General features: G+C 37.8%; 3 protein-coding genes across 4 annotated transcripts; 1 reads left to right on the forward strand and 2 right to left on the reverse strand.

Annotated features, from left to right (window-relative positions):
- Positions 1-27,021: 27,021 nt before the first annotated feature.
- On the forward strand, positions 27,022-28,944 carry LOC111905434 (berberine bridge enzyme-like 15). The gene has a single exon (XM_023901132.3). The coding sequence runs from the start codon at positions 27,215-27,217 to the stop codon at positions 28,811-28,813; it is 1,599 nt and encodes a 532-aa protein (XP_023756900.1). The 5' UTR covers positions 27,022-27,214; the 3' UTR covers positions 28,814-28,944.
- Positions 28,945-30,970: 2,026 nt separating this feature from the next.
- Positions 30,971-36,703, reverse strand: LOC111905444 (uncharacterized). Of its 2 annotated transcripts, none has more exons than XM_023901145.3 (13): positions 36,450-36,703; positions 35,183-35,717; positions 34,869-35,079; positions 34,490-34,785; positions 33,685-34,326; positions 33,491-33,585; positions 33,343-33,399; positions 33,150-33,238; positions 32,624-33,055; positions 32,473-32,547; positions 32,296-32,366; positions 32,148-32,205; positions 30,971-32,071 (listed from the first exon to the last, which is right to left on the reverse strand). In XM_023901145.3, the coding sequence occupies exons 2-13, from the start codon at positions 35,593-35,595 to the stop codon at positions 31,313-31,315; spliced, it is 3,198 nt and encodes a 1,065-aa protein (XP_023756913.1). In that variant the 5' UTR covers positions 35,596-35,717; positions 36,450-36,703; the 3' UTR covers positions 30,971-31,312. The 2 variants fall into 2 exon arrangements, with proteins under 2 accessions (XP_023756913.1, XP_023756909.1); XM_023901141.3 differs by having other exon boundaries at positions 33,343-33,408.
- A 30,184-nt stretch (positions 36,704-66,887) lies between these two features.
- LOC111905463 (protein ANTAGONIST OF LIKE HETEROCHROMATIN PROTEIN 1) lies at positions 66,888-68,614 on the reverse strand. The gene has a single exon (XM_023901156.3). It carries the CDS (start codon positions 68,435-68,437, stop codon positions 67,037-67,039), a length of 1,401 nt encoding a protein of 466 aa, XP_023756924.1. The 5' UTR covers positions 68,438-68,614; the 3' UTR covers positions 66,888-67,036.
- Between the last annotated feature and the right edge of the window lie 3,475 nt (positions 68,615-72,089).

Consider the following 72,089-nt stretch of genomic DNA (forward strand, 5'->3'; position numbering starts at 1 on the left):
ATAAAACATTACTTTAACCAAAGACATCATTCTAAAACATAATCTGAGTATAGGTTTTCAAAACACATGTTTATTATCAGAGTAAACATTCCCAGGTTGACTAATCTATGGTGTGTGCCATGCGATCACCCCGAGCTCCTCCCTCCGCTCCCGGAAGTACCTGAAAACAAAACTGAAAACCGTAAGCACGAAGCTTAGTGAGTTCCCCACCTTACCGCATACCATGCAAAACCACATACTGCACATACTGGGCCACGCCCGCTATCCGGGGCCTCGCCCCCCCTACTTCGGGCCTCGCCCGCTACAACGGTCTCGCCGCTCCAGGCCCCGCCTGGCTTCGAGCCTCGCTCGGATACAGATCTGTTTCACTTAGGCCTCGCCTGTCACAGGGCCTCGCCCTCTAACATATAATAGCACATAAACATATCACATAACATTACATAAACTAAACATATACTAACAACTCTTGCTCTAAGGCCTCGCCTATCTCTGGGCCCCGCCCGAGTTCTGCTACTGATGAGTCATGGAACCTCGTCCATACTCCTGCTGATAGTGAGGTTCGGGCCCAGCCCACCTTCACTCCTTTCCTAACTTGGGCCTCGCCCCTGCTCTGCTGCTACTGAGATGTGGAACACCATCCACACTCTGCTATTGGTGAGATACGGGACCTCGCCCTCTCTCACCTCCCTACCAGGCACATACAAGTATCACACAGACAACAAGTATAGATTATCACATAAACCGCTCCTTGGGCACCCGCCCTCTGTCATTGGACCTCGTCCAAAAATCATACTAGCATACTGTGCCTAGGGCTAACCCCCGGGTCTTCTACTCATAACTACATGGGCCGACATTGTGGCCGTAGACCCATTCATACAAGGGAAAACTCACCTGATATTGCTGAACTGCTGCTGTTAACCCCTTTGACCGCTACCTGATCACTGACTCCGAACTGCTGCTCCGCTAGCTCCTCGAGCTACCAATATCAACATAACACTTAGTCTAACTGACCTCCAAAGGTTAACCGAGTCAACTCTGGTCAAAGTCGATGTCCCGGTCAAAGTCAACCTTCCAGGTCAACCCTACTCGCCGAGTCACCCCACTGACTCGCCGAGTTCATAAATCCAGAGTCCTTCCACTCGCGACTCTACTCGCCGAGTCAGCCCCTGACTCGCCGAGTTTACTGATTCCCGATTCCTGTCCTGACCAACTCACTGAGTCCTGGCTCGACTCGCTGACTCGAGTCTTAACTCGAAGGGTTTGGGACCACTCGACCTGACTCGCCGAGTCTAAGAACAGACTCGCCGAGCACACGACAAACTTCATCCAACTCGACGAGTTGTTCATCCAACTCGCCGAGTTCATGCCCATCTTCATCCGACTCGACGAGCTGTTCATCCCACTCGTCGAGTTCCTCCTCATCTTCAAGCTACTCGCCGAGTCCACTCGAAGGACTCGTCGAGTCCACTTAGATCCACTTACATGCAGAGGACTTCCGAGTCATGCATGAGCTCCAAACTATAGATCTACCCTCCCCAAGCCTATTTCCCACGTAAAGTTGCAAACTTTACGTGTAGAGAGTGAGATCTAGGCAAAATACACCCATAGCTAGGGTTTAGGACCAAGAGACTCCAATTTCCACCCAATGGCTGATACTTTCTGGGATTACAAACCAAAATAAACATGGATCTGAGGTAGCAACCTCAGATCTGGACCTCAAGCTCAAGATTGGTCTTAAACATGGCTTAAAAGCCCCAAAACTCATAACCAAGGGAAAATCTGGAGGAGATAAACGAATTGATACCTTCTAATGCTCTGAAATGCTTCCCAAACTTCAGATCCAAAGCCACTCCCTGATGCTTCAAGGATTCCTACTCCTTCTTCTTCCTTAAACCCACTCAAAAATGGCTAAAAGCTTGAATGAACACAATGGGGGCTTAAGGTGCGGCGTTCTGGGTGCAAGAGGCTGTAAAGGAGCCCTAGGAAGAAGATTGAGATGCTTAAATAGGCTCCAAGCCCCGGATTTAGGGTTTTCCTCGCACAGACCAGACTCGCCGAGTCCACTTGGCCGACTCGTCGAGTTGGTCACTTTCTTATCGACCCGGATCCCGCTCCGACTCGCCGAGTCCTTCCTTTGACTCGTCGAGTCCCTCTTAAATATAGGGTTTCCTTTACTTTCTTGGCTTTCAAAATCCTGGGTGTTACAACTCTCCCCCACTTAAACTGAACTTCGTCCTCGAAGTTTACCATGGCCCACCGCCAACGGTCTGCCTCCAATACCCAACACCGGCCGCCTACCTGCGCTGGTCTTCCACCGAATACTGCACTGAACCCACAGGGGTTCTCCACTTCTTTCCTTGCGCAAATCCCTTGCCTTCCCAAGGCAAAGTCTCATTACCGACTTTTCCTTTGACACTGTGAAGGTCCTATCCTTCACTAACTCCATCATCTCCCTGCTATTTCCAGGACGGGTCACCACCGTCAGCACTCACTGACACTCCTTCCTGCCAACATTTGGTGTCGAGCACCCCTCGACTCAACTAACTGAAGTCCACCATACGCTGCATACTCACACTGCCACCGACTGGCAATTCCCCGACTGACTTCCTGATAAACCGGGACCGCCCTGGTCCCTACCAACCTATCAATGACTGGATTACCGGCCCCCACCGGTAGCTAAACCCAACACCATCCCTGGTCGTTCTCAGCGACTACCGAGGAAACCTCGACCATCTATAACTGCTCAATCAATCCTGCCATCCAGGCACTACAAACTTGGGATCCCCGATCCCCTAACTTGACACTAAGGTCCCAACCAGGTCCCACCTGCGCTGCTAAACTCACAGGCCTCGCCCTCGGGTCTCACCCAACCATACTACTGAGCAACCCTGCTCCCAGGTCTCACCTGCACCGCTAATCTCATACGGGCCTCGCCCACGGGTCTCACCCAACTATATCCTGGAGCGGCCTCTCCCAAGGTCTCACCTCACTAGAGCTATACAGGCAACTCCCTACTACTCTCGTCCACTACCCATTCCTGATCCCTACCTGATCACTAGGAGATAAGGGCCTCGCCCCGACTCCTGCTAACGAAACTACTAAGGAATGCTACGGCTTACCCGTAGTCTTACATCCCTACCACTGACTGCTAATACGAAGGCACCCACGTGCCATCGACTTCTCAAGATCCTTATTCCGACTCCCGCGAGTCCTTCAGGCGATCCACAATCTGAATTCTCAATCATAACCAACCATACCATCCCACGCGCTAGCTGATATGGAGTTTCTCAAACTCCCAACCCTGGAATCCTCAATCCATCAAACGTTGAACTACTTCTCTTCCCTCTCGGAGGTCACGTACTCGCTCTGGGTCTGCGTGCTCTCCTCCGGGCACACCCGGAGGATTCTCCCCCACTTCGATCCTGCTTATCCCTTGCTGCTCATCACTCAAAGAAATCCCGATCCTTACTACCATTCCATAGCCCGACTACTGAGGAATCCAAGCCTGCCATAGCTAGGGCTTTAGCCAATCCATCACAATCACTGCACCACTCCGAACTAACGAAACGAACCAAATCCCTCCCAAGCATGCTACAGTTACTGCATCCTTCGAAACCTTCTTCAATGGAGCACATTCCCCCCTAACTCCCATACAAATATCCAAGGTATGCAAATGGCATATAACTCGATCACAATCAACCAATCAAAATAAAACACTCATACCGATAATGATGCAGAACCATAACAATGAAATCATGCACAAAATAAGAGAACTGAGAATGGAAATTGCATACCTGCAACGTCCGGCGATGCTCGCGCCTCCAAGGTCGTCATCTGAAAAGCCCTGCTCCCTGCTGCAGGTGCCTCTACCCGGCCCTGACGGCCATCTGCGATCCTCAAGGTTGCAGGGGCAGGTGCCATCACCCGTCCTGCTGAAGACAAACTGGGGCACTGGGCCTTCTTGTGGCCCCGCTGGTTGCAATGAAAACATATCACGTCTGATCCCTGCGCGGCGGTAACAGTACAATCCCTGCTAAAATGACCAGTCCGACCGCACTTGAAGCAGCCAGAATCACCACCGCTACCACTCCTGCACACGCCCCCGTGCACCCTGCCACACTTTCCGCACCGACTGCGGTCCTGATGATCCCTCGATCTCGAATCCGATCCCTTGGGCCTTTTGCCCGAACCCGTTGATACTTGAACCTCATCCGGCTTCCTCTTCCGGATCTGCTCCAAATCAATTTCCCTTTCCCTAGCCCGAGAAATCATATCTTCCAGCGTCTTACAGCTGGACCTACTCACGAACTCCCTGATGTCGTCCCTCAACATCTCATGGTACCGAGCCTTCTTCATCTCCTCATCCGCTACATACTGCGGTACAAGAAGAGCCCTCTCCCTGAACTTGGCGGTGATCTCCGCCACAGTTTCAGTAGTCTGCGTCAAATCCTGAAACTCTCGTGCCAGCTGCTGCACCTCAATAATCGGCGAAAACTCCGCCCTGAACCTGGCCGAGAAATCGCTCCAAGTCATCGCGTCCAACGCGGCATCATCCCCCAATGCATGACCAATCTCCTCCCACCAATCCCTCGCTCTGTCCTTCAGAAGACAGGAGGCGAGTCTAACCTTGTCCCCCTCGGGACACTTGCTTGTACGAAAAGCGTTGGCAACATCAGCCAACCATCTGCTGCTAGCAATGGGGTCCCTAGCCCCATGATAATCTGGTGCCCCGCAAGCTCTGAACTCTCGAAATGTCAAGGTACGCGCTCCCATCAATGCCATCATCTCAGTACGGAAGGCTCCCAGCCTCTCCTCCAAGATCTCAAGTATGCCCTCCTTAACCGTGCCAAAGATCACAGGAGTCTGAGCTAGAATACTGCGCGTAACCTCAGCTGATATCAACTCCCTCATCCGCTCCTCGAGCTGCTCGGTCCCTGAACCCGAGGCTGATCCCTCTCCGGCGCCTGATCCGCCCGCTGGTCTCTCTCGCAATGTCACCATGCTGAAAATATACCACAACCACAATCAGAATACCCATCATTGATACCAGATCAAACATGCCCTACCAGGTTCCCGGTCTTGCCTCTGCCCTTCCTGAATCGAGTACGGATCCTCTGCTTTCAGTAGTACGGGCCCATACTACCTTCCACATATATCCGTACTTTCCTCAGGAATTGCTTTGACTCCACCAGGTCCCTTAACCACTCATACTGCTCCCAACTCTATCTCATCCTAGGCTTACCCTAGGGGAAACCTTTGACTCAACTCAAACCAGTCCTCAGCTGCTGAAGGTCTCCTCGTGATGCCAATCAGCCATCACCTGGATACCATCACATGCGACGAGGCTCAGATAATCCTTCAAGTAAAAGACTCGCCCCTACAACGGTTGGACTCAAACGAGAGCTGCGCAATAGGGCCAAATCCAGCACTCTGAGATTATTCAACCCTGATCACATGTGACGTGACGTATCCACCTAATGGCTAACTCCCATCACTCAAAATCCCATAATGCACAAAGCAAGCAGCATTCGGACAAGGGGAAAACCTAACCACAACATACTCAAACAATCATATCCACATAGCAAGAATCTGAACTAGCATGCAACACAAACTCATAAACTCAGGCATAACCTAAACAGGCTATCCTACTACTGTCTAATCAGCACTATCATGCAGCTCAAAAGCACAAATAACAGGCACATAAGGCATCATCCCTCGATCCTTAGTCCTATTCTAGCATGCTGTTCCATCAACTGATGATCATAACATAAACTTGTATGGGTATTTTGGGGTACTTACTTGAGCTCGGTTGATTGCATGCACCACACCTCTTTTCTCTTTTCAAAGTTCTTTTCTTTCTAAATTCTTTTTGCTTTTCTAAAACTGTTTTTCGTTCTCAAAATTCTTTTTACAAAACGGCCTTTTCACTTTTAAAAACTTTTTATCCGACCCCTCAGTTTGAGTTCAGGCACACCCGAGAGTATGCCCGAATCCCTCAAACCAAGGCTCTGATACCAACTTGTAACATCCCAAAATTTAAGACCAAAAATTTCTTTTTAATAAAACATTACTTTAACCAAAGACATCATTCTAAAACATAATCTGAGTATAGGTTTTCAAAACACATGTTTATTATCAGAGTAAACATTCCCAGGTTGACTAATCTATGGTGTGTGCCATGCGATCACCCCGAGCTCCTCCCTCCGCTCCCGGAAGTACCTGAAAACAAAACTGAAAACCGTAAGCACGAAGCTTAGTGAGTTCCCCACCTTACCGCATACCATGCAAAACCACATACTGCACATACTGGGCCACGCCCGCTATCCGGGGCCTCGCCCCCCTACTTCGGGCCTCGCCCGCTACAACGGTCCCGCCGCTCCAGGCCCCGCCTGGCTTCGAGCCTCGCTCGGATACAGATCTGTTTCACTTAGGCCTCGCCTGTCACAGGGCCTCGCCCTCTAACATATAATAGCACATAAACATATCACATAACATTACATAAACTAAACATATACTAACAACTCTTGCTCTAAGGCCTCGCCTATCTCTGGGCCCCGCCCGAGTTCTGCTACTGATGAGTCATGGAACCTCGTCCATACTCCTGCTGATAGTGAGGTTCGGGCCTAGCCCACCTTCACTCCTTTCCTAACTTGGGCCTCGCCCCTGCTCTGCTGCTACTGAGATGTGGAACACCATCCACACTCTGCTATTGGTGAGATACGGGACCTCGCCCTCTCTCACCTCCCTACCAGGCACATACAAGTATCACACAGACAACAAGTATAGATTATCACATAAACCGCTCCTTGGGCACCCGCCCTCTGTCATTGGACCTCGTCCAAAAATCATACTAGCATACTGTGCCTAGGGCTAACCCCCGGGTCTTCTACTCATAACTACATGGGCCGGCATTGTGGCCGTAGACCCATTCATACAAGGGAAAACTCACCTGATATTGCTGAACTGCTGCTGTTAACCCCTTTGACCGCTACCTGATCACTGACTCCGAACTGCTGCTCCGCTAGCTCCCCGAGCTACCAATATCAACATAACACTTAGTCTAACTGACCTCCAAAGGTTAACCGAGTCAACTCTGGTCAAAGTCGATGTCCCGGTCAAAGTCAACCTTCCAGGTCAACCCTACTCGCCGAGTCACCCCACTGACTCGCCGAGTTCATAAATCCAGAGTCCTTCCACTCGCGACTCTACTCGCCGAGTCAGCCCCTGACTCGCCGAGTTTACTGATTCCCGATTCCTGTCCTGACCAACTCACTGAGTCCTGGCTCGACTCGCTGACTCGAGTCTTAACTCGAAGGGTTTGGGACCACTCGACCTGACTCGCCGAGTCTAAGAACAGACTCGCCGAGCACACGACAAACTTCATCCAACTCGACGAGTTGTTCATCCAACTCGCCGAGTTCATGCCCATCTTCATCCGACTCGACGAGCTGTTCATCCCACTCGTCGAGTTCCTCCTCATCTTCAAGCTACTCGCCGAGTCCACTCGAAGGACTCGTCGAGTCCACTTAGATCCACTTACATGCAGAGGACTTCCGAGTCATGCATGAGCTCCAAACTATAGATCTACCCTCCCCAAGCCTATTTCCCACGTAAAGTTGCAAACTTTACGTGTAGAGAGTGAGATCTAGGCAAAATACACCCATAGCTAGGGTTTAGGACCAAGAGACTCCAATTTCCACCCAATGGCTGATACTTTCTGGGATTACAAACCAAAATAAACATGGATCTGAGGTAGCAACCTCAGATCTGGACCTCAAGCTCAAGATTGGTCTTAAACATGGCTTAAAAGCCCCAAAACTCATAACCAAGGGAAAATCTGGAGGAGATAAACGAATTGATACCTTCTAATGCTCTGAAATGCTTCCCAAACTTCAGATCCAAAGCCACTCCCTGATGCTTCAAGGATTCCTACTCCTTCTTCTTCCTTAAACCCACTCAAAAATGGCTAAAAGCTTGAATGAACACAATGGGGGCTTAAGGTGCGGCGTTCTGGGTGCAAGAGGCTGTAAAGGAGCCCTAGGAAGAAGATTGAGATGCTTAAATAGGCTCCAAGCCCCGGATTTAGGGTTTTCCTCGCACAGACCAGACTCGCCGAGTCCACTTGGCCGACTCGTCGAGTTGGTCACTTTCTTATCGACCCGGATCCCGCTCCGACTCGCCGAGTCCTTCCTTTGACTCGTCGAGTCCCTCTTAAATATAGGGTTTCCTTTACTTTCTTGGCTTTCAAAATCCTGGGTGTTACAGGGCCTTTCTTGTACTGCAGTATGTCGCGGATGAGGAGATGAAGAAGGCTCGATACCATGAGATGTTGAGGGATGACATCAGGGAGTTCGTGAGTAGATCCAACTGTAAGACGCTGGAAGATATGATTTCTCGGGCTAGGGAGAGGGAAATTGATTTGGAGCAGATCCGGAAGAGGAAGCCAGATGAGTTTCAGGTAGCCGCGAGTTCGGTCAAAAGGCCTAAGGGATTGGATTCGAGATCGAGGGATTATCAGGACCGCAGCCGATGCGGGAAGTGTGGCAGGACGCACGGGGGTGCATGCAGGAGTGGTAGCGGTGGTGAGTCTGGCTGCTTCAAGTGCGGTCGGACTGGTCATTTTAGCAAGGATTTTACTGTTACCACCACTCAGGGATCCGACTTGATATGTTTTCACTGCAATCAGTGGGGCCACAAGAAGGCCCAGTGCCCCAGTTTGTTTTCAGCAGGACAGGTGATGGCACCTACCCCTGCAACTCTGAGGATCACAGACGGCCGTCCGGGCCGTGCAGAGGCGCCTGCGGTAGGAGGCAGAGCTCTTCAGATGACTACCTTAGAGGCACGATCAGCACCGGATGTTGCAGGTATGCGCTTTCTGTTTCAGTTCTTTATTTGTGCATGATTATATTGTTATGGTTTTGCATCATTCGATATGAGTATTTTATTTTGAACGGTTGCTTGTGATTATGTTATATCCCATCTGCATACCTTGGATATTCGAATGGTAGTGAGGGGATGTGCCCTATGGGAGAAGGTTACATAGGATGCAGTAACTGTAGCATGCTTGGGAGGTACTTGGTATGTCTCGCTAGATCGTAATTGTATAGTGTTAGAAATGGACTGGTTAGATCCCTAGCTATGGTAAGCTTGGGTTCCTCAGCAGATTGATTATGGAATGGTAGCAAGGATTTCTTTGGGAGTATTGAGCAACAAGGGGTAAACAGGATCGAAGTGGGGGAGAATCCCCCGAGTGTGCAAAGGTAGGAGTACGCAGACCCAGAATGAGTGTTCGACCTCCGAGAAGGAAAAGAAGTAGTTCATCATTTGATGGATTGAGGATTTCAGGGTTGGGAGTTTGAGAAAGCTCCCCATCAGCTAGTGCATGTGATGGTAATGGTTAGTGTGTGGTTGGGAATTTAGGTTGTGGATTGCCCGTAAGACTCGAGGGAGTCGGAATGAGGATCTTGAGAGCTAAGGGCACATGGGTGCCTTAGTGCTAGCAGTCAGTGATGGAAGTGACGTAAGACTACGGGGCAGCCGTAGGATTCACAAGCAGTCAGCAATGGATGGTGATATAAGACTACAGGTAAGCCGTAGCATTCCTTAGTAGCTTCGTTAGCGGAGTTGGGGCAAGACCCTTATCTCCTAGTGATCAAATAGAGATCAGGAATGGGTAGTGAATGAGGATGATAGGGAGTCTGCCTGTATAGCCCTAGAGAGGTGAGACCTTGGGAGAGGCCGCTCCAGGATATAGTTGGGTGAGACCCGTGGGCGAGGCCCGTATGAGATTAGCAGTGTAGATGAGACCTGAGAGCAGGGTTGCTCAGTAGTATGGTTGGGTGAGACCCGTGGGCGAGGCCTGAGCGAGAGTGATTAGACTAGTGGCACTAGAAGGATAAAGGCGGGTGGGACCCGTGGGCGAGGCCCGTGAGTTTTAGCAGCGCAGGTGGGACCTGGTAGGGACCTTAGTGTCAAGTTAGGGGATCGGGGATCCCAGGTTTGTAGTGCCTGAATGGCAGAATAGGTTGAGCAGTTATAGGTGGTCGAAGTTTCTTTGGGAGTCGCTGGGAGCGACTAGTGGTGGTGTTGGGGCTAGCTACCGGTGGGAGCCGGTAATCCAGACATTGATAGGTTGGTAGGGACCAAGGTGGTCTTAGTTCATCCAGAAGGCAGACAAGGAATAGCAGAATTTTTTTTTTCCAGTCAGTAGTACTGCGGGTAAGCAGCGTATGGTGGAATTCAGTTAGTTGAATCGAGGGGTTCTCGGCACCAAGTTTTGGCAGAAAGGAGTGTCAGTAGTTACTGACAGTGATGACCCGTATAGGATAGCGGGGATGATGGAGTTGGTGAAGGATAGGACCTTGATAGTGACAGAGGAAATAGTTGGTTATGGAACTTTGCCTTGGGAAGGCAAGGAATTTGCCCAAGGAAAGAAGGGGTGAACCCCTCTAGGTTCAGTGCAGTACCCGTTGAGTACCAGAAGGTTTGTCGGTGAGTAAGTTGTGTTTCCAGGATGTTCAGGGTCAGGTTTGACCCGAGGATTTTATCCGCGAGGAATATGTTAGTCAGAATGACCGGGTGGAAGACCAGCGAAGGTAGGCAGCTGGTGTTGGGATAATTGGTGGGTTATGAAAGCAGATCGCAGGCGGTGAGCCATAGCAAACTTTGAGGACGAAGTTTAGTTTAAGTGGGGGAGAGTTGTAACACCCAAAGTTTTGAAGGCCAAGAAAGGAAAGAAAACCCTAATTTTAAGGGGCGACTCGGCGAGTCCAAGGAGGAACTCGGCGAGTCCGAGCGGGATCCGGGTCGAGGAGTAAGTGACCGACTCGGCGAGTCGGCCAAGGAGACTCGGCGAGTCAGGTCTGTTCGAGGAAAACCCTAAAATCGGGACTTGGAGCCTATTTAAACGCCTCATTCTCTCCCCTAAGGTTCCTTTACTGCCTCTTTCACCCAGAACATCAAACCCTAGCCGCCATATCCATTGATTGAGCCATTTGTTGCCTTGGAAGGAGCATTAAAGCTTGGAGAAGGAAGAAGGAACTTGGAGGAGCAAGAAAGGACTATAGATCTGGGATTGTGAGTTCATTCTGAGCATTTGGAGGTAATAAACTAGTTCCTGGACCCTTTTTGCACCTAGATCTATGTGTGGCTGTTGGGGTTTTTAGCCATAATGTTATTATTTTTGAGTTAGAAGCCAGATCTGAAGTTGCTACTTCAGATCTAAGCATATTATGGTCTTGAGAAGCATAAAGTAGCAGCCCTTGAGTTGATTATGGAGCTTCATTGCCTTAAACCCTAGTTTATGGTGTATTTTGCCTATAACTCCTTCTCTATACGTAAAGTTTGCAACTTTACGTGAGGAATAGGCTTGGGAAGGGTAGATCTACAGTTTGGAGTCCATGCATGATTCAAAAGTCCTCTGCATGTATGGAGATCTGAATGGACTCGGCGAGTCCTTTGAGTGGACTCGGCGAGTAGCATGAAGATTTGGAGGAACTCGACGAGTGGGATGAATAGCTCGTCGAGTCAGATGAAGTTGGGTAGGAACTCGGCGAGTTTGTTGAAGGTTGTCTTGGACTCGGCGAGTCAGGTCGTGAAACCCCAAACCCTTCGAGTTGAGAATCGAATCAGTGAGTCGAATGGAGACTCGGTGAGTTGGACAGGTCAGGACTCAGAAATCGGTAGACTTGGCGAGTCATGGACTGACTCGGCGAGTCGCGATCAGAAGGACTCTTAACATATGAACTCGGCGAGTCAATAGGGTGACTCGGCGAGTAGGGTTGACCTGGAAGGTTGACTTTGACCAGGACTTTGACCTTGACCAGAGTTGAATTGGTTGTCTTTCGGGGGTCAGTTAGACTCAGTGTTGCATTGATTTTGGTAGCTCGGGGAGCGAGTGGACCAGGAGTTCAGAGAGTTGTCGGGCAGCAGCTAGTGAGATCATCAGCAAGTTCAGCCAGTGCAGGTGAGTTTCCCTTTTGTGTGAATGGGTCTAAGGCCAGAATGTCGGCCCATGTAGCTGTGAGTAGAAGACCCGGGGGTTAGCCCTAGGCACAGTATGCTAGTATGATATTCAAGACAAGGTCCAATGATGGCTGGCGGGTGCCCAAGGATTGGTTTATATGATAGTTTATACCTGTTGTCTGTGTGATGCATGTATGTGCTTGGTAGGGAGGTGAGTGTGGGCGAGGTCCCGTTTCTCATCAATAGCAGAGTGTGGATGGTGTTCCACATATTTTTTAGTAGCAGAGCAGGGGCGAGGCCCAAGTTAGGGAAGGAGTGAGTGTGGGTTGGGCCCGTATCTCACTATCAGTAGGAGCATAGACGGGGTTCCATGTCTCATCAGTAGCAGGACTAGGGCGAGGCCCAGGATAGGCGAGGCCTTAGGACATGATCCATTGTATATGTTTAGCGTATGTTTTGCAGTATGATTATGTGCTATTTTATGTTAGCGGGCGAGGCCCTGTGACAGGCGAGGCCTAAGTGAAACAGATCTGTATCCGAGCGGGGCTCGAAGCCAGGCGGGGCTTGGAGCGACGGGGTTGTTGTATCTGGCGAGGCCCGAGGTAGCAGGCGAGGCCCGAGGTAGGGGCGAGGCCCAAGATAGCAGGTGTGGCCCAGTATGTGCAGTATGTGTTATGCATGGTATGTGGTAGGTTGGGGAACTCACTAAGCTTCGTGCTTACGGTTTTCATTTTTCGTTTCAGGTACTTCCGGTAACGGAGGGAAGAGCTCGGGATGATCGCATGACACATATCATAGATTAGACAGCCTGGGAATGTTTACTCTGATAACGAACATGTATTTTGGAAACTAATACTCTGTTTATGTTTTGAAATGATGAATTTGCTTAAAGTAATGTTTTATTAAAAGAAATTTTTAGTCTTAAATTTTGGGACGTTACAAACATATTTGCTTTCCATAAGGAAAATTTTTTGAGACTTTTCTACAATTGGCCTCAACCCTTTAACTATCGTCATACTAACCCCCACCGGCAAACCCAAATAGGAAAAAAGAAGTTTAGTCGGTCTACATCCCGTCAAATTAGCAAAGGGAGGTAACCACCTAAAAATCGACCCTAATGCTAAAAACTTTAGACTTATGTATATTTATTCTAAGACTAGAAGCACAATAAAAATAATCTAACATCCAAACTAAACATCAATATTTTATGTAGATCAGTCACCCATGAATAACACATCATCCGCATAAAAATGAAAAATATTCAAATTACCAATCTTAATACATCAGAATAAATCTGCCTCCATAACATCAGTAACCAAAACATGAAGTCCATCCATAATCAAAATGAAAAGAAAAAGAGATAAGGTGTAACACCCCAAAAACCCAAGATAAAAATTTCATTTTTATTTTAATTAAAACAAAGATGTAACTTGATCCAAACTTTTAAAATCATTTCTAAATAAAACAATTATCAGAGTTAATTCCCAAAATCACATATTACGGAAAACACGGGTGTATGCATTGCGATCAAGTCGGGCCCTTCCCTTATGTCCCGAAAGTACCCGAAACCATAAACCACAAACTGTAAGCACAAAGCTTAGTTAGTTCCCCAAATACCACATACCAATCGATCCATAAATAACATTCATATCATTGAGCCATACTTATCATACATATATCACAATCAATAAAAGTGCTATGTGCCATCTAGAGGTTTGTCATTATGCCACAAGCCACCTCGTGGTCTTCCTTGTCAGGCCGAGGGCCAAAACCTAGGGTCTTACAGACGAATTCCAGGAGCCGCCTTGTGGTCTTCCATGCAAGCATCACAGAGAAAACTAGCATACAATCTACAACTACTTAACTAATAATTGTCAGAACTTAGACTCTGGTCTTGCAGATAGAATCCCAGGATCCGCCCCCTGGTCTTTCATATAAAATGCCAAGGGTTACCCCTGGGTCTTCCTAAAAAACATAACCAAATAGGCCGGCATTGATGCCTTCGACCCATAGAACAGTGTGGAGATTCACCTCGAATGCTGAAGCTCACTGCAAGAAATCCCTAGTTGTCGCCCTGATGATCTCCCGAGCTATCCATACCAAAATAACACCCAATTAGCAATTGGGTTCTAAACGATAATCCATAATCCATACTTGGGGTAAAATAACCATTTTACCCCTGCCCCAACTAGACTCACAACAAATGCCCAAGCCCAAAACTAGAAGATCTATAAAAGCCCACTAATGGATAAAATTTCCAATTAGGCCCAACCCCTATATGGGCTTTATCCTAAAGCCCAATAATTCCTTCTACAAAATAATTCTCAGATGGCCCAAAGGCCTAAGCCCATTGGACCCACTAAAGCCTAAAACCATTGGGCCCACAAAGGCCCAATACAAAACCTAGCCCCAACTAGACATGCCCAAACATGAGTCCAAGGCTCTAAGATTCCTTTGACCAATAAGCCCAACACACAAAACTCAAACCCAAGTCCGAAGCCCAAACGAAAACAAACCCAAAAATCCACAGTTGAACATACGCGGGGCGTACCCCATAGGTACGCTCAACGTACTCAAAGATACAGATCGGGGCCTCAAGTCAGTACGCGGGGGGTAATTATCTTTACGCGAGGCGTACAAGGGCTACCAAAACTCGCTTTATGACTTAATCCCTTAAGTCCTTAGCACCCAAACCTCATAAAACCTTGAAATGAAGCTCTTAATGCATAAAGTCGACACCTTTATGCATTTGCATGACTCAATGGGACCCAACAACCAACTTAATCCATTAAGACCTATTCTAATCCAACTAGAACATGCATGGAAGATTTTTAACCTTAAAGGTGGCAACTTTATGAACTTATAACCTCATAAATGCTAAGAGTAGCAACTCAAAGCTCCTGAAGTATTGTCCAACCACTAGATATCACCCTATAAGGTCAAAATGGGACCAAAACCCACATAAATCTTAGATCTCAACTTTTAATGTGCAAGGTTAGAACTTTTTACCTTTTATGAGCTGGAAATGGAGCAAAGAGTCAAGATCCACAAGCCTTCCCCTTGATTCACCACCTTGCACAAAGCTTCCACTATTGAATATACACTAAAACCCACCAAAGATGCACATAAAAATCTCATAACACTCTTGGATGAGGCTACAGCTCGAGATTAGGGTTTATAACAATGGAGGATGAAAGAGAGGCTAACACCTGGGACTTAAGGTGTTTAAATAGTGAGCTAACCCCAAAATTTGGGGTTTTGGGATCCTGCACACTACTTTGGGCGTACATCTCAAACACCCGCGTCTACTTTCCAATCTTACGTTGGGCGTACCCTAGATTCCGTTGGGCGTACTCAGCCGAACACGTGCATACCCTCCTTGCATGCATGGGACCGATTTGCCAACTATTTCCATTAGGGGCCAATTCTGCCAATATCTTCAAAATGTCATAACTTCCTCATCCTATATCTGTTTCCAACGAACCTTATATCCACAGAAAGGTGGCGAGAAGCCATACGCTTCTAACAACGTACCCAAGCCTTAAAACTTCCTGAATAACAAAACCCAAAATCAATAAAAGACCGAGTTATCAAATAACAAGCATACATTTGACCTCCGAAGGCACCATCAGACACTTGGATCATGTAAACCATAATACTCACACCCGAAAAGGGTCAAATTCTTTCGTTTACAAGGCCCTAAGCCTCATGACCTCTGAAGATTGGGCCATATCCCCGAATAAAGAAGCAAATCCGAAACCGAGTGTTACATAAGGGGTCCCCTTGCCGAAGACCTCTATGCAATAGGAACTTAGAAGACAGACTCACATTAATAAGACTCAAGGCCTTGGCTGAAAAAAAGACAGCCACACATCCAAGAAATCCATTTTGACCCAAACCCCAAGAAAGACATACCCGAAACAAATACTCCCAATTCACCAAGTCGTAAGCCTTCTCAAAGTCAATTTTAAAAAGAGTAAGTTATACAAATGATCCCTATGGTTTGGGGTAATTTTCATGTTTGTTCCCTAACTTATTTTTTTAACTCTGAAGGCCCCTATAGTTTGGTTTTATTGTGCACTTGGTCCCTGTCTTGCCTAAAAAGACTATTTTGCCCTTGATTTTTTAATTTATTTACATAAGGTGAGATAGATAAGGTGAGGTGGAAGTAGGGTTGGGTGTGTTTATTTAAATAAATTAAAAAATCAAGGGCAAAATAGTTTTTTTAGGTAAGACAAAGACCAAGTGCGCAATAAAAACAAACAGTAAAGACCTTCCAAGTTTAAAAAAAAATAAGTTAAGGACCAAAAATACAAATTACCGCAAACCATAGAAACCATTCGTGTGATTTACTCTTTTAAAAACCATAAGTTTCTTCTTCAATTTCTTGCCCCAATCTATAATCTCATTGACCATGAGAGGCCCATCTATCATCTGACGCCCTTTGACAAAAGCAAATTGTTAACAACTAATAGTCGTGTCCATAACCGAAGCGATGCAAAGTGCCAAAACTTTTGCAATAATTTTATATCGAGCACCGATAAGACAAATGAGACTAAAATCGGACACCGCCAACGGGCTAGATACCTTTGGTATTAACATAATAAATGAAGAATTACATCTAGAAGGAATCCTACCCGTAAAAAAAAAAAAAAAAAAAACATCATCACCTCATCCTTGATCAACTCCCAGTACCATTTAAAGAACGCAAAAGTAAAACCGTCTAGTCCCGGAGATTTATCGGAACCGCAAGCCCATATTGCATTCTTAACTTCACTTTCTGCCACCGATGCCTCCAATCTCGAAGCTTGATCCCCTTATAAGGATTTGAAGCTCCTACTAGGATATTGTACAACAGAATACTTTAATCCATAGACATAGGAAATTAAACAAATACTTGGTATGTGAATTGTTCATAATCTTTGAACAGAGGCGACTCAACCATTTAGGGGCTCTAAAAAAACAAAAAAATTGAGGCCCTTTAGGTAAGCAAATATATTTTAACCTAAGACCCTTGGTTTGCTAAACCACCGCCTTTACCACCAGGCCATGCTCCAACTTTTCTTATAACCCAAGCAATACGTATATATACAAATATAATTAAGAGAATAAGTTTTAAAATTGAAGACGCTTTAGAATTGGGGGCCCTAAGCTCTTACTTAGTTTTGCAAAACTTCAGTCGCTTTGTCTTTGAAATGTTAAAATATGAAGTATTATGCGTATTGATTACAATGCAATAGTTTCTACTTTCAAGATTTGTTTAATAATAAGTTTTTGTAAGGAACAAGACTTTTTTTTTAATTTATTATTATTATTATTATTATTATTATTAATATTATTTGTAAAAGAACCATAAACTTCCGTATGTAACCATAAATTTTTGTAGCCCGTAATATCTATAGATTAGACATTATTGTAACAAAAATAAGATAAGTCTAAAAAGACTTTGAGATGCCTAAAAGTTGTAAGTTTATGAAATATTAAGACTATGACATATTTTATCTAAGACAAGTTTATCTTATATTGCTAAAAGTAGTAAGGTTATGAAAAATTAAGACTAGACATATTTTGTCTACTAAGTACAAATTTATCTTATATGATGATTAGCCACTTTTACAGGACCCTTTACTCCGTCATTTGTTGTGTCTTTGATCAAAGTCGTACATACAAATATTCATTATGAACTGTCACTGAATTCTATATAAGCTGATCTCTATTGGCTCTCAAAATCATTTAAACAATGGTTATATTCATAAAGACCTAACATAGTTATTTTTTCGGTTTAAACATATTTTTTTCTAATCTAAACCTTAAGAATTTCTTACCTCTTCTAACTCTACACAATGTGGATATGCATTATGGAACGCATGTGTTAATGTTAATAATGGAAATTAATTATTGCTTATACACATTTTAAAAATATTATTTCTTGCTTCTACAAGAATATTAATATGTGTTAGGTACGAGTTAGCTGGTTGAATGTCAACACTCAACACGCCTATATTTGAAAAAGTTACACGTACATTTTGTATTTTACCAACCAAGGGGCATTTTGTTATGAAAATGAAAGTTGAAGTACTAGAATTGTAAGTCTATACCAGGGCCGGTCCTGAAGATTCAAATGTCCTGGACGAGCCGAGGAAAGGTCCTTAGTTCTTAACGTGAAATGAATTAAATTACATAAGCTGTTTTTTTTAAAACAACGATAAACTTGATAGCGATAAAAATAGCAAAATCATAGTATTTTTTAATGAGTACCGACTAGCTGTTCCGGACCAGATATTTTATACTACAATTTCACTAAAAATATAAATTTTTAATAAAATGAAGATTTTAAAGGTTAGTTTGGATACGCGCACTTGAAGGGAGACGCTTGAAGGGATTCGAACCTTAATAGTTTGGATACGCGCACTTGAAGGGAGACGCTTACCGTTTGGACCATAAGTAATTTATGCCTTTCTTTGAACAATTTATTATGTATATAAATATTAAATAAACAATATGACCAAATCTAAGGCCCTATTATTTTTGGGCCATGTGTGGTTGCCCACCTTGTCGCCCCCCTCCCTAAATCCGGCCCTGGTCTATACTAACCAAGGGGCATTTAGTTTCTACCACTCCATAATATTCCTTTTTTATTTATTATTATTTTTTAGCATTAAATTAAATAAAAAAACATAAATACATATTTTAAAAACATAAAAAAATAAAACCATATTTTATTAATTAAAAACATAGAAATTTAAAACCTAAACTACTAGAAAAAACATAATTGTAACATCACATTTTCAGGTATTTTCATTTTAGTCCTTGGCTTAATTAAAGTTTTCATATTTGGCCATTTATGACAAAAGCCTTGTATTCAGCCCTGTACGCGTAGCGTACATGATCGAACCATGGGATCGTGAGATGCATGCTAGTACGTTGGGCGTACATATGGTACGTGGGGCGTACTAGCTCAACTCCTAAACCCTAAAATTTAGGGTTTGCTCCCTATTTAATCCACCTTATGCCTCCTTTGTACATTTCTTATCAGCCTCCCTCCCCTCTAAACCCTAGATATCAAACCCTAGCCTTGTGAGTGAGGATCTTGGAGTATTTTTGGTGATTTTGTGCATTCTTGTTGAAGAAGAAAGTCCTTGAAGAAGGTGGTGTTGCTTGCAAGCTTGTAGATTTTGAAACTCCTTCATCTTGTGCATCTTTTGAAGGTATAAAGTCTATACCTTGCTGGTTTTCTTTCTAGATCTCATTAGATGGATTTTTATGAGCTTTTTGTCCCAAAGCTTGGACCTTTGTGAGTATAGAGTACTCCATAGCATATTGGTTGTCCTTTTAAATGTATTAGAGTGCTTAGATCCATAAAATGGTTGTTTGATCGTTTTCCTTGGCTCATGCATGAGTTAAGTGACTTAGAGTGTTATAAAAGTTAGAGTTTTGTGTATTGAGCCTTATCTAGCCATGCAAAGGCTTAAAGTCGGTGATTTATGGATTAAGACGTTCTATGGAGGTCAGATCTATGTTTGGATTGCAAGTCTTAATGATTAAGACGTTTTGGGGGTGATTTTGGGATCAATCGGTGTACGCCCAATATACTTCTGGCTATGCCCAGTGTAGCCAGGCTTGACCCCGACCCATCTGATTCTTCGAGTACACGGCGCATAGGAAGCGTACACCCAACGTATGCGCTAGGCGGTTGACTTTTTGCTGACTTTTGATTTTGGTCAAGGATTTAGGGGTTTGGACCATGTAAGGGGGCAAAATGGTATTTTTTTTCCCTCAAGGAGCGTAGTTGTGGGATTTGGACTTGTGAGTCGGGATAATGACCTTAATTGACTTGGGTTACTTGTTGTGTTATTAGGCGGAGTCTAGTTCCGACAGTTCAGGTCTGAGATTTATCTGTCATCAGTATTAGGTGAGTTTCCTCACTTATTCTTACCTGTGTAATAGAATAGTTGTATTTGTGATGACCATCTAGGTCTAGCTGTTATTATTGTGTTATGTTGTTTATATGTGACTAAAATTGCACGTAATCTCCAGGGTTGCTGATAACCCACAGGGCGTGCTGTTTTCCCATTGGAACTGTTGATAGTCCCCAGGGTTGCTAATAACCCATATCTGTTTATTTATGTTGTGTTGTATGTTGTATTTTGGGGAACTCACTAAGCATCGTGATTACAGTTGTTGATTATATGTGTTTCAAGTGCTTCTGAGAATCGCGGGAAGGCGAATGTTTGATTATACACACACGCTGTGAGATTTGTGACTGGGCATTTTGTGGCACTATGATATTTTGTGATGATGATTTGTATTTGATACTTGTTTTTTTTTTCGATAACTTGGTTTATGAATAGTGTTTTAGGTATTTTAAAAATAAAAATTTGGTTTGAAATTTGAGGTGTTACAAAAACATGCCAAATAAAACATTACATTATGGTGGTTGTCGAGGCCTACAAAATAAATAACCCTAAATCTTTTACTCTAAAATAGTGTATAGTGGTAAATGGGTCGAATCCACGGAGATTGGTTCAATTTATAACTCTATGAAAATCTCTTTGTAAAAAAATACTTGTAAAATAACAATAAAAATAAAACCGGGGGGGGGGGGGGGGGGGTGTTTAGTTCTTTTCGAGTGTTTGACAAAAAATTAAAACCAACTAGGATGAAAATATGACAAGTAAACAAGTAAAAGATTGGATTAAATTCAAAGAAGTGGAATTGGTTATTTTGGGGTACACCTCATGGATGATATAATTGACTTATCATTAGACTTAATGGAATAACACTTGTGAATTGGTTTAACTTGGCTATAGCAATTCATAAGCACAAATTGCCTCAACTCTTCTTAGAAATAAAAATGGTTAGAGGAGCTCTTAACACATTTCCTTAATTGAAGTCACAAAATCAATGAAGCATAAAATCTTGTGAAAATCAAATAGCTTTAAGTTGTAAGAGTTACCAAGTCCAAAAGATAATCAAATGCTTACATTATCATTATGGAGGAAATATTTCCATGGTCTAAATGAAATGAAAACAAACATATAAACCATTTGTTGCTTACTAATTTGAAGATCCATTACTTAACCAAGAAATTAGTCAACAAAAACAAGCATTCATTCATCCAAGCTCATGATCAAAGATAAATAAACACAACAAGATGTTTAACTAGCAAACATTCCCATAAACTTCAAACACAATGGAATAATAAGTCTTCAAAGCAAATAATCATCCATGGGTCAAACCCTAATCAACCAAATGAAAGTTTAGCCAAGCATGGCCAAGGTAAAAGAAAAACAATAGAGTTTAGTGATACCAAACATTGTTTTAGATGCAAGATGAAAGGAAATTACACTAATCTTCCAAATATTCTTCAAATCTTCTAAAGCTTCTTAGAGAGAATATGGAGTATGTTCTTCAAGTTCCCCTGTCTCAAATGAGCCTCCAATCACCAGCTAAAGAGAGCCAATTTTCGGATTCAAAAAGAGACCAAAAGCTACCCACCAAACTTCCACAAACAGAGTCAACAAGTCAAAACCCGGAAACAACTCAGCATAATTCACGCGGACCGCGTATGGTCCCATGCGGACCGTGTGGGTCACGCTGAATGTGGAACTTGGGCTATTTAACATGTACTTAAGCTCAATCTTCATTTCTTCAACTTCAGCCCATGATCATAACTCTTTAAGACCCATTTGCCATTCCAAAGCCTTATAATAATTGACTCAAAACTCCTTAAATTTTCTTGTAGTTCGATTCCGTGCCGCCTCATCATCATCCTTGCCCATAAATTAGATCCAAATTGATTTCTTCTTTTACGCAAGCACCTAGCCCAATCGCACCACTTCAAGTCCTCAAGCAAATCACATGCCTCGATGAGTCCCGCACCCTTCTAAGCCTCCAATAACAAATAGTCTTCGGTAATTCCTGCAATTAAGCTCAAAAGACTAGAAAGCATCAAGTAAAGGAGAAAAATGACAAAAAGAGAAAATATGCATGAAGATTGACTAAAATGAGATGGTTTTAACTAAAAATAAACTATGAAAAGAAGTAATAAAAACAAAACTATCACATTACTTAAAAAAGCATAAAAATTTAAAACATAAAAAACATAGAAAAATACTACTCGTCGTCGTTGTCGTCACCGGCCTCATCCGCCTCATCGTCACTGTCCTCATCCGCCTCGTCGTCACCTTCCTCATTTGTCTCGTCTTCATTGTCATTTTGCCCTTGGAATTTTCTTTCCCATATGTGCTCGGTCAAATCACGACGTAGATTGTGATGTGTTTTGACAGTTTTGTATTTCCAAAACCCTTGAGAAGTATGTCGGGCTGCCAACTTGTATTACAACATGTGGATTAAATATATCGTTCAAGGTATATGAACAAATAGCCATATCCTCTTCTTCTATTATCATGTTATGTAAAATGCTCGTTCCACATCCTTCCTTGCAGATTCATGTGCTAAGTTGAACAATTTTCGTTTTTCATCGGCCGAAAATGAATACGACTTGACAATTGTAGCATACTTTGGATATATCCCATCACCTAGTTAATACCCATACTTATATCATTTTTAATCACAACATATGACATGTTTGGTGCTTTATCCTACAAAATATTGTTAAATAATAGAGACGCTTGGAGCACATTCATGTCATTGTTTGAACCCACCATACCAAAGAATGCATACCAAAACCATAGGTCATATGAAACAACCTCCTCTAATATAACAGTAGACACCCCATGATCACCTTGCGTGAATTGACCACACCACGCGTTCGGACAATTTGCCCATTCCCAATATGTACAATCAATGCTACTAAGCATCCTTGGAAAACCATATTTAGCTTGATGCGCGACATACAACTGCTCGACATCACTTTTAGTCGGATGTCGCAAGTATATGTCATGGTAAATCTTTATAACATACTCACAAAAAAGATATGTACAGTCTCGACCCGTTCTCTCAGACATTTTCAAATACCATCTGATGCGTCTGCGGCTATGCCATATCCCAATTGTTTAAGAGCGGGCGTACATTTTTGTATTGTAGTAAAACCATGTTTACCTCTAGCATCTCATATTAATTGGAAAAACTCATAATTCCATTCCAAATCTCTAGCTATACGTAAGAATAAATTTCTACTAATATGAAAACGTTGTTCACATTTCGATAGATCATACAAACTATTAGGGGCAAAATAATCACATACCAAAAGTTCATTTTCCACCTCTCGATCCCAGTTGATCCATTTTCTACGCTTCTTCTCGTCCTGTGAACCTTCGTCTCTCTCACGTACCATATCTTGTTCTGTAGACAATAGTGTATGTAAAACCAAGTCGTCATCAGAATTATCATCGGATAAAGAAGAAGTTGCACCAAAAAATTATCCATTTTTTTGTTGAATGTGTGTGTTTTGTTTTGAAAAATATGTGTAAAATGAGTGTATATATAGATAGAAATTAAATTAATAATGAATTTTTTTATTAAATGCTTCAAACGGTCAAAAAAAGATGTCAACGTTCAAATTTAAGCCCAAACAATCAAAACGCACATCTTCGTCCGTCCTACCACCCACGCCACACCCAACCCACCCACCTTGGGGGCGGTGTTCACGCGTCTCCACGGGTGCCAAGTCACCTCCTCACGCATGGAAATCCATCCACTCCGAATAGCCTAGGGTCATTGGGGTCAATGGAAGATGACATACAATCTTATAAATTTTTGTGTATTCTAACGTCTATAAAATTCATATTTTAACAATATGATGTACGAAAAACCTAGTTTATATCAATATAAAAAACATATTATATATGATATAAAGAAAACATATTTGGAGTCTAAATATATCATGCCTGATATATGTTGGATTGAGATAAATTAATATCATTATACATATAAAAATAAGACGATCTAAATGATATATTCGAATTTATACTGAAAAAGGTAAATTACACCAATCGTCCCTTGTGTAAGTGTCAGAAAACACGTTTAGTCTTTATTTTCAAAAATTAACTCGGACTGTCCCTCGTTTGGTTAAAAGTTGCACGTTTCATCCCTCATAAGTTTAAATTTGCAAGCTTCATCCCTTATTAGTCATAAAATGACTATTATGCCCTTTTGTATTTCTTTTCCAATTAATTTAAATGTTATACTAATTATTTTATTAATTTAAAAATAAAAGAAAATAAACCCAACATCCCTACCACCCTACCCCCCACCTTCCTTTTGCTCATCTCTCTTCCAACCTCTTCTGTTAACTCTTGAAAAACCACCGATCCACCACTTCCCGCCAACCACCACCGGAGCACACCCCTTAAAGTCAAAATCCGACCACTTTTATTTATTTATTTATTAATTTATTTATTTATTTATTTATTTATTTTGTAGCCTCCCCTATTCACATAACCATCAACCATTTTTTTTCCTAAACACCACCTTCACCGTGAACCACTTCACCTGGAACATCGGTTGCCCATCAAGGAACCCAACCTCCACAACACCTGTTTCTAACCTCTACACCACCGAAAACAACAACCGTTGTTGCCACCACCCTTGAAAATGGTTGCCTTCAAATGCTACCACCTAACAATCAAACCTGATGCTGAATACCAAAAACCATTTTTGTAACTCACCTTCATGAAAACCGCCTAGAACTGCCACGAAACCAATCCCTGAAAACCATCTCAAACACCTCCCGGAATGTGATCCCCTTTTCGTCTCAGTCGTCGATGGAGAAGATTTGGGTTCGATCTGAGCTTGCTTCTCCAATCTGAATCTCCCTCTTCTCCGATTTACAAGTTTAGGGTTCATTTTTTGAGATTTGAATGATAACCAGTGGTGGTTACAGGAGGTACTTGCGGTGATAGGTGGAGGTGTCGGAAATTAAAAAGAGGATAGTGAACAGAGAGAGAGAGAGAGAGAGAGGGAGCAATCTGTGAGAGAGAGAAAGAGAGTGACAGAGATGACCAATCGAATTCAAAGAAGAAGAAGAAGAAGAAAGGAATTTGGGGAAATGGGAGGGGTGGATTGGTGGAGTCATCCGGAGATGTTGTCAGAGTATTGAAGTCGGCCAAAGGTGTCGTCCGAGTCGCCACTGTGGGTGGTGATGGTGGATAAGAGGTGTTTTGAAGAAGAAAGAGGGGGACGAGTTATGAACGTATGCTTAGGCCCCATTTCTTTTTAAAAGTTTTTCTAATAAATAAATCAATAAAAAAATAATAATTACAAACGAATAGAAAAATAAATCAAAAAAGAAATAAAAAGGGTAAAATTGTCTTTTTATGTCTAGAGGGATGAAGCGTGCAACTTTTAACGAAATGAGGGATGGTCCGAGTTAATTTTTAAAAATAGAGACTGAACGTACTTTCTGGCACTTGCACGAGGGACGATTGATGTAATTTACCCTACTGAAAATAAAAAAATTGATGGAAAATAAGAATAAACATTTCAGTTAATTACAAAATAAAATATAGAGTAAATTACACGAATGGTCCCTATGGTTTGGGGTAATTTATACGTTTGGTCCCTAACTTATTTTATTTTTTTTAACTCGGAAGGTCCCTACAGTTTGTTTCTGTTGTGCACTTGGTCTCTGTCTTACCTAAAAAGACTATTTTGCCATTGATTTTTTAATTTATTTAAATATGGTGGGATAGGTAAGATAAGATAAAGGGAGGTGGAAGTGGGGTTGAATGTGTGTTAATTTAAACAAAATTAAAAAATCAATGGAAAAATAGTCTTTTTAGGTAAGACAAAGACCAAACACGCAACAAAAACAAACAGTAGGGACCTTCCGAGTTAACAAAATAAGTTAGGGATCAAACGTTCAAATTATACCAAACCATATGGACCATTCGTGTAATTTATTCTAAAATATAATAAATTGATGTATAGACTCTCTAAACTATTAGTATGCTATAAATTATCCATTTTGTCTTGAGTTATTTTAAGGGACATTAACAAAACTAACCTAAACATAATTTTAAAGAAAATAACTAACTTTTACGGAATGGGCTATTCAGACCCAATTTTGATCGAATACCGGGTACGGTTTTAGTTGTTCCCATTAAAGTATTTCTAATAAAAAAAATATATTCAAGATTTCAGATCATTTTGGATTACAGGTCATTACGAACAGAAAACAAAACTATTTTGAATTGTCTTGAATAAGTCTGAAATATTTTAAAATTTCCAAAAAAAAAAATATTATTTTCCCAACACACAAAAACATGATGATTGTTAATTTATTTATTCATAACAGATATATATGTTAATATCCTTACTTGTTAATCACTAAAAATATCAATCTAGTCATATCTATTATTGTGATATTACATCATCTTTCTATTAAAATTCACTTTTTTGTTGTTCAATACAAAACTCAATCATTTTATTGTTATTTACATAAATCATATATAACAAGACATAAATACACCATTGATTATTGTTCCATTAACAACTTTTGTGAAAACTAACCCCCCTGAATCAAGCCACATGAGGATGCAAAATTTAATGACACTAATCCCCAATGATAAAAAGTCTAACTTTGTCACTTACTCTTTTGTCCTATCCAATTATAGTAAAAGGTAAAGGCAATCAAAAAATCTACTCTATTTTTTTTAAAAAGAGACAATAACATAGTATGATAGTAATATAGTATTTAGAAGAACTTGGCCAAACCTTGAAATTTTGTCTCAAATTAATGTTGAAGTATATTACAAACGCCAATTACCACTGTAATGGGATTAGCAAGTACTATAATACTTAGGTTCCTGTTATTGGCAAATTGATTGTACAATAGCATATTTTGTAGTTATTTATACTTAAAAACTTTGTTTCAAAAGCAATGTTTAAAAAGACTATGGTATAATTTTATAATTAGATAAAAATCTGGTTATTAAACAAAAAGTTGTTAATAATAAATCAAATTTAAATTTATGTAATATGATGAATTATTTGGTTATAAATTATAACACATGTATTTAAAATTTGATTTTAAATATTTTTATTACACACCTTACGTAAAAATACACTTATTCTATATATAATGCATCTAATAAAATAGCCATAAATTGTTAAAATGGTTAGTTTTTTCCACATCTCTAACTAACACAATTCTTAATTTGCAATAATACCATATTGCATCATATGCATGGCATGTGCATACATTTTGGTCAACCAAGATTCAAATATATATGTTTGACCCCCTTTCTCCTTTGAACATCACACACACTCATTAGACATCATAAAAATGTCTTATTTTCTCCTCTCTAGATTTCTTGAATTACTTGTAATACTTTCATTTGCTCATTTTTCATTTTCAACACAAATTCAACAAACTTTCGATCAATGCCTTTCTACCATTCAAGTCCCCGACACTTTCTTCACCCCTAACAACCCTAACTTCACAACCCTCCTCAACTCCACTGCCCAAAATCTTCGTTGCTTAACACCTTCGTATCCAAAGCCCCAAGCTATTTTCACCCCGTTGAACGAATACGATGTCCAAACCGCGGTTATCTGTGCGAAAAAACTAGGCATTCATTTGCGGTTCAGAAGCGGTGGTCATGATTATGAAGGAATATCTTTCACTTCTGCTATGGACCCGCCTTTTGTTATGATTGATATGTCAAAAATGCGAGACGTGAACGTTGATCTTGATGACAATTCTGTTTGGGTCGAAGCAGGTGCGACTGTTGGTGAACTGTATTATCGAGTTGCTGAGAAGAGCAGTACGCATGGGATCGCTGCAGGGCTTTGCACGAGCCTAGGCGTTGGTGGGCATATCACCGGCGGCGCGTATGGGTCAATGATGAGGAAATACGGGCTAGGGGTGGATAACGCAATAGACGCGAAAATCGTCAACGCCGATGGAAAAATCATGGATAGGGTTTCCATGGGCGAGGATGTTTTTTGGGCAATCAGTGGAGGTGGTGGAGGTAGTTACGGAGTTATACTTTCCTGGAAACTAAAACTTGTACCTGTTCCGGCCATTGTTACGGTTTTCAATGTTCAAAAAACATTGGAACAAGGTGCTACCAAGATTCTTTACAGATGGCAACAATTGGCATCAAACTTTGATGATGATCTTTTTGTCAGAGTTATTATCAATCCCATGGATATTTCAGGTACAACTAAAAGAACCATAAGTACAACTTATAATGCACTCTTTCTTGGAGGAGTTGACCGGCTTCTAGATATCATGAACAGTAGTTTTCCCGAACTTGGTCTGAAGAAAACCGATTGTTCCGAAATGAGTTGGCTGGAATCGGTCATGTTCATCGCCGGGTATCCCACCACCGTACCGACCACCTTCCTCCTCACCGGAAAACCAGCTTTCTTGAACTACTTCAAAGCAAAATCAGATTTTGTGAAACACCCGATTCCAGAAACTGGATTGGAGGGGATTTGGAAAAGGTTACTAAAAGAAGAACACCCATTAATGATCTGGAATCCATATGGAGGAATGATGGGGAGGATTTCGGAATCATCAACGCCGTTTCCTCACAGAAACGGTGTGCTTTTCAAGATTCAGTATGTGAACATTTGGTCGGTGCCGGAAAAAGAAGCGATGAAGAAGCATTATAAGTGGATCAGGAAGTTTTACAAGTACATGGGTCAGTATGTTTCGATGGATCCAAGAGAAGCTTATGTGAATTACAGAGATCTTGATCTTGGAATGAACGACAAGAATGGCGATAATACGAGCTTTGAGAAGGCAAGTTCATGGGGAAGAAGGTACTATAAAGATAACTTCATGAGGTTGGTGAAGGCGAAGACGGAGTTTGATCCTGATAACTTCTTTAGACATGAACAGAGCATTCCTGTTCTTCCAGGGAAAGGTTTTTGATTTAAAGTCACCTTCTCATTTTTTTTTTCTCATAAATCTGCTTTGTATTTGACAAGTTTTAGTTTAAAATCGATGTTTTGTGTATCTTCGTTAAGAAAGACGAGAAATAATCAAGTTAAAGCATTTGAAGATGGACTTGTTCTTTTCCTTTTTTTTTTTTGGTCAACTTGCATTCGTTATGAATTCTTATGTCACGTTAAACAAAACTTTTGATTCAACTAAACAAAACTCTTATAAGGGCGTTTAGGCTATATATTTAATTATAGGATAATCACCGCTCCATGTTATCAAGTTATTACTTTTCAATTATTTAATAAACTTACTAATTGGAGATTAGAAAAATAACAAGGTTTAAAACTGAAATTAAGAACATAATAAACCAAAAATTACATAATTAAAACTTAAAATTACTTGTTGGCATCGTTGTCGTTATTGTTGCTAAGATTCTTGTTGTATATATGCTCCTTCATATCTTCTCGAAGATAGTTGCACATTTCGGTAGATTGTATTTCAATAACTCTCGACGTGTATTCATAGGTTCTTGGTACAACTTGTTGGTACGGATGAAATGTGTCGTTCAGATTATATGTGCAAATTGTCCGACCTTTAGATAAAAGCGTACATTATGTTGTGTATTTTATCATGATTCTAAAGTCAGTGTTTCATGTTTCACTACATGTCATTTCCTTTTGAGGACTCTGAAAGCCTGTTCCATGTCCTACCTAGCCGATTCTCACGTTGTTTGAATATTTTCATTTTTCATCCTGTGAATATGTGTATGCTTTCACAAAGGTAGCACAATCAAGATATATGTGTATGCTTTCACAAAGGTAGCACAATCAAGATATATCGCGTTAACAAGGTCGTAAATATTTTGTATCCGTGTTCATTCTCCGTGAAAGAGATATAAGATGCTTTTCATATTAGAATATCGTTGAAAATAGGCGATTGTCTGAGAACATTCATTTCATTAACATAAAATTGTGACTTTATTTTTTTAACAAAAAAAAAAAAAAAAAAAAAAAGAAACTAGCAATCATTATATATTTGGAATTTAGCGAGTTTCACAAAAAGTCCCTGTATTTTAGGCTTATTGACCATAACGTCAATAATATTTTTTAACAGAAAAAGGCACGTAATATTATCGTATTACAATTTTACTGTATTCTTTTTATCTCAGAGAGGTGTTATTTTATTGTTACATAATTGTATTTTATCTGTCTAACTAAGAGTATTGTCTTACTATAAGATTCAAACCTCGATCCGAAAAAGACAGAAAAACAACTATTTTTAGGCAAATGATATTTTCTGTTAGACTTAGAGAATATAGTAAAATTATAGTAGGATAACATATCTATCTATCAGACATAGTGAATACAATAAAATTATAATAAGATATATTTTATGTCGGTGATAAAAAAAAAATAAGACAATAATTTTGTAGTAAAATAATACTCTATGTATGATAAACAGAAAGAATACATTGATAATACCCTTTGTTAGACAAAAATAATATAGTAAAATCATATATTTTCGAACATAAAGAATATATTATCATTAGAGTAAGATAATACTATTACATTATCATAGTAAGATAAAAATATTGTCTTAAACTGTTAAAAAAACGATTTTATCGTTGATGAATGCAAATTCATGAAGATTACCAATTAAAATCCAAAATATATAAATGATTACCAGTTTCTTGTCATTTTTGTAAACAATTGCCGGTATTTTTTCATTTTCTTTTAAAAAAATAGTCATGACTTTATTGTTAATAAGCCCATAATATAAGAACTTTGTTTTGCACATGAAACTTAGAAATACATTTGCATTACCTTTCAATTAAACAAGCTCAACCTTTTGAGATAAGAAAAGCTAAAAAGAACTTCACTAACCATCAAAAAACTAGAAAACCAATCAGCCATGTCTATTATTCACAAAACCACCACCAAGTAATGTAGCTCACTTTAAATGAGTATCAACATAGGCACCAATCAATGGATTGATCATGATGATGAACGATACATACCACATCTCTTCCTAGTGATCTCACTTTTACTTATGCATTTGAAAGGGTTCATTATATAAGCTGCTACAACACCTCCAATAATAAAAGAAAGAAAAGATTCTACAAATTTTAAAAGAAAAGAACAAGTATAAACCATCAAACATTAAAACATGTCTTTTTGTATTGCCTTATAAATGAATTGATCTTATTAGAAACGTAATTTGCATGTACAAGAAAGAGCCATTGTGCCCTAATCACTAAATGCTACAACCATAATACACTTACATATATAGGTAGCAAAAAAGATTTTTACAACCTAACTTAACTCCCTATCTTAAAAACCTCTCACTTTTCCACGCCTTTTGAAAAGAATCATACCCTAAAAAGTAAAAACACCGACTCGACTCAACTCAACTGGTTATCTGTAACTGTGACTGTGACTGTAACTAGTATACTCAAAATATCATCTATACAACATAACAACAAACTTTTCAAACCATCATATTCAAATCTGTTAAATCATCCATTGGAATCTCAAGTCCCAAAAAGTCATCATCTTGTAACACCTCATCTCCAATGTTCAACCATGAACCTATGTCCTGTCCTTGTCCCACATCCACATCAAACTCGGGTAGTTGAAGGTGGGACAAATCAAGTGGATCCTCTAACAATAACATACACTCATTCTTTTCCTTCTCCTCCACCTTCGGAATCGGAATCGGAATCGGAACCGGAATCGGAACTGAAGATACCTGACTTGTTTTCTGTTTTATCTTTGCTTTACTCTTTCTTTCACCGTTCCCAGATACCGTGGGTCGCCCGATTTTAGGACCTCCATTTCTGATTCCATTCCCTTTCCCTTCCCTTTCCCTTTCCCTATCACTCCTCTTTCCTTTTCCTGATGATATAGATGTACCCGCCACGTCATCAAGGTATAATTCCCGCTTCTTACTCCTGATTGGCCAGACGTCATCCTCTTTACCTTGATCAGATGAATGGTTTTGTGTATCTGGTGGATACGAGTCAAAGTTGGTCAATGAAGGGCTTTGTTGTGTATTTGTGTTATCATTAAAGTGGGATAATCCAGATAGGAACATGTCCATAAATAAAGGCTCAGAGAAGCAGCTTTTTCCAGTTGTTTCAAATTCATGACATCTGTCTAATGTCCGTTTCACACACTCTAAAGCAAGCTGCTTCGCCATTTTTCCATTGACACCTTTACCCCCGGGTGCATTTGGACCCCAAGAATTCTGCACATGAAAAAGGGTATTCAAAATTACAAGCTTTTGTCATTAAAGATTCTATAATCATGCACTTATACATTACCATGTACTTATGATAAGCGATTCTTGTGAGCTTTTCAAGAGAGAGTTGCTCGAATTCCCTACAAGTAAATGTTCGAATAAGAATCATAAAAGTCAAAGTCAAAGTCAAAGTCAAAGTCAAACAAGAAACCATTAAAGAAAACACTTACTTCTCATGTAACACCCTTGCTTCCTCAGTAGACTTTAAAAGCTTGTTCAGTAGAGTTTTCTTTCTGGAAACCTGTAACTCAACTCTATTAGGTCTGTTTCTTCTCAAACAGACTAAAATGACCATTTTACCCTTACATCCCAAAAAGCAAATTCCATGATGTTCAACAATTTTTTACCTGTTGGTGATGTTTTTCTTCCAGCCTGCGGATATCTATGCTGACATCTTCATCTCCAGTCTGTACTAAATCCGGCTGAAGTGCAAAAATTTTAGGTAAATAAATTATTCAAGAAAGAAAATGCATGTGAATAAGAGAAAAAGACACATACCACAGGTGATGGATAGAGTCCAAGACTATGAATCTCCATGAGAAGTCTTTCATCCATGGACATGTTTCCATACTGATATTGAGAACATGTTACAACAGTAGGTTCTGAAACTAGTAGACCCTTGTAGCAATCATCAAAACCTGTATCTCTTAATGGTGAATCCATCCTGTAACTGCTTAAAAAACTTCCATCTGTTTCAGGCTCAAATGCAGATTCATAAACATCATTTCCATGCCAGGTGTAATCATTGTCATCTTCTTCAGAAATTAGAGCAGCAAGAAGCCTCTGACAGAGGGAAGTTCCTGACATTACATGTTCTGATGATTCACTACTGCATTCTGTTTCAGTTTTTGGAGGTTCAAAGCTTCCATTCGAGTGTGTATCACAATAATCTATTGAATTTGCAGTGTTAACAGTAGATTGTATACTTCCCTGTTGAAAAGTTAAAGAGAGTTGAAGTTTCATTGATAATAACTGATGAGACAGGAGTCATGTTATATATTACAGACCTAAAAAGAACAATCACCTCTTGCTTTATGTAGGCCACATCAGCATCATATACAAAACCAAAAAGTCGATCCATCTGACTCCAAAAAGGACTGGATGAAACAAAACCTGCAATTACAATTTACCAATCCATCTATTAGAAACTAAACCATGGTTAAAAGTACTAATAGAAACTAACCATGGTTAAAATTAAAACTACTACAGAACAGTACCAGGATTAGGATTGATAACAGCATTTGCAGCAGCCAAAAGCTCTCCGTTCCCATCATCTGAAGTAACTAATAGAAACTAACCATGGTTAACAGAGGAACAAACAAAAAAAAACTATGATAGTAATTGAATAGTCAACATTTCATATACCAAGAAAATCCGTAGGGGTAGTAATGGAAGAATGCTTTTGTCTCATATAAGCTTTCCGACCTGAGAGTTTCCTAGTGGGAGGCCGGCCTATTTTACTGTGAATATTTCATAAAATATGAACATTAAAAAAAGTTAAAAAGATTTATAGAGATGATATATTGAATATTGATATATAAATGTAAAAAGAAAAAAACCTTTCAGGCTTATCAACACCAACTCTTCCACTTTTAAGTTGTTTTGCTGTTCCAATAGATCTTGCAGAAGCAAAACCAGTCATGAACTTATTCTTTCTTGTTGAAAGGACTAAATTAGACATCTTTTGAACACTCGATCCACCTTTCTCTTCACTTACTTCAGCAGCCCCTGACTCCTCGCTTTCTGATAACGTATGGTCAACCTTTGACTTGAACTGCTTAGGAAATCTTTTTGCAAACCCTCGTCTTTTTTCACCAACAGTTGCATCACTATTACCCAAAGTTGACACATCATCATTGGATACAACAGGGACAAGATTCATTCTCCTTGCAGTACGTGAGATCTTCTGAGGCCTCCGCTCAGCCCACTGAGCGACAGGTGGCGATGATGACTGTGTTGGTGTTGATAGAGTACGTTTACGATTGGTGGGGCCCATGGCACTAGGGTTCTTACTTGTACCATGTGGTGACTGTGACTGTGACTGTGACTCCATGCCATTAGAAACAGTTGCCCTTTGTCCATGTGGCAGTTTAGGTATGCCACCTGTCCCTGATCTTGGACCTCTTGCAGTTGCATGCAACCTAGGGGTAGAAGAGGAACTACCAGAAATGAAGTCTTCTCTCACATTCACAGCTCCTGGCCTATGTCACAATATGCATCGGAATGGAATCAGAGTTATTATCTTGTACATTTCATTGGAATTGGTAAGTAATTGAGTTTAAGTATGTGGAAATAATGGAAAGATTTAGAACCCTTTTACATAAATGATTAAACTTGATGGGTTTCATATAAAAGAGTTTTTACCTGAACCCATGAGAATCATTTAACCTTGACCTAGCATCAAGAAGACTCCTTGGGTGCACTCTGGAATCCCTGATTCCATCAATAGGTTTTGCTGACACTGAGCTTGCACTTAGAGTAGCATCAGCTTTCATTCCAGTGCGTTTCTTCTTCATTTTAGCTTTTTCCCATCCATCAGCTACAACTGGAATTACTCTTTCCTCACCCTGAAGGACATTGCTATTGGGAAGTCTTAGAACTTCTCTTTCCCTATCTACAGATCCAGATGATCTAGCAGGAGTGTTTGGTCGCACATCTGCCTACAATTCCCAAAACATCATAAAAAATTTCAAAAACCAAACACAATTATAGGAAACACGTGTAAAAGATACAAGATACAAACCCTTAGATCCACCATAGAAGTTCTGGTTCGTTTATTGGGAACGACATTTTTGCCCCTCTCTTCAACTTTCTGTTGCTCATACTCAAAACCACTGGTGGTACCCATCTTGCCAACAGAAAAAGCATCTGGTCGAGATCTTTTCCTCGAGGGTATACTTGGAAAACACTTGTTCATTACTGACAATACATCACTAAAAATCTTCACTCTCTCCCTATCAAGTGAACAAAATATATTGAAACTGAATAAACTTCACAGTTTACACTTTACACTTTACACCCCTGGAAACAAACAAAATAGCTATAAAAGAAATTCACCTGGCTTTGATGGTTGATTCACGCAAACCAACTTTAAGTCTTTTGATATTCTCAGGTGATGAAGATGGAAACTTGCCTTTTAACAAACCAGAAGGGGAATCATCAGGTGCACAAAGTGCAGCACTTGCAAGTCTTTTGAAATCCCCAAATCGATTGCATTTATATTCGGCAGCCATTGACTTAAGGTCAAACCGCAAGCATTGGAAGAAATTAGTCACTTCCCCTTGACTTACATTTACAGTGCTTCTTGACATGCTTGGAAGAGAAGATAGGATTGGATTTTCAATGTTTTCACGGAAACTGGTTGATCTCTCCATTGATGGAGCTGTATGGGACCCACGTTTCCCGGAAGTAAATAATGGTCTACTTGGACTACTACTAGATGAAAGATCAAATTTACCAGATGATGCCATTGCACCAGTTTGTATGCATTATCTGTGTTGCAAACCCTGTCAACACAGTTGTGCATGACAATACTGTTGTGCCAAAGCACATGAAAGCAAAAGTTGAATATCTTGTCTGCTATAGAATAAGCCTAAAACAAGAAAAAAGTATATTCATCAGATCTCTATAACTAATCCAAGCCAAAGAGGAGAAAGTTTTGATCAGATTGGTGCATTGGAAAAACATCAGAATCAGAATGATACTAAAACACTACCAAAAGCTTGAAATAGGAATGATCAGTAGATGGTGTATGAATTATGAGAATGATACGCCAATTTTCATATCACATCTAACATGGAACAAACTCAGACAAGCACACAAATTTATCCCTTGAGCACTGAAGATTTACGATCTCTATTGATCTTGATCAAAAGGCCGATCAGATGTTCTTGCATTCACCTAAGCTCATAAGACGATATGATCTCGATTGAACCAAATCAACGATAATCCAGTTCGTAATCCCTATGTCTATCTATTAAGTATGAATCTTTGATCGACATAAACATCAAGTAAATATCCATCCTTAAAACGCGGAAAGTATTTAGAGGGTATCCAAATCAGAATACAATCATACATATACTTCTGATCTCGGGTTTAGTAAATACGCACAGATTAAATATTATCCAAATCATTAAAAAAAAAAACTTTAGACACCTGATTTCTACAAATTCGTGGTAGTTGAAACCCTAGAAGTCCAATCGACGAACAAAACGAGTTAAAAATTCAATCAATCAGAATCTTGCAAACCCACAAGTAAATCGGTGAGATGAAATTAATTAGATAAGAAAATAAAAACAGCGTATACAGATTTAGACGTAGATACCTTTAGTTGCAACTACTTTTCGCATGTGAATTCGTCCTTTAAGGGTTTATACGAAGCTTAATCGAATTCTTGTGGAATTTAACGTTAGGTTCTATTGAGAATTTGGGTTTCTTTTTGTGAAAGATTCTAATAATAATTATTAGATGTGTTGTTGAGTCTGGAGCTTAAAGAAGAAGAAATAAAATAAATCAAAAGTTCGTTTCGAAGCCATGGCAGCGCCCTCCCCAGTGCCTATGATCGGAGATGCGTTGGCTATTTGTGAAATTACGATTTTACCCAAACGAACCGGACCGTGATATAAGAAAGACAAAATTACATAAATGGTCCTTGTAGTTGACAGAAAATATCACTATAAGTCTTTTGTTTACTTTATAATATGGTTAGTCTTTTTTCAGGTTTAAAAGACGCATCGTTGCCAGAAAATGACTCACTGTGTACGTTTGAAGTTTGAAAAAGATCAATCATATTAAAATTTCTTCAAAAAGACTTTTAGGGGGTGTTTGGCTTAGCTTTTTAGAGGCCAAAAGATTTTTTTAGAAAAGTTATAAAAAATCAGGTTTTTCTAATTTTTCTAAAAAGTTGATTTTCCTTCTTTGCAAAATCCAAAAATAGCTTTTAAAAGTCTTTTGTCTATGATCTTTTTTTAAAAAGACTTTTGGTCATTCAAAAGCTAAGCCAAACTCCCCATTAATGATATGTTGTACCAACCATAAGGATCATTTGTGCAATTTTATCAATATCAATAATCAATAAGAAATAATAAAAACGAAATGGAAACAATGTAATAACCGGTTTAGTCTTAAACCAATAAACTTGGAGGCCTTTTAAGTCGAAAGTTATTAATTTGTAATTTAAATGAGAATCATATCAAATATAACTGATATTAATTTGATTCGATTTTAAATAAGTTTTACACACCATTTGATGGGCGGGTATTCTTGAAAATTTTCCTTTTTTTAGCTTTAGTTGAAAGTTATAGAAACTTGGTATTGAGGGACATAACCAATTATGTAACGAAGTAATGATGTGTAATTTTTAGATTTACTTGAGCATCTTAGATTATTTTATAAAACTAAATTAACTAAATTTTTTACATATATGAATATTCTATAGACTTGAACTTTTCTGGAGATAAAGTTATTCTTTGTAAATGATCAAACTATATAAAAGCTATTATATTATCATTAGTTTACCTTTATGGAATTATTTTTCTTGCATAAAAGCTATAGATATTTAATTTTCTTTTATGTGTAAGCTATTATTGACATAAAGTCGGTTATCAGATTTGGGCAAAAAAAAAAATTTGAAAAAACATCATAAATGGTCTTTGTGGTTTCCTTATATCTGAATTCTAATATTCGTGGTTTAAAAACATCATAGATGGTCTCAGTGTTTTCAAAACTTTTAATGTTTGATCCTTTTTGCTAACTTTGTTAGATTTCTACCGTTAAATTAAGGGTATTTATGTCATTTAACTATCTAGGGACCTTTTATGAGGTTTTCTTTTATTTTATTATTTTTTAAAAAAAATAAATTTAATATCCAAGGTCTCTCTCTCTCTCTCTCTCTCTCTCTCTCTCTCTCTCTCTCTCTCTCTCTCTCTCTCTCTCTCTCTCTCTCTCTCTCTCTCTCTCTCTCTCTCTCTCTCTCTCTGCACCCCCAACCCATTTCCACTTCGTTTCTTCCTAGATGCAACAATCTCTTTACCCAATTGCAATCCCTAACCTTTGAAGCTTCGTATACCACCTAATCGTCCAAAAACAAAACCCACCTTCTTCGTCTTCTCCATCAAGGTCTGCTACCAGGCTCCGACAAGTGAGATCGAGGTGTCAATGGTGGTTGCCCCTCGATCACCGCCGTATGACCAGATCCACGTCGTTGATCGCCGATCGGATCATACGAGTCAATGATTTCATTTTCCCTTTTTTCAAGAACCATAACAATCAACAACTTGTATGATCGAACCCAAAAGAAAACTATTTCCACTCACTAATAGGTGTGTAAGTGTGAAATTTCCAATCGCTTCTTGTGTTTTTTCTTCAAACTCTTTTATGTTCGCTTTCGCTCATCATTCTACTTTCATGTTCCTTTTTATAATTTTTCGCCAGTACATTGGATTTGGTTATAAGGAGGTTGTGATGATTTTGTTTTTTGTAGCTAATCTGAGCATCAGATTGGGGAAATGGTGAAATTTCATCCCGTATCTTGACGGGGCAACCGTTGTTGCAGCCATGGCGATGTTGGTCTTTAATTTCTAGCCCTCAAGTACCTGTGACAAGAGAAAGGCGCAATAGAAAGATTTAAGGTAGAGTGTATGTCATACAAGCAATTTTCAGTCTTCTTCATGTTCTGTTGATGCTTATTTGTATTTGATTACAAGGAATACGGTTTCAAAACAAATGAGAAAGAGATTCCATATATGGGTTTGATTTTCTTGCTCTGTATTTGATTCCAAATCTATGTATCTGTATCCTTGTGTTTATCATTTTATGGTTTATCAAATGGAGATATGAGTCATAACCTTTTTCGGTCGTCTTCACGCTGCCATATCACAGCCAACACCACCACATGTAATTGATTACATGGGGAAACGGAAGTGGCAGTACCGATATAGGGCTAGGGAGAAACAAGTGCATAACAAATTTTTGTTTTGGTGAAATTTTTTCCGGATAATTTGGTTAGATAACAAAGGAAACTTTATTGGGAATTTCTTTCATTAAAGAACATATATGGAAGTTGTTGGATTTATACACACACACACACACACAGAGAGAGCTAACTAAGTTAGCAAAAAATGACCAAACATCAAAAGTTTTGAAAACACATTAACCATCTATGATATGGGAAAACCATAGGGACAATTTACGATGTTTTTTCGAGAAATATTAAAGATAAATATTTTAACTTGTTATTTAACATGTTTTTTTACATACTTTATATATTTTTAACAATTTATAATTTTACCAAGCCATATTTTCCAATAGAAAAGATTTTGTAATAATTTAGAGGTATATTTTCGAAGAGTAATAGAACATGTTTCCTTTATAATTTAGCTGAATTACGTTAAAGGAGTTATTTACGTTTGTTGTTCCTAATATAGTTAGATATAACTTGCACGTTAGTTGGTATTTCTTGTTTAGTTTTTCAATTGTAGTATATTCTTATCTGTCCTTTCCCTTGTGTAAACTGTAAAGAATCGTTTGTGTTTTCGTTTTTTATTAAATAAGAGCAAAAATATGTTTAGGAAGTAATCCTAACTACTAACTTGTCCGTCGCGCGTTGTGACGGTGTTACTTCATTTTTGTAAGTTGAATTTTGACTATTGTATTGAGTATTAATAAAAATTAGGTATTGTTGCAATTGTTAGTAGAAAAATATACAATGTCAATATTATTTACTAACTTCGATTTATATCATCGTATAAAAATGTATTATATGTGACCAAAGTTATACGTAGGAAACGTATATAAAAATAAGTATGAAAATATACACAAATTTTATATTGAAACTTATACAAAACATACATAAAACTAAACATGTAATTTTTTTAAGTTAAAGAACAAAATTCCAAATAAAAAAACATATTATATGACACCGACTCATACGTAGGAAACGTACATAAAAATATGCATGCCAACGTAAAAAAATTACGTCGAAAGTAGACAAAATCGAATTTATACGGACACGTACATATAAAAAAAGTAAGTTTTTTTTAAAAACTAAAGAACAAAAATTCTAAATATACATCAAAACGTTGACTACCTCGAGTGTATACCGATACATAATTAAAGATAAGCACGTAAAATACAGTTGCAATTGTCGATATATAAATATACAAGGTTGATACCACTGAAGAGATGTATTATTGTATTGATAAAACATATTATATGTGACTAGACTCATACGTAGGAAATATCCATAAAAAAAACATACACAAAATTTACGTTGACATGTAAAAAAACTCGAATTTATACCGACACGTACATAAAAATAAGTAAGTAATATTTTTTATAAGGTGACAAATTGAAGTTTAGTAATAATCAAAATTGTATTATATATGACCCGACTCATATATAGAAAAAATACATAAAAATAAGCACAAACCCTAAAAAGAAAATTGACGTCGAAACATAGACAAACTCGAATGTATACCGACACGTATATAAAAAACAATTCAGTTTTTTTTTTAAATATTAATTGTAGCGATGATTTTCCAGGTATGAAATCGATCTAATATTCTATTTAATTCAATAAAAGGTGGTGAAGGGGTTCGTGAGTATGTCGAGCGTACATTAGGTACGCACGGCATACTCCTTGCATGAGTATCATCGGGGCGATCCCGACGTACGTTGGGCGTACTCAAGCTAGAGGCAAACCCTAATTTTTAGAGTTTGCACCATATTTAAGGTCCTTAAGTTCTTCAAGTGCATCACCTTTTCAACCTCTATTACTTTTTAGTGCTAACCTCAAAACCATAGCCATCTTGAGTGCATTTTGAGCTTACTTAGAGTGTTGGGGGTGTTCTTTTGTGGTTGTGAAGAAGAATGAAGTTTGAGGAGAAGCAAAGGAGAAGAATGAGCTTGTAGATCCAGAGTTTGTACACCATTCCTAGCCTTTTAAGGTATAAAGTCTTAAACTAGTTCATTCTAAGCTTAGATCTAGACTTAGGGAAGATTTTAGTATCTTTTAGTCCCATAACTTGGTCTTTTGGAGTATGGGCTACTCTATGCCATTTGAGTTGTCCTTTTAGACTCTTAGGAGTTCATGGAGTCATAAAAATCGTATATTGGAGGTTAAGACTCAACCATGCATGTGTTAGAGGGCTTAATTCATAGTTTGAGTCACAATAAGGCATGCAAGGGCATAAAGTTTGCAACTTTATGGCTTAAGACACTATTATGAGCTTGGATCTAAGTTTTGCAAGGGCATAAACGTTGACTACGTCGCGCGTATGCAGTCTATAAACTTAACATATTTTTGGGCTCGAGTATTGTTGGGCCTTTGACCTATTTAGGATTGGGCCTTAGGCCCACCTGCCGAAGCAAGACAATTATGGGTTTTATGCCATGTTGGTCTTGGGCCATATTGGGCCTAAAAGGCCTTGTAGTTGGGCTTGGATGCCTTTATGGACTTGTATAGATTTGGGCCTTGGTGGGAGGGAGGCCCAATGAGGCAAGGGTGAAGAATCCATTTTTGCCTTAAGTCAAGAATTAGGGTTTGGACTTTCAGGTTAAAATATTGGCCTAATTTCTAATTAGGGTTTTATGCTTGTGCCTCAAGGAGAGGATTTCAAGAGTCATCCGCTGAGTGCGATTTGATACCTTCAGTCTGACGTGAGTCTCCTTCGTTGTATATGTGGGTCGAAGGCACCAATTTCGGCACACTAGTTTATGATGTAATATGATGATTGTCTTCATGACAGTTGTCAATTATGCTTGTGTTTGCTTGATAACTCTTTGATTCTTTGTTGTGATATTATATGGTAGTGATAGAAGGTGAAATAGACCCAATATCCGGTTGAAATAGACCGAAGGGGATTGCAAGAACCCAAATATGCTTGACAGTATCTGGTTGAAATAAACTGAAGGAGATTGCAAGCACCCAAATATGCTTGATAGTACCTGGTCGAAATAGACCGAAGGGGATCGCAAGCACCCATATATGTTTGGTTGTATGTTTGTATAGTATGTGGTATTTTGGGGGAACTCACTGAGCTTTGTGCTTACGGTTTTCAGTTTATGGTTCGGGTACTTTCAGTTCGATGGGGAAGGGCCCGGGCTAATCGCACTGCATCACCCTATAGTTTCAGCAATTTGAGATTTTGGGAATTTGTACTCTGATAACATGTTGCTATGATACACTTTTGACTATTTTGATATTAGTATCGTATGATTTGAATGAATTTAAAAACAATTTTTTATCTGTATTTTGGGATGTTACAAGTTGATATCAGAGCCTTGGTTTGAGGGATTCGGGTATACTCTCGAGTGTGCCTAGAATCAAACCGAGTGTTTGGTAGATTTTCCATACAAATAAACTTTTTACTCTAAGGATTCTAATAAAAGAAAATCGGTGTGATGTGTGCAATCAGCCAAGCTCAAGTAAGTCCTCCCAAAACACCCATACATGTTATATGTTTTATGTTATGATATGATAACTGCATGCTAGATTAGGGGCTAAGGATCTGCTCAGAATTGCATGATAGAATGCTAGGAGAGATGCCCTTATGTGCCTATTTGTTTGAGTTTATATATTCGCATGCTAGTATCAAATCAGTTACTTGTTAGGATGGTCTATATAGGGTATGTTTTGAGTTGAATTCCCTAATGCTCGAATGTTGCCTGCTTTGTGCTTTAGGAAATTCTGCTGGTACTAACTAACGAGTGGATGAATGTGTTGGATTACATATTATTGTGATTTGATAATTTTAAAAGGATAGGTTTTACTCTATTACGCAACTCTTGTTTGAGTCCAACCGTTGTAGTGTGGGACCTATCATTCGAAGAATTATTTAGTACTTGTAGTATGTAACTACGTTCATGTAGTAATTAGATAGTATTAGTGGAAATTCCTTCTGCAGCTGATAGCAGAGAGGGGTGTGAAAGGGAGTCCTAGGAAGTCCCTGAGAGATGCTTTGGTGTGTAGGATGCCTTATAATATGAGGAATGTGCCGGTTGGGGAGAGCGATTTGGAGGAATCGGTATAGTCCTTGGGGAGGGTATAAATAGGTGTGGAAGGTAATATTGGGGCCGCAGTCCAGGGTAACTTCATGATGAAATTCATGGTAATATCCTCCCATTTCCATATGGGAATCTCCAACGGATGCATCTTGTCGTGAGGTCGCTGATGCTCAGTCTTGACTTTCCTGCAAGTCAAGCACCGCTCCACATACCAAGCCATATCCCGTTTTATGCAGAGGCACCAATAATTAGGACGGAGATACCTATACATCTTCATCGCCCCAGGATGAATGGAGAACCTAGACTTGTGCGCCTCCTCCATCAAAACCTGACGCACACCGCCCCAATACGAAACCCAAACCCATCGATGCCGAGTCAACAACCTACAACTATCATAATCCAAGGAATCAACCTAACCCACAATACGCTCACTCTTCCAGTGTTATTCCTTTATAGCCTCGACCTCAGTCTCACGAATCTGCTCCAAAAGTGGAGTAATCATGATCATCCTCAAACATATATCCCTGATCGGATTCGCAACTGCCTTGCGGCTGAGAGCATCGACCGCCACATTGGCTTTCTCCGGGTGATAAAGGATCTCACACTCATAATGCTTCACAACATCCAACGATTGAAATTGCCTCATGTTCAGATTTGGCTGATCCATCAGATACCTCAGGCTCTTGTGATTTGTGTTAAATAGTACAACGGACCCTATAGAAGTAATCCCAACAAATCTTGAGGGCGAAAACCACAACCCAAACTCCAAATCATGTGTTAAATAATTCTACTCATGAGGCTTCAGCTGCCTCAAAGCGTAAGCAATCATACGACCCCTCTGCATCAATATTGCTCCCAAACCAGTGATCAACGCAACAAAGCAAACCACAAAATCCTCAACACCCTCCGGCACAGTCAGAATCGGTGCCTCGTACAAACGCTGTCTCAAGGTCTTAAAAGTTTTCTGTTGCTCAGGCCCCCAACAAAATGTAACCATCTTCTTTGCCAACAGAGTCAAAGGAACAACTATCTTGATGAAATCCTGAATAAATCTCCGATGGTAACCAACAAGACTAAGGGAACTCCAAATCTCACATGGAGAACTCGGAACCTCCCACTGTATCATGACCTTGACCTTGGCTGGATTGACGAGAATACCATTATAGTTGAGAAGGTGCCCAGAAACTGCACCTTGCATAACCAGAACTCACACTTGGAGAAGTTTGCGAAAGTCTATCCCTCCTCAAAGTCTCAAACACTTCCCTCAAGTGCTCCTATGTGACAACCCGAAATTTCCATTCTGAACAAACCATATCAAGCCAATAGAAGTTAGAACAATTACAGAGAAATTCCAGACTTTGGGTATAAGTTTGAGTATTTCAGTTTTAACACTTAAGGAGATATCAGGAGAGTGGATGCACTAGGGTTTTGTGCAACACTGTTATTCCAATACTCTATGATATTAGAATTCGTTTCGGGAATAAAATATTTTCTGCCAAAAATCCCAGGACTATATATAAAAATCTGAACCATATTCGTTCATTAGTTACAGTTACAACTAGAGAAAAGCCAAATTCTTTCTCACGGATATTCGGGTTTTTATCCCAAATCGCGAGTACTTCAATCTAGTTGTATTATATAGCTTAGATTGTGTTTAGAAACATCAAAATCGGATCAAAACCCCAAGATTTGGGAGTTTACCGCCCAAGAACACTTGGAGAGTAAACTCCATTTTAAGGGCCAAAAGTGTCCCAATGTCCCTCAAAGCATTGGAACTCAAACTAGAAGCCTCCATTACATGTTTTAGACCATAAATCAATTAGAAACAAATGCAAGAAGTGAGTTCACGGCCAAGGAATTTCTTGGGCCGTGAACTCCATGTTTAAGTGCCAAAATGCCTTAAAAACCCTCCTTAAGCCAAGAGATTAACTTGGACATGTACCTAAATGAGTTTAGGACTAGCAAACACACTTGGAACACCAAGAGTAAGGTGTTCACGTCCCAAGAAGTTCTAGGGTCGTGAAATCCATAAAATGGTGCCATAAACTCTTCTAAAGCAAAGTACAAAAGCCTAGACTAGTTCCTAGTTAATTTAGAGACTTGAAAACATCATAAGCATCCTCCCAAAGGATATTACGGCCATAATCTCCAAGGGATATGGTCCCAGGTCCGTGAACTCCTCAAAGGAGTTAAAAGGAAGCCCAAACACTTGTTTAAACCTAGAAGCTCTTCACCACTTGAGTTGTTTTAATGTTAGACTTCATTTAGTGAATCTATGGAGAGTTTACGGCCAGGAGTTTACTTCCCTGGGCCGTAAACTCCAACTCATATGGTATTTTGACCATAAACCCCCATAAGAGGCCTTGCACCCCTTTGTTGCAACCTATTAGCCTCCTAGCACTTGACCAAAAGTGTTTTCCTCGCGTTAGGATGTTTATGATGGGTTATGGTCATAAGACATCCTATGTGCTCATACAAACCCTAAAGCTCGGATCTAGGTTTCTCTATTGTACATACTTTGAATCCAAGACTTTGAACCCTAATTCTAGCATATGGAAATCAGAATTCACATGTAAATAGGTTTAAGAACATACCTTGATTGTTATATAGCAATAACAATCCAATTCCTCCTTGAATTGACCTTGGAAAGCAAAGAGTCACAAGTGTCACTCCTCTAATGGCTCACAAACACCATAAGCAAGTGGAGAAGGTATATGGAGAGAGGAGAGAGGTTAGAATTCGTATCTAGGGCTTCTTGGGAAGGGATACACGAATTCATGACCTTGGGGTTGTTTATATAGGTGTAGAGATAGGGTTTCAGTCATTATCCTTATCTAGTTGATTATCCATTAAGCAACCAATAAGATAATCCTTGAATCCTTATCATACTCGAATTCTAAGACTTTCCAACCTTAAATTCGTTCACCATACTTATAAGATAATCCTTACCTTATTTTGTAACTATCACATAATTACAAATCAGCCCCTCTAGTTTAATTAATTACACTTGATCACAAAATTAATTCTTAATTAATTATTGACCAATATTAATTAAACAAATATGATTTCTCCTTTAATATATTATTCTTATAACATATTAATAAATCATATTATCCTCTCTCTCTTTATTCATTTCTCCAATCAAGTTGCTTTGGTGAAGGCAACCCAAAAGGACCATGCACCATCGGGTCAAGTACATACCAAAATAGTTATGGACTTAGACACTAATCCAACAGTCTCCCACTTGGATAAGTCTAATAACTATTCTGCGTATGACTTCGGATCCCGATCTGCAATCGTAGCTTTCCAAAGCCGCTGTCAACTCTGATCATATCAAATACGCGTGTCCTTAGATAAGGGATCATATATTCCTCCATTCTAGATATCATATGAGATATGATTTCAAATCATTCTCTTTGTACTATATCTCGATTTCCGATTTATGACGACAGACTAACTGAACAAATCAAATTAGCCCTAGCCCGGTCGAGCATTTACGTTTGTCATCACTAAACCATCGAGGGGCCCAAAGATATCGCTTTTATCCTACTTTGGATAAAAGGAACGGATAAACTTTGATACAATGCTTACTTGTACTCACGCACCGAATCACACACAACAATATGTTTTATAACACCAAGTTACTGGTGCGTTTACATATTATCAATGTGCAACCGATTCGCAAGATACAACTCACACATCTCGGTTTCAAGAATATAAGATGTTATCGTCTCACCAATCACTCGTGATACAATCCATGGAGTGATCCAAGTGAGCGTGGGTCTAATCCAATGCTCAAATCACATTCATAAGCACTCATGAACGTTGCAGCAAACATTTGCTTATGTCTAATACTCTTTTTAGACAATCCACACACCAATTCACGACAGTCTTCATTCATATCTACTTCCAACATATGAACGACTGTGGCCCGTTTGAATAATTCGATTATTCTTAATAAACTCAATTATTCTGGAAGTCAAAACATGCAAATGTGAAACACAAGAATAATACTAATCCCATATGGCCTCAAACCATTGAGTATAAATAAAACACCTTTTATTTATCACCATATTGATTACTCATTATTTGTAGTTTCGGGTAATCAACTTCTTACTTGAATTCCAACACTTGTCTCATGCTCCTAGCATGCACACAATGTTTACCTATGGTTCTTACTTTGTGAAATAGATCACATTGAATACATTTCCAATCCTTCTCATTTCACAACTCCAAATCCGTTTTTCATAAGTTAAAGAATATCAAATTCTTGCTACTTATAAAATATGCTAGATTCTAACATTTTATGCAATGATCTCTTTTGTAATGTCACTGCACCAAAGTCACAAAGACTATTGCCAATGATATTACAAAGTCTTCTATCGGAGATTGTTACAAGACAATTCCATAGATGTGATGTCTCTCACTCAAAGTACTTTCTTTGAACATCCTTTTGCATAGAAGTTTCTAATCTAGTCATAGATTTCTCAATATTCAATTCCCAATATGGACACACTTCCATATGTTCCATATGACAACTCATTCTTAATAGAATCTTATCTATTCGTAATAATGTCGATACGGTCCATCCAATATGGAAACATTTCCATATTTTCCAATACTATACTTCCAACTTTCACAAGCGACCAATCCTCGTCGAACTTTGGATTGTCCTTTGATAGTTGTTTAATTGTTTTTAGTCAAAACCAATTCTAGTCCCTTTTCCCTCTAAATGCGCTCGACATTTGGAAAATTTTAGAATGGTCAAACATTAAAGCATTTGCAATCGATCCTATACCCGAAGCGTATGGGACACGACGCATAATGTTTTATTTGCTATGTTCTCAAAATTCGGATTGTGAAAAGGGATGCCGTAATCATAATCGAAATTTTAAGAACACACTTTGTACCTTTGACTAAATTTTATTAACATTTCTCAACCTAAACCTTTAGATTTGAAATGAAGCATAATATTCTCTCCCTTAATTATAGCAAAACAACTTTTCAACTATTGCGACTTTGCAAAGTATGACTCATGTTTTCTATAATTAATATTGCTAACCTTGCAATACTTTCCTTAATAATCATACAATCATAACTTTTATGCTCCCACTATCTTGATGATTATTATAAAACATAACACTTATGCTCCCACTAGCTTCGACATGTATTCATAAACATCTTAACTTTCAGAAAACAATACTTATTGAATTTCTTAAGTTCATGTTTCTAATACTTAGTGCTTTGATAATCCTTTATCAATGCTTCTTGAACTTATACACCTTTGCCTTCGATAGTTCATATGTGTGTCTAAACAATTAAGACTAATTGCCAAACCTCACAATTCAAATTATGGAAAGGGATGCCGTAACCATATTTGAATTCGAGAATGCAATATTACAATCACTATCTTCTTAAAATCTGTCTTAGTGAAAGCATTTCCTCACAATCATTTTCATGAAGGAGAAATCTTATGACACTTAGATTTAAACAGCGTATTTGTTCCTATCCATGTGAATTTGTCAAAACCAAGGTTTACGACAAATTCAAACTCTTATGGATCGAACTTTCTTGATCTCGATTTCTTGCCTTTATGGTAGCACAGCTGCCCACCATGTCTTCCAAGTAGTTAAGCAGCTCACCCTTTCCTATCAATGTACCTTTCATTGATTAAGGTGCTTTGCCTTTTATGCGTTCAAAATGAGAACTCATAGAACTCACATGCATAATTAACTCGATTGGATTGGCACAAAATCAAAATAATGTCAACACGATAGGTTGTCAGCCTCAACTCGTGTGCTAGTGATGATTGGTAAGGTTTATTTGATTTGTTCTTGAAACTATTCAAGACCATTAAGACTCCCACTGACTCCTTGACATATACGATTCTTTTGTCAATAACCATTTCTTGACAAACAAATATTCAAGAGTTAGTGTATCTTTTATCAAAACACTTCATAAATTTGTACTAGTTGGCCTTTGTCTTATTCAAGACATCACAACTTCCTACATTTGATGAATGTTATAAACCTTTAATACTTTTCACTCATTGTCACAATCTTAACTTTAAGACTTGTTTTGGAACGAAGTATGATTGACTTATTGATTTAACCATTTCTTCAATTCTTGATTCCTCTTCTTAGACATACAATTGTGCTAAGACTCACTTAGAGGATCAATTGAGATATGGTTCTTAATCATTAAGACCTATCATAAAGCATAAAAGCTACTCTCCCTTCTTCTTAGAATGGAGAAACTTTTATCTTTCTGCCTACTTGATTCTTCTTATTCGTTATGCTATTGATCTAAACCCTTTAATCAATTCAGAATTACACTTAATCTTGTAAGTATAATCATATTTACTAAACCTTTAGTAAATCATGACGAATATCTTTGTTACTCTTATGTTGGACTTGATCAACACGCAACTTTGTGTGCTCGGTCTCTTAGTCCTTCACTTGACACTTTGTCAACGAATTGGTCTAATTTCCAAATATGAAATTTCTCATTCATCGTGCAACCAAGTTGCATGATTCCAAATTTCTGTCCAATTGAAACTTGGGCGATGAGAAACTCTCCCTATTTGGTAAATTCTCGACTTTTCCATAAACACCATAAATAAGAATCATATCCATTTGTTGTAGAAATATGCAAACACTAATTTTTCATAACGATTTCATTGCAAGGAAATAAATAAATAAATAAGTAAGTCAAACGAAAATTTATTTTATAAAAGCAGCGGAAAACATTTGTCCTTACAATGCAAAATCCATTGAAAACTATGTATTTCAAAAGAAAATTTTCTAACAACTCTATCATAACTATCTAAGCTCAAAATCTAATCTTCAAGTCCATGCGATCAAGATCCATTCCTTGTGATTAGATTCATTTTGCTCTTTCACCAAGCTTCCTTTCTTTTCACCGATCCTGTAAAACATTCAAATGCAATCTTATTACATTATGTATTAAGAATTAATGAATAGGAACTCAATGGAGTTAGATAGTGGATTTTACCTGAAGCGCAGCCATACTCTTTGACTCTCCCAGCTTCTGGACTCTTCAAGCTCTTTGGGCAGACTTGTATCCAACGCCCTCTCTTTTGGCAGCAAACGTAGGTTGGTTCTCCTAGAACGTCCTCGGAAGCATGGTCGGTTGACTTTCCCAACAAATACGCTCCATTGCTTCGCCAAATCATTTCTGATTCAGCAGCAACGAGCATGTAAGTTAGGTCAATGAGGTTGTCGTCATGATTCATCATATAATACTTTCTTTTGAACTCATTATATGATTCAGGAAGTGACTGCAAAACCCAATTCACAGCCAACTCATCTGGGAATGACACACCTAACATTATCAACCTATCAATGTGTGATTTCATTCCTAGAACGTGGGCACACACGGGTTTACCATCTTCATGTTTCATTTCCAATAGGGCTTTAGTGATATTGAACCTTTCAATTCTTCGATCTTGTGGGTTGGGGAGAACAATAGGAGGAGGAGGAGGAAGTGAAGCATGATTTCTCGTTCCTCGATTAAATCGTGGAATACCATCTTCATGTGGAATACTTGTTCCACGGGATTTGGGAAGACCATAGTTGTCGAACTTTGACATCTACAAAACGGGAGAAAAAACAAATTCAAGTTAGTTGATTGAATGAGTCCTTAGTAAATCACCCAAATGAGATACTAAGGGTAGGACCCAACACAATATTCTACAACTCGGGAGAGGGATGCCGTAACCCTAATTGCAGAATATTTGAAGGTAAGTGAATGACGATTCACTAATTTCCACCACGAAAAACGAAAAAGAAATTTAAGTTTTAAATCTATGAAAACTCCTAGATCCTTTGAGATTCATTGAACTTTCAATGGCATGTTTATATCTCGATATGCCCCTCTTGTTTGTGACTGGGATGCCGAGGATCACAAAGCGGGTGTGAATAACCATGCAAACTACATGGTGCCCTCACATGTTACGGTCACCTATTCGATGTGCCGGTAAACCACACACGCTCCACCGAACTATGACAAACATTGAGTCACCCTTTGCTACCTTTGCTTAGACCCATTTAGTGTGCCGGTTAACCACACACGCTCCACTAACGTCTTCGCAAGGGCACAAAGTGTAATTTCATGGAATTGCATCAATTCACTTTTGCCTAAGTAACTAAGATTGGGAATTTTGTGAAAACATTTAGTTACTTTAGTAATTCATTATACTTATAATGGAAGGTTTCGTCCTATCCTACCCGTTCGGCTAACGACCCTCCACTAGTCAAGAGTGCGGTGGGTAAGAGTGGATACCCATTCAATCGCCATTTTATAGGCAATTTCCTTAAACACCCCTTATAGACCAGCTTCGTGAATGAGGCCTACTAACGGTAAGACTGACTTTTAGTTATACATATATATAATGTTAGACTTTTAATGTTATATATAGTATAGGGTGTATTTTACACTTTTAAAATATTAGGTGGTTCAATTTAACAATTATACTTTTAATTTACTTAAATGGTAAACCTAAACTTTTATGGATTTATTAAACCTCTTTTAATTATACACCTTAATTAATTAATAAAACCATAAGGGTGTGATTTGAACTTTTTCAAAACTTCTTAGAGTTTTAGAATTTAACATTCCTAATTAACCTTTTAATCAACTTTTAAATTCCAAATTTTGAAACATTTCAACACATTAGGGTTTAGAATTTAAATATGCATCAAAATTAAACTATTTAATCAAAATTTAAATTCCAAAACTTGAGGGCAAGTTTTGAAACCTTTTTCAAAGCATTAGGGTTTTAACTATTTAAATTTCAAAACAACAAAACTTTTGGGGTTCAAATTTAAACTATAAAACCTAAAGGGCCAATTATGAAACTTTTCACAACAACAAGGATCAAATAACAAATAATTCAAATTAACATTTAATCACATAATTATCCATATTTGATGATTTCTTGCAAAACAATTTATCAATTTACTTAAAATAATTAATCAATTATCTTATAAGGAAACAATTATCTTATTAATTGATAAATATCTTCAATTAGATTAAAATTATAGTCAAATATATCATATAATCGGATTAATATTAATCTAAGATGATAAGGTAATTATCCCAATGCAAAAACAGCAAGAAATCCCGAGATAAGCACTGTCTGACGCACCGACTCGCCGAGTCACCCTCTGGAACTCGCCGAGTAGGAGCAACTCGCCGAGTCCACAGTGGGACTCGCCGAGTCCATCAAGCAGAACACCAAAAATCGAATTTTTGAACATATCAAGCATCAATACAATAGAAACCAATCATAGCTCTGATACCACTGATGGGTTATGGTCATAAGACATCCTATGTGCTCATACAAACCCTAAAGCTCGGATCTAGGTTTCTCTATTGTACATACTTTGAATCCAAGACTTTGAACCCTAATTCTAGCATATGGAAATCAGAATTCACATGTAAATAGGTTTAAGAACATACCTTGATTGTTATATAGCAATAACAATCCAATTCCTCCTTGAATTGACCTTGGAAAGCAAAGAGTCACAAGTGTCACTCCTCTAATGGCTCACAAACACCATAAGCAAGTGGAGAAGGTATATGGAGAGAGGAGAGAGGTTAGAATTCGTATCTAGGGCTTCTTGGGAAGGGATACACGAATTCATGACCTTGGGGTTGTTTATATAGGTGTAGAGATAGGGTTTCAGTCATTATCCTTATCTAGTTGATTATCCATTAAGCAACCAATAAGATAATCCTTGAATCCTTATCATACTCGAATTCTAAGACTTTCCAACCTTAAATTCGTTCACCATACTTATAAGATAATCCTTACCTTATTTTGTAACTATCACATAATTACAAATCAGCCCCTCTAGTTTAATTAATTACACTTGATCACAAAATTAATTCTTAATTAATTATTGACCAATATTAATTAAACAAATATGATTTCTCCTTTAATATATTATTCTTATAACATATTAATAAATCATATTATCCTCTCTCTCTTTATTCATTTCTCCAATCAAGTTGCTTTGGTGAAGGCAACCCAAAAGGACCATGCACCATCGGGTCAAGTACATACCAAAATAGTTATGGACTTAGACACTAATCCAACAGTTTATACATGTTTAATTAGTGTTATAATCACTAATTGTTTATATACATATGTCTTCATATGTAATTAGGATCATTGTGTATGTCTAAAGTCTTCACTTGACACCAAGCACTTGCCCGATCCTTCCTTACGATACAGCCCATTCAATTCCAATCACTTACTACAGGTGAGTTCATACCCCTTAATCAATGTTTTAAATGATTTTAAATGCTTTAATGGGGGGGGGGGAATACAAGTAGAAAACAGTATGTTATTAAATCACTCTTATGTATTTTATAACTGTGTTTTCACCCAGTAGATTTCACATACTACAAAATGTGATGCATGAAATGGTTTTCCATCTTAAAAATACTTTGTTATCAAATGTATTACTTTTGAAATGTTTATTTAAAATGACATCAAGTCACTCTTAATTATTGTTCAAAACTCTTAGATATCTTACAAAACCATTATTTTTACCTTCTTGAACAAAACTATACTTATACACTTATGTTCATATAAATGTTTTGAGATTATAGTTTTCATCATTCATTCTATTCCCACACTCTTGTATAGAGAGGGTGTATAAACTTACTTGAACAACCAATTACCTTTCAATTAATTATCATATGGATAGTTAGAAGAAACAAAACATTATTCCTATTACAAGGAATCACACAAGAGTCAGTTCATTCATGAGTCCATACCAGTACATTACATGATACATGAGTACACTTACATATGCTTACATGATACATGAGTACATGTACCTAGGATTACATGATACATTAGTACGTTTACATAGATACATTTATCTGAATACGCTTACATGAATACCATACATGAGTACTGTTACATAGATACACTATCATGTATTCACTTACCTGAATACTTGTACCTAGAGTTACGAGGAAGATTTATTCGTACTTTCTGTATAAATTGTCCTGTCTATCCCAGTACCAGGGATAACTAGGCGGGACTAACCATTCCGAATCCCAGCTAATTAGCACCAGTGGTTGATGAACATCTACGGATGCCTACGGTTAATACTTATACTAGGAACATCGATTACGGGACTAACCCTTCCTTCCCCCCTGCTGCTGCTACAGAGGATAATTGGGCAATATTCGGATGTTCAATAGGTTACTCATTTCGCTTACTGCGATGTTGTGTTAGTCCTAGTACCCAAGGATAACACTTACGTTAGTACATTTTCCTATTTACTTTATTTTGTGATATACTCACATAAACGAGGAGTTAAACTAAGTACTTTTAGTACTAGTCAATAGAAAGGAAAAACTATCATTTTACTTACAAAACATTCGGGTCTTGGTAGAAGACTACATCTCATACTAATAGGAAATAAGGGATTTTCTAAGGTTTTTCATACTTATATCAACTTCTTCATTTAAAGATTTACATGGCATTCATAACAGCTTTTCAAAACAAGACAATGACACTTAAATACTTATGAATTCACCAGCCTTAGGCTGATACTCGCTTTCAAAATAACTTGTATTCTCAGGTCACCAGCTAGACAGGTACGGTGGCCAGGTTTTGAGAAGACGGAGCACAGTCAAGACTCGTCTTATTTTGATTATTCATTTTATTGTTGTACGTTATGAAAGAACACACATGTATTAAAACTTTACTTTTAATGCAATGGATGATGTTGTTGCTTGTTTACTACTTTACACTGTTATGATACTTCACATGACGTCCTCCACCCCGGAACGTTTCCGCCGTTATTGGTTTTGGGGTGTGACATCCCCGTGCTGCTCCTGGGTCTTGGAATATACCAAGATATTATCAGTAAATACAATCACAGACCGATCCAGCATCGACCTGCATATGCGGTTCATAAGATCCATGAATGCGACTGGAGCATTGGTGAGCCCAAAAGGCATCACCACGAACTCGTAATGACCGTACGAGTCCAGAAATCTATCTTCTGCACATCCTCATCCCTTACCCTCATCTGATGATAACCCGATCGCAAATCAATCTTGGAAAACCAAGATGCATCCTGAAGCTGGTCAAAAAGATCATCAATCCTCTGCAGTGGATAACAGTTCTTCACTGTTACCTTATTCAGCTCCCGGTAGTCAATGCACATATGAATCCCTTGTCTAACAACCCCTGCAGTTGTGTAGACAATCTCCAACCGATACGGTGCTTTGGCTATCAGAGCTACACCTGGAACAAGATCAATCTGAAACTCAACCTGCCTCTCAGGAGGCACCCCAGGCAAATCTTCTGGAAACACATCGGGATAATCTTGTACAAGCAACACATCATCCATGGTCGCCTTACCCATATCCAGAGTATCAATAACATAGGAGACAAATCCTGAACAACCCTGTTGAATATAGTGTATGTCCCTCGATGCGGAACACAATAACAACCCACTCAAAGCTCTCTGTCCCTGAACCACTGTAACACCTATAGATCAGGGCTAGTCAATTTGGAGACGATGAGTGTCAAAAAGGACTTTTTGATAGAAGATTATTTATAATGAATAATCTTAACTCAGTTGTAGTATATGTTACAAGGATTTCGTACATATAAAGAACACCGAAATCCGAGTTATAACGAACAAGTTATGACATGTCGAAGTTTTGCGACAGACCCGACACGACGCTGAATGACGTAAAATACGAATTTAATATAGAGAGATATTTAGACTTAGTGATCTAAGCGAAATTCATAGAATACGTTAAACCGAGAGCGTGCATAAAGAGAACGTCTAAATCTGACTTCGTATGAGGAAGTTATGATTTTTTTAAGTTTCGACTTAGCGGTATGCAGCCCGAAGTTCGGATTTGAGATCGAGGGATTTCTAGCCGAAACAATCTAAACAAGAATCGAAGAGCTCGTCGATAGTAGTCCAACGGTAAAAAACAGACGAAAACGGATGTTTGATGAAGAAGATATGAATTTCTAACGTAGTTTTCCTGTCCCGGCCTACTAAAAATAATATAATAAAAATAAAAGTCAAAATTAGCTGACGGAGTCTAAATGAAAGTTGTAGAGCATAAACTCACCTACGCGTGGATATAAAGAACGTCAAAAACGGAGATCGTATACGACAATTATGAATTTATGAAGTTCGAGGCACGTATCCCAAAGTGGGAACGCCCTGCGTTCACTGCTTGGCTCCGGAGTGGCCACGTCGATGCTGACTCAGTGGATAAGGGATAGGATCAGAACCCCACTCCTACGCACCGCGTTCGAAGGGAACACACTGCATTCGGGGAACGCCCTGGGTTCGGGGAATGCCCTGCGTTCGTTTGTGGAACGCACTGCGTTCGCGGCTCACTCCAACCCTATAAATAGAACACAAAGGGCAGCCGTTTGTGGTTGCCAAATCTCTTCTCTCTCACCCTTATTTCATCGATCTACGTGCAAATTATACCCCTAAAGCCCCGGTATCATCCCGAGACCCGAAGCCCCGAAGATCCCGAGAAGTAAAGTTTCTGAGCCGAAACTTCCCCCGCGAGAAGTCCGGTTTCTGTGAAGATCTCCTGGTTTCACCGAAGAAATACTACTCTTAGAGCCGTAGTGTTGTCCGATCATCTTCTGATCAAGTGAGTGTATAACTACTTTCTTCTAACACATAAGTATTAAGTATTTGCTACGAAATACGTGTTATGTGTTTATATATTGTTGTTTATTTGAGATAAGCATGGAATGGATGTTTTATATAGGTTTTAAATGAGTTAAATTGTATATGTATGTTATATCTACAAATATGTTGGGTAGAACGTGGGTAGACGAATTAGTTGGTGTGTGATGACGGATGAGTTTGAGGATGAGACGAAAGACGAACTTTGGTAGCTATGGATTTAGTAATGTATAGATGAACCTTGGTAGATATGGATTTAGTACCGTATAGACAAACGTTGGTAGCTTTGGACTTAGTACCTACACTAGTAGCTATGGATTTAGTACTGTTAGATAAACGTTGGTAGCCATGGACTTAGTACCTACACTGGTAGTTATGGATTTAGTACCTGATGAATGAACCATAGCAGCTATGGAATTAGTGCTTTATGAAAGAACCTTGGCGGCTATTGTCTTAATGCCTAATAAAGAATCATGGCAGCTATTGTCTTAGTGCCTAATACGGAGTGAACAAACAGATGATTCTTAGGGTAGACCCTTAAGATTAAGGAAGATAATGGGGATAGGTAATTGGAATATATATATATATATATATATATATATATATATATATATATATATATATATATGTATAAGATATAATATTGTGGGTTGAAAACCCTATATGCTCACCAGGCTCCCAAGCCTGACCCACTCAGTTTTCTTTGTTTTACAGGTTATGGCACGACAGCATAAGTTGGCTGACATAACGAGAGATTTTGGATTATAGGCCAGTAGTTATGAATAACTGTTGTAAGGTCTATTTTGTTCTATTTATTCTTTTGGTCTGTATTGAACATGACATCCCGAGATTTTGTTATATAATGAAAATACATTTCTTTGAAGAAATGCTTTGATAAATTCTTATCATGTTTTGTTTTTGGAACAAATTCCGCAACTTTTTTCTGTAAAAATATTACTCTGATTTTAAAAACAAAGCATAAACAAATCGGTCTTTTCTGGCCGTGAAATTGGGGATGTCACAGCCACTAACTCTCCCACACTTGGGGTTTGAATCCGGAATAACTGCTGCTCATAATCGATCACCACCCCATTGGGGCTCAACCAATCCACGCCCACAATAACCTTGTTCTCACGCAAATGAATGGGAACCAAATCAATCAAATACTCCTCATTGAACAACTGAAGAGTACAACCCCGATGAACCCTCGTAACCCGAACAAATCTATCATCAATGATCTCGACATCTAATGGACAATTCAACTTCCCCGAAGCTCCAGCAAACCCCTTACTAAAAAAAAGAGATACAAAGGATAGTGTAGCCCTTGAATCAAACAATACCAAATTAGAAATACCATTCACGAGGAACGATCCTAAAATAAAACACATAAATATAAGCAACAATTCAATTTAAATAAAGAGATAAGGAGAAGATACATACATGTCACCACATTTGGTGTCGCATGAGCCTCCTCGGCTGTCAACTAAAAATCCCTGCTCCTCACCACTAGCGCACCAGCCTTGCCCTGGCGGTCGTCAGTAATACGAAGAGTTGCAGGAAAGAGTGTTGAAACTGGTCCTGCTGCAACCAAACTCGGATAATGGGCCTTGTTGTGGACCCTCTGATTGCAATGAAAGAAAATCAGATAAGATATTGGGGTGGTGGTGGTAGTAACAGTGCAATCCCTGCTAATATGACATGTCCGGACGCATTAGAAGCGACCAGAACCACCCACCCTACACGCCCCATTGTGCATCGCCGTACTTGCCACAACGGCCCCGAACCTACTGACCCTTCCCTTTCACATCAACAACCTTGGGCCTCTTGCCCGACCCCCCTGATACTTGAGCCTCATTTGGCTTCCTCTTCCTCTCCTTCTCGAGATCAATATCCCTCTCACCAGCCCTCGCTATCATATCCTCCAGCGTCCTGCAACTGGATCGGCTCACAAACTGCCAGATATCGCTCCTCAACATCTCGTGATACCTCGACTTCTTCATCTCCTCGTCCTCCACATACCACGGAACCAAAAGTGCCTTCTGTCAAAACATCGTGGTGATATCAACCACCATCTCAGTAGTTTGGCGGAGATCATGAAACTCTCGCGCCAACTAGTGCACCTCAATCACCGGTGCAAACCCAACCCCGAACCTTCTTATAAAATCATCCCATGTCATTGTATCAACAACTTGGTCACCAGCTGTGCGTCCCACCTCCTCCCACCAATCTCGTGCCCTGTCCTTTAGAAGACAGGAAGCAAGTCTGACCTTTGCCCTCTCGGGGAAACTGTTGGTGCGGAAGGCATTAGCAACATCTGCTAACCACCTCCTGCTCATTATCGGGTCCTTCTCCCCATTATAATATGTAGCTCCACATGCCCAAAACTCCCTGAATGTCATAATGTGCTCCCACCAAGGCCACCATCTCAGAACGAAAAACGAGCTCAACGTCTCATACAAAATCTCCAGAATGCCCTCCTTGACCGTACCAAAGATCACAAGATTTTGCTCAAGAACGCAATTCATAATCTCAAACGAAATGAACTCCCTCATCTGATCCTCCAACTACCCGACTCCAAAACTTGAGCATGAGCCCTCACCAACACCAGAACTGTCAACCGGTCTGCCTCGAAGATTCACCATACTGAAAATAGAGCATATAAACTATCAGAATACACATCATAATATACCGAGGGATCACAACTCTACAAGCTTCCTGGTTTCATCGCAACTCTCCTTGACTCGAGTATAGATCCTCTGCTTCTAGTAGTACGGGCCTATACTACCTTCAACATCTATATGTACCTTCCTCAAGGATTGCCTTGAATCCGCCAAGTCACTTCATATCCATACAACAAATCCCTCATCAAGATAAGGCTCCCAATACTAAATCTCATCCTAGGCTTCCTAGGTCAAAATCCACACCACTTTCTGCCATCAGTTGCAGAAGGAACTCCCGCTAACTTTCTCTAACTAGCTCATGAATACAATTACATATCACCAAAACCAAATAATTCTTCGAATGAGAGGTCTCATGATATAATGGCTGGACTCGAACAAGAGTTGTTCAATAGAGTTAAAACCTAACCTTCTAAAATTATTTGGTTCCAATAATATGTAACTTAGCATATTCACTTACTAGTTAGATGAAGCTAGTGAGAACTCCTAAAAGCACAAAGCAAGCAACATTCGAGCATCAAGTAATCAAAACCAAGCATCACCTAATCAGGCCATCCTATCACTGACTGAGCAGTACTAGCATGCAAGTCTACAAGCTTATGCAATAGGCATATAAAGGCATCTCTCCTAGCATTCTATTGTGCAACTACTGAGTAGATCCTTAGCCCTAACTAGCATGCGATTCATAGATTCACAAATCAATCATATCATATCAAATAACATGTATGGTTATTTTGGGAAAACTTACTTGAAGTCGGCTGATTGCATGCACCACACCCTTTTTGTCTTGGAAAACGCTTTTCTTTAAAATACATTTCTTTTTGAAAAACTTTACCAAATCCTCATTTTGAGTTCAGACACACCCGAGAGTATGTCCGAATCCCTCAAACCAAGGCTCTGATACCAACTTGAAGCATCCTAAAAATAAGACCTAAAAATTTCATTTTTGATTTAATAAAAACATTAATCCAAACATTGTTATACAACCCTAAAAGGTCAAATTATGTCAATACATCAAAATATATCAGAGTAAATCTCAAAATGCGGAAAAATGTGGTGTGTGCTCTGCAATCATCCCGAGCTCTTCCATTTGGAACCAGAAGTACCTGAAATATAAACTAAAATCGTAAGCACAAAGCTTAATAAGTTGCCCAAAGTACCACATACCATATATAAATAAACACAAAATGGGCCCCGCCCAATGAGTGTATCAGACCCTACCCATACTCGCATAACGGGCCTACCCACTGAGTATAATGGGCCCCAACCAAACTCGCATAACGGGCCCAACCCAATGAGTATAATCCCCCCCAAACTCGCATATCGAGCCCCCCACCCACATACAAACTTATAAGCATACAAAACGACTATCGGGCCCCGCCCAGTAAGCATATAAGCACATGCACATACAAGAGTCACACAGACATCTAGTATTCTATCATAACAAACCATGGGTAGACATTGGTGCCTTCGACCCGCTAAACACAATGAGGAAATTCACCTCGCACTGCTGAATCTCACAGAAAAATCTTTGGCTGTTGGCCCACTAAAATCCCCGCGCTATCACAAAATAACAACCAATTAATAATTGGATCCTGACTCACTCTAAGAGTCTAAACTAGGGTAAAAGACCTTTTTACCCTTTCCCTAACTTGGCCCAAAGCCAAAGCCCAATCCAAATTTCCAAAAAGCCCAAAATAATATTCGGATGGCTCAACAAGGCCTAAAACAACAAAAGTCCGACATGACTCGATACCGAGAAGCCCACTGCTGAGTACGCAGGGCGTGCTCAGCTCGTACGCTCAACGTACTCGCTTTAGGGCTTGTATGCTAAGCGTACATGCTTGTACGCCCAACGTACTCCACCAACTTGGCCAACTTCCTCATTCAGCTCTTAAACAGTTAAGACTTCACTCCGACACTTAGATATGACTTCCTTAAGGTGGTTTATCACATAAAGTTGCCAACTTTAGGTGCATACATGGCTTAATGAGGCTTTTAGAGCTCAAAAGAGCTTAACAAATGAATTAACACATGCATGAGACCATAAATACCTTAAAGCTTGCATTTTTATGGACAAAGGGACCAAAAGGACCCTAGATCTACCATCAATCACTTCTGAAGTGAATCAAGAGGCTCAACAACAAAACCATGGACTCAAAAGCATAAAATGGTACTAAACTACATATAGCATCATGGATTAATAAGATGGAAGCTTTTTACCTCATAAGGAAAGCAAATGACGAAGAAATCTCAAATCTTCAAGCTCCAAGTACTACTCCAAATGGTTCACTCCTTCTTCTCCTTCACAAAGCAACAACAATCACGCTTTAAGGATCAAACTCTCAAGATCTCACTTAGGTTTCAATTTTCTGGACAATAGGGGATGGAGGTTGTCTAAAAATAACCTAGTGAGGCTATCACATGGTTTAAATAGGGTGCAACACCCTAAAATTAGGGTAATCTTATCGGCTCACGTAAGCCCAACGTACTCCACATACGCCCAACGTACGTGGTTCGAACTCGCGATCAAGACTTAGTTAGTATACCAAACATACACTATGGTACGCCCTGCGTACTAACCAAAAGGACCAAAATGCCATGCTTTTTAATATGAAAGGCTTAACATGAAACTTACAAATCCAAGTTTTCAAAAAGCTTGTTTTAATTAAATATTTTGGTAATAAAATTGTTAGAGTTTGTTAATGATTTTTAATACTAGTTTAGACATAACACATTTTAAATAATTAAACTGACGATTATATGCAAGATTTGGAGGGTCAATGCGAACCTGAATTTGCTTTTTATTATTTGAAATTTGCTATGTTTTATTGTATGAAAATTCATTTTTCATCAATTTATTTTCATTTTTTTTATAATAACCCTCTCACCTTTTATTCATGTTTGGACTAGTAATTGTACCTGACATAAAGACATTGATTTTTAGGTTGTGTCACCATGTTTCCATGTGATACCATTTAGTGCAATCAAGTAGTGAACTTTATTATTTATTTACATTTGGAGGGTGTTTGGGTTAACTTTTAGAGTGACTTTTAACTTTTATTTTTTTCTAAAAATCAAAAAGATGTTTGGTAATCCTGATTTTTCCAACTTTTTCAATAGAGTAAATGCCATCTTTTTGAAAAGTCAGGAAATCCTGACTTTTCCATCTTTTACAAAAAGGACTTTTTAGCTTTCAAAAGCTAAGCCAAACACCCTCTTGATGCACGTAACATAATTATAAAGGATTATATTAACAATATAAGGTTAATGTCATAAAAACCCTTAAGTTTTCATAAAATGTTTGGTTTTACCCTTTGAGAAATTTTGGGTCCGGTAAAATCGCAAATTTAAGTGAAACTGTGCATTTTTACCCTTTTAAGGGGTAACCCAGTTACCAACCGGTTGTATAAACACGTGGACAATTGATGGCACGCCACTTCGTTGCTGAGGTGGACGGTCATAATTCCCAAATATTAAAATTCGACGAATTATATAAAAGAGGACAACGGGAATCGAACCCGTGCATTGACGCTCCTAAACTAACAACCGCACCACCATGCAAGACTTCATTTTTGTTTTAGTTCCTCAAACATAATATATAATGTAAAATAGCGATTATTATTATTATTATTATTATTATTATTATTTTGATTCTGATTATTTTTATTATTAGCGTATTTATATATTTATACATATTAAAAAATGTATACCTTTTTTATAGAAGCATATTTATAAATTTATAAGTATTTTTTTACAAAGTACATTTATACATATTTATTTTAAAAACGTTGAAATTTATATGCATAATATTTTTATTTGAAAAAAAATACATATTCAAATGATAAATTAAACATATAATATGTATTTATACATAACGTTTTTTATATACATTTATACATGTATATCATTTTTATTTGAAAAAAAAAATACATATATTAAAATGATAAATTAAACATATGATATGTATTTATACATAACGTTTTCTATATACATATAAATACTAAATAAAAATACATTTTTAAAAATGTATTTATATCTTTTAAAATATTTTAATACACGTAAGAACATATATATATATATATATATATATATATATATATATATATATAAAAATTTTTTATACATTTAATAACATATTAAAAATATATAATAACAACAACAATAATAGTAATAATAATAATAACAAAAGTTAATAATAATCATACTAGTATTATTGGTCAGGAGAATATACACAAATAATGTTCCAGCCTAGTTGTAAAATGTTTGCTATCCTTGAGCTGGAGGTCGGGTGTTCGCATCTCGCTAGCGTCCTTTTCTCTCTTTGCGCTGGATTTTTAAGCCAAGCAAGCACAGATCAACGCCAACGTGGCGCTTCATGAGCCTCCAATAGTGGGTTCGCCAGTCTATGTGTCACGCCACTTGTGCTGAAACCGTTTATCCAATCGGTTAACTTGCTAAGTGGGCAAAATTGCCAAAATTTATGTAACTGTCCGACTTTAGTGAACCTAAAAGTCATCAAAGAGTAAAACCGAATATTTCTTGAAAACTTAGGGATTTTCATGACATATGGAGGTAAGGATAAAAGGAATGTAAGCCTTTTAAAACCCTAATATTTTTCCCCACCCTCATCCTCTACTCCTAATGATTGATGGTTTTAAGATAAACATGGAAATTGGCCGAAAGGGCTTCCACAATAAGGGGTATTGCTTGCTTGCTAAGGGTGTGATATTGTTAAATGAGTTCTACTTTGGACCATGGTCTTCACTTGTCAAGATGAAAGGTAACCTTAGAACCTTTCTTGTAGGTTAATGTAGTTGCTAATAATGTTTGAAAAATGATCCTTGTGTCTTGATCATACTGTTTTATTTGATTGTTTATGTAGTTTGTTTTATTTGTATAAATCAAAATCAACACTATGATATAACAATCTCCACTACCATCATCATCACCACTGTTGCCACATGACCCCGCTAACCACCACACTACCGTCACCAACACCACCAAAACAAATCTATAAACTAAAATTAAAACCTTGACCCTAAATTATAATGAAAACCCTAACCTACCACCACTATTGAAAACACTAACACCACCATCACGATGACCACCACCATTGATCAGGGAATATGATAGGAGAAAGAAAAAGTCGGTGGCCGTTTGAGCGATGGTAGGAGGCGTTGTCACCGATGGGATGAGAAATAAAGTATGACAAAGGGGGAAAAGAGGAAAATATGAACATGAGAATGATGGTGGTGGCGGTGTAGTGACGTTGTGTCGACAGAGAAGGAGACCATGTAAGTTTAATGAAAATCTGAAACTAGGTTTGTCGACGATGATCCTCCTTGGATTTGCTAGAAAAGAGTCTTCTCTGGAAGATTATGAAAGCTATCTGATTAAAGTTTTTATTAGTTTTTTTTTTCAAAAATTTATACAAATCATCCATAAATTCAATAAAAATGACAAAATAATGATAATAAAACATTAGGGGTATATTCGTATTTCATTTATGGTTAAAGGAAATGTTTAGACAAGAACGACTTCAGGTAACCATATAAACTTAAACCGTATATATATAAACCATATGGAGCAAAAGTCTAATTTGCTAAAGATAGAAAGAAAGCTGCCACAAGCAATTCCTTTTGTGGCGTATATCATTATGCAAAAACAATTATACATAGGTGGCTCTTTTAAAATTTCAAATATTGTCATTATATATAATAATTACTAGTTGTGAGACTAATCTATTACATAAGTTAATTAAAAAAAATTTAAATATAATAAAGGACTCATGTATTACATGGGTTAATTTAAAAAAAAATTAAATATAAATGTCAAAATATTTGAGAGCTTTGAATTTATAAGAAAATAATTAACTATTATAATGTAAATATTTTTCATCTTTTAAATTTAAATAAATAATTTAAATAAATAAAAGAAACTAATTAACTTTAATCTTGAGAATTTTGAAATTAAAATGTAGGTTCATTAATGAAATTAATATCAATATATTACTATATTTTATTGCAATTATTATATTAAAATATTATATGGAATTTAATAAAATAAGAAAACTCATAAAATAACATGTGAAAAAAACTAATTTAAAATAATCATAAAATGACATTTGACAAATTGAATGAAAGCGTGACAAGAGGCAAAAAAAAAAAAACATTCATTTATTAGAAAGAAATTTACTGAATTAATTTTTTCCACTTGTTATTTTATAAGTTTTTTCTATTTTATTAAATTTCACATAATATTTCAATATAATAATTGCAATAAATGTAGTAATAAATAGATATTAATTTCACTGATAAACTTAACTTTTAATTTCAAATTTTCCAAAATTAAAGTTCATTAATTTATTTTTTTTTATTTAAATTGTCTGTTTAATTTTAAAAGATAAAAAACATTTCTATTATAATAAATCATTATTTTTCTTATTTTCTTATAAATTCAAAGTTTCAAACATTTTGAATTTTATATTTAACTTTTTTTTTTTAAATTAATCCATGTAATATATGGTTCTCACACCTAATAATAATAATAATAAAATTTTAATAATTATCTTTCGAATTCTTCAAAATAGAACCAATAAAAAGGATTAATTTACAAACAGTTTGCGAAAATTTAAAGAAAGATTGACAAGTTCCAATTTAATAAGCGAAGCAAACAATATTCAATATTGGTGTTTTTTTTAAAATTCTGTTTTAACATTCTCTCTAATAATTGAATGTTTTTTTTACCACTTGTCACACTCTCATTCAATTTGCTAAATGTCATTTTATGGTTATTTTGAATAATTTTTTCCACATGTCATTTTATGAGTTTTTCTATTTTATTAAATTTCACATAATATTTTAATGTAAAAATTGCAATAAATATAGTAATAAATGGATATCAATAATCAATTTCATTAATAAAATTATCTTTTAATTTCAAAATTCATAAAAATAAAGATTATTAGTTTATTTTTCTTTATTTAAACTATTTGTTTAAATTTAAAAAATAAAAAACATTTTCATTATAATACTTCATTATTTTTCTTATTTTCTTATAAATTTAAATTTCTCAAATATTTTGATGTATATATATTTTTTAAATTAATCCATATAGTACATGTACATATTAGTTTCGTGATATTGAACCATAATAAACTTGTCTTCATGGTTTGCTTGAAGTTTAGTTTCGGCCTTAATTTTGTTGTTTGTGTTTCACCCTCTTATTTTTATCCTACTAATATTTTTTTATATAAAAACACGACTTAATAAATGTTTTTATATCGAATCTTACGAACAATTTTAATTCCAACTTCGAATGAATTTGCCAATAAAACTAATAAAAAATAGATGATCGAACAAAATCTCCTTTTTATCAAAATATATTTACTTTCTATGTAAACATGTAACTTAAGAATTATAAATTTAGAATTTCAAATACCGTATTCCGAATGAATTGTCATAAATGCATCAAAACTCAAAAGACAAAATTATAGTCAACTATACTCCATGCAACAAATTATGAGCAATACTATCTCGAGCTTGAAGTGACTTTACCAAAATATCCCTGCTACCCTCCCCCAACACCACCTCATCATCATACAAATCAAACCTCAAATCCACATCCATTACCTCACCATTCATCTCACATATATTATGCAAGACACAACATGCCCCTAACACCATGGGCAATTCTTGTAATTTCACCTCTGACCTTTTCTGTAAACAACCCCATCTCCCTTTTAACCTCATGAATGCTTCTTTACCAATCTTAGTCAATTCCCCAACCCTTTGGTTAAACGAATGTTGACTCCATGTAAGATTTTGGTGTGTATAGGGTACCAACATCCAATCTTTTAACGGGTAACCCGACCCACCAACTACCCATGTGTTCTTCAACAGACCCATGTTGGCTCTATGAGATAATGCCGATTTCTCCAAGATTCGTTCATCGGGCATCGACCCTGGATACCCAATACAGATATCTGTGAACACACCTCTAGGATCAACCACACCTTGAACTGTTGTCGAATATGATGGTTTTTGATTTCGATCAGTGTGTTTTTTGTTGAAGTATGCTTCCGGGCTTGTTTTCGGGGCGATTATTGATATATGGGTCGTGTAGATTGACCCACATACATCAGGGATGCCGGAGATTGATCGGAATTCGGTTTTGATTTCTTTTACCCTTTCTTGATCCGGCCATTGAACGAATTTGGGCATTAGAACAGTTCCAATTGCAGCACAGACTTCAAGGACTAGTTTGTGACAGGTGGATATTCCGAGTCCGAATAGCGTCGACACTGTTCGGAGTGGGTCGCCGGTGGCTAAACGGTAGATGCAGACGGCAACTCGGTGGCGAACAGGTATCGCCATACGAAGCATCGTGTCCTTTTTATTGATGACTGAGTCTAACTCGTCGCAGATCATGTTAAACGTCGATTTACTCATTCTAAATGCTTTTCGAAACTCATCGTCTGGACATTGATCGCTGTTGTGATACTTCCACCACCCTTTTGACCTCTCTTTCACCCATAACCTCCGCTGGTGTCCACCACCTCTCCCGCCATCCTCCGTTGGTACCTCCGGTGTCGGATTTCTCGTTTTCCTCACCCTTCCCCGATCACAATCCGCTATTTCAGAACCTGGATTCTCAAAATCCCAATTGGGTGTTTCAGATTTTGAAGTGGGTGGTTCGAATTTGGAAGTGGGTATCTCATGATCGTTGAGAACTTCAATGGTGTTGAGGATTTCGTCCAAGGAGTTGCTTTCTTCATCGAATTCATCAAGCTTTCGTCTTTTATTGAGAGAATTTCCGTTATCGGTGTCGGTATCTTGGAAGAAACTGTAGAAATAGGAGTACTCTTCCGAATTCAAAAACGGAATCGAAGTGATTTCCATTGCGTGTATGTATAGAAAACGATGGAAGTTTTGGGTTTTATACTGTTGATTTTGGAGTGAGGAAATGAATTCGTAAAGATGGGTGTGAAGAATTGAATATATACATAGAGATTAAGCGTAAAGTAGCGTGTAAAGAGACAGCGTGTGAACGCGGTGAGAGAGACGGAAGATTCATCTATGGACAGCTTCTTCCATTGTTAATTTGTTATGCTCTGAGTTTATCTAAATGAGAAAATTACAACTATAGCCCTTGAACAATGGATAGAGTTACATTTAAGCACCAACCGACCAAGGTGAACAATTTCAATCACTTTCTTTCAATACAAGTCAAAATAAATAAACAAACAACGTTACTACGCACCGGCTCCTTGGTTGGTTGTCAGTTGTATTATTTTTGTATTAGTTTAGTAAAAAAATTATAAATTGAATCAACGATAGTGACTTAGAATGGAATTTCTATAATTTCCACCAAAAAAAAAAGTCTTATAGTTATTTTCTTTTAAATTAACCATATATGAGATACTTTGATCAATGAAAAAATAACATTCAATTGAAGTTTTGGTTTAAATGGGGTGTATATATATATATATATATATATATATATATATATATATATATATATATATATATATATATATATATATATATATATATATATATATATCTCTTCTTACTAATAAATAAAAATCTTTTTGCCACATGTCATATTTTCATTTATTTTGTCACATGTAATTTTGTGGTTATTTTAAATTAATGTTTATTCCACATGTCATTTTATGTTTTTTTATTTTATTTTATTAAATTTTAGATAGTATTTAAATACAATAATAAATGCATATATATTTCATTAATGAACTTTCTTTCTAATTTCAAAATTACTAAATTAAAGATTTAATAATTTTCTTTATTTATTTAACTAAATTATTTATTTAAATTTAAAAGAGAAAAAAAAACACTTTAATTTTTATAATTTAATATTTTCTCACCTTTCTTATAAATTCATACTTCTCAAATATTTAGAATTTTGTTTATAGTTTTTTTTTTAAAATAAACTCATGTAATACATGTGTCTCACACCTAATATATATATATATATATATATATATATATATATATATATATATATATATATATATATATATATATATTGGTTTTATGGGGGCATAAGGTAGATTTTGACCTGTTTATTCGGTCTCTCTAACCTATCATAACCAGTTTCATGTACCATGTGGTTTTTTTAACTAAAAAATTTAAACTATATCCACCTCAACTCCTCACCTCATATCCATTAAATCCCCTTGAAAGTCAACAATATCATTCGTCACAAAATTTGACTAAAGAGATCGTTTCATAAAAGAGTAAGTGTTAGTTATTTTGATCCTTATCTGGAACCGGTTTCAGAAGAGGCGCCCATTCAAAAGAGGGGCCCATGTATCAGTGATTGATTCTCTCCATTTCTTGATGTACTTCTGAATCAAAATACATAGTGATTTTTAGGGTTGAACCAGAGCTTGGAGTCAACTTCACACCTGTTCAACATCTCCTCTACATATGTTAACACATATGATGAAGACACTCAACACAAGATGGGTTTTATCTTTGTTTCACAAAACATAATCGTGCATGTAGTGTGTGCGATGAGTAAAAAATGGAGAAATATAGCGCTTTGAACACCCACACTTGCTAATCGATTGCAAGGGGTGTGGGGTTGCCCTATGATTTGTTACTTCGTTAATAATTAGAAGACTCAAATTCAGAAACAACCGTACAAGAAAAAAGAAAGAAACACAAACCCATATATGCCCCTGTTGCAGAGCATGCAATCCAAGATCCTACACGTATCATACCCATGGGTAAACCCTATGCATATAGATATTCGATTCCCTCCACAAAGAAAACTACTATGAAGAACAAGTGTAGCATTTTGATTGATTTTTAGAGACAGAAAGAAATTTATTGATTTCTAAATCTGGTGATGGGTTTTTAAGGATTCTCTTGATTTAGTTTCAATTTTCTTCTTCGAGATATTTTACTTCCAAATATAGTGATTTTACGGTTTTGGTTTCTTGATTTGTAGAGAGGGAAGCATCGGTGGTTGATGATAAGAATCTATATTAGTTCTTTTTTGGTGATATTTGATATTGATGGTGCTGGCAGAATTCTCATTTGGGGTTTTTCTAAAAGATTTTGGAATTTCTTGGAGTGTTTATCTATGAATTTATATGTAGAGAAATATATATGTGGAATTCCTAATGGTCATGGATTATTTTGCAATAAAGGATGTACGGTTTGCAATAAAGGTGTCAACAAAAGTATACATGTGTCACTTCCACCGGTTGATTTAGGTTAAAAACGACTATAATTAAAAGTCTCAATCCATCTTAGGCCCCCATAATTCCAAAAAAAAAAAGGTTTTAGGGGCCATTTATACCGTAACTTAAAACTTTGATGGGCGATAGTGTCGTTTTCCGTTGATGATATATATATATATATATATATATTATATATATATATATATATATATATATATATATAATTTAATAGGGTTAGAAAGTTTGTGGTTATTATGTACTTAAGTTTATATATAAAAACATTTAATTATGTATTTTGATTCAAATATTTCCAAACTGATCATTGATCTTTCAGTTAATATTCTTTATAAGCCCTCATACCTTCTTAAATCGATCAAATATATGCTCTTTTTCTATATTGTGACTATAAATCTAAGCATAAAAACAATGATGAATTATTAAGAGCATTGAAATATTTTTTTAGTTGAATTTTTTCATAAAAAAACTCAAAATAACAAAGCTCATTGTATCTATCATAATATAATAGTTCTTTCATTTTTATTTTTTATGAGTTGTGTGTAGATGTTGTTTTGTTATAATTAGATAAAAATCTATGATCCCACACAATAAATGAAAAAAGTTGTTTGCTTAAACTTGTTAGTTAGCAAGTTTATTTAAAAGGTTTTGAATTGAAAAACTTTTTGGATATGTTTTTTCATTGAATTGAAAAAACTTGTTATGTTTTTTGATTCAAATATTTTCAAAGTGATCATTGATCTTTCGGTTAATATTCTTTATAAGCCCTCGTACCTTCTTAAATCGATCAAATATATGCTCTTTTTTTATATTGTGCCTATAAATCTAAGCATAATAGCAATGATGAATTACCAAGAGCATTGAAATGAATTTTTTCATAAAATAACTCAAAATAAAAAGCTCATTGTATCTATCATAATATAATAGTGTTTTCATTTTATTTTTTCGGAGTTGTATGTAGATGTTGTTTGGTTATAATTAGTTAAAAATCTATGATCCCACACAATAAATGGAAAAAGCTATTTGCTTAAACTTTTTAGTTAGTAAGCTCATTTAAAAGGTTTTGAATTGAATAAACTCTTTGGATATGTTTTTTCATTTTTCAAAAGCTTTTTTAATATAAAAAAGACAAAATTGCAAAAATGGTTCCTGTGGTATGCATTTTTTGGGGTTTTAGTCCAAACCATGACTTTTTTGGTTTCGTGGTCCTTTTGGACTAGTTTGCATGTGAAAATAGTCTCTCCTAAATTTGAAATGACTAAATTGCACTCTAGATATATCTTTTATATATTTTTTTTCTATTTGATTTAATGTTTTATTAATAA

This window comes from Lactuca sativa, chromosome 7, assembly GCF_002870075.4.
Source record: "Lactuca sativa cultivar Salinas chromosome 7, Lsat_Salinas_v11, whole genome shotgun sequence".
Taxonomy (NCBI): Eukaryota; Viridiplantae; Streptophyta; class Magnoliopsida; order Asterales; family Asteraceae; genus Lactuca; species Lactuca sativa.

Coding starts and splice junctions, on each gene's coding strand:
- LOC111905434 (XM_023901132.3), top strand. CDS start 27,215: ATGTCTTATTTTCTCCTCTCTAGATTTCTTGAATTACTTGTAATACTT.
- LOC111905444 (XM_023901141.3), bottom strand. CDS start 35,595: ATGGCATCATCTGGTAAATTTGATCTTTCATCTAGTAGTAGTCCAAGT. Junction 35,080..35,182: donor GAATCAACCATCAAAGCCAG/GTGAATTTCTTT, acceptor TTCACTTGATAG/GGAGAGAGTGAAGATTTTTA. Junction 34,327..34,489: donor AATGATTCTCATGGGTTCAG/GTAAAAACTCTT, acceptor ATTGTGACATAG/GCCAGGAGCTGTGAATGTGA.
- LOC111905463 (XM_023901156.3), bottom strand. CDS start 68,437: ATGGAAATCACTTCGATTCCGTTTTTGAATTCGGAAGAGTACTCCTAT.